Genomic DNA, 60,948 nt, shown 5'->3' with positions numbered 1-60,948 from the left:
GCCGAACTCGTGTGTGACTTTATCGAAACTGTACTAGAGTTCGTCTATCCTTGGTGAAGAAAGTACATGCATATCTCTAGTATTTGCACTATAAATGTGTTATAGCTTAAGTCATTGTTTTTATCAAAACTATGAGGTGACAGAATCATTATATTATTTACAAGAGGGCAAAAGGCTAATCTGAGACAAGAAGGAGCTGTAGGAGCTGAGCATTCTGAGAAGCTTTTTGTGGCTTGTGACCTTCCGTTTTTCCCAGATTCATTAATAATCTTTGCTAAGATTTTAGTAAAACAAAATTATGGTCCTATAAGGTTTTGTGCTGAATGGAATGACAGTGTGATTGTGTCTATGCATGATATACTGATGGCCATGTATTAAAAACACCATTTTTGAACTCAGCAAATATATCATTAAAAATGTTCTTACCAAGATTAATGAATAATGAAAACAAAAGGACTATGAAGGCTAAGAAAAATGACCTCAGTTCACGGACAGAAATTTCTGAAGACTTGACCTGATGGAAGGCATAAATTAAGTTACACTGAAAAGACATATTTTAAATTTCGAAACATAAAGTGAAACTGTATAACTTCAAAATGTATAATTTATATAATAGTGTAAAGAATGTTATGCGAGAAATATAAACCTTATATTACATATTTACATAAGCGTTGAAATTATCACGACAGAATTGCAATAAAATAAATATTGTCAGCTGATACATTGTCATTACGGACCTTTAATAAGTACAAAACAGCTTTGGTACAATGTTATTTGAAGCACGTGTAAGTTTATAAAAAAAATCCTTTTAATAGCAGTATTGTCACAAGACACAAATAAACCAAAACGGCCTTTAAAAAATCAAAACAAAGCTTTAGAGAATTGTAAGCAAAATACTAGTGTATTCTTGCAATATAACCTGTTTTTGTTTGTTCACGATCCACATATATCGATTTCCTGTAAATAACGTTTTAATATAAACTCTTAGTTTCATACAAATTTATGAATATGCTTCTTAAAAATAAAATGTCATCACAATACATCCATACTAGCTTGAACTTCTAATGCAAGTTTGCATTTATATTTATATATGTATTTTTAATCCTTGACCTGACTTCCTCTAAATATTTAGAGGCGTAAGTGCAACTCCATACTTTTACTTTACCTAAGCTACATAAGAACACAATTTAATTGCAATACCTAAATTAGAATTCAATTTATTGAGCGAAGACCATTGTTCAACTTGTTTTACAACAAAAATTGACAAGAATCCGACCGGCCCGAAAAGCAACTTCAACCTAGTTCTCATTGCTACTTCATAATATCAAAGTTGCGTCAACATTAAGATAAATGAAACTTAAGTCATTTATGTGAATGCTTTTTGGGGCCAATACCTGCTCAACCATCAAAGGGATAAACCCCAATCTAATATTTAAGATTCTCAACTTTTTATTAATCTGGTTTAAAAATAGCATATATAATATATCAATATTATCAAAACTGACAACACTCTGAGCATTGTGAGCGGTTATGATGTTGAGTCTTAATGTGTGGTTAATAATGAAGCACGTGCCTAATATGTTACCGTCTTTGACAGTTACATATTTAACAACTGTTTGTCAACACTTCAACTTTGAAAGGCACTGGTAGCACCACAATAATTATGCAGTCTTTTTTTCCATTGTCAACGTTCTTAATGCGTTATTCCAGTGCAACGAGTAACATATCAATTATTGTTATATATAATATATGAAAGATATCCAAAAGTTCGTTCACGTTGACAAAAAATATCCAGATTATTCTCCTAATATAAATGTAGTTGTAAATTTCGTTGTTTTTCAATTGAGTATATTTTTGTTTCAAAACGGAATTGCAATGTATGTGTCAAATCATATTTGACAATCTAATTCGATAAATACTTTCTGAGCAATATTTTTGAAGTTGACATGCCAGTCATTTTGATTATTGTTGTTCGGTGTATCTTAATAGCAGAAAGTGAAGGCTTACTACCTCTTTTAAACAACCAAGTATAGAGTAGTTTTTTCGTCAACATTTTATTAAAGGAAATAATCAATAAACGTATTTATTTGAGGTGCAACAAATGCATTTTAGATTTGAAAGTACTGCAACCATAGAAAACATGCATAAATGCCGCCTTACTAAGAAATTGACAAGTACATAACTATGTGGCGCAATTTATATATTTATGGTCCAATTATAATATTTGAAATCGATAAACAACTAAAAGAACTGTCAGTAGCTCAGCAATGACATTGCTCTTCCGATTGAAATCATTTACTTCAAATGGTATCGATCTAATAACCACTACGGTAATATTATTCAGTATCTACACTCAAGTTCTTCCGCGCACATTATGTTTTAAAATAACTGCCTTGTATAACTCTTTGTACAATAGTTGTGTCAGGCAATTTTGAATTGAAACCAGTTGATTGACTCTCATAAATGATTAACACTCAAATCAGTCATTACAAATAGCCCCTTATATTGAATTAGAATCAAATTGCAAGTACATGAATCGTATTCAGCGAGCAATTTTGAAATGCATTTTACATCTAATTAAATGACCTTCAAGTATTAGACAAGAATATTTACTACTGTTTAATATTTATCTCTTTACAATCACATTTTGCAAATCCGTCTCTATGCATAAAACAACAATCAAAATTAACGAGCTTCTTTGAGTCTGTATTCAATAAAACACATTTTGGTAAATGACTATAAGTGACAATAAACGCCATTTATTCCTTATTTTGGTGCTTTTATCTACCATTTAAGACGGGTCTTTCAAATTACAATCACAAAAAATTAGACTTACAGGCTTTTCCACATAACCACATTTGAAGTTGTATTTACTGAAGTTTCACGACAACAGTTCTTATATACATAATTGTCTTAAGTAAGAAACAATTGAGCCGTGATGATACAAATGTGAAGCATGTTTACTTGCCGATAACTGTTTTAACGCAAAAATTTTCAACTGAAGTGTGTCTTCCACTGTCGTCCGCCTACCAACTGAAGTGTGTCTACGACTATGGTTCGCCAGTGGGATTAAATCAGTATTGATTTTAATATTCGTGTTTACCACTAACAGGCCTAAATAGCCCCAATCCGTAAGTAACCAATACGTGGTCTTATGATATATGCATAGGTTTAGAGCGAAAGTTCTGTATCAGTCTTACCACATGTTTTAAATTAGGATAACTCTTCCTTGGGGCGAAATTTCCCGTGAGTCGGACATTTTTATCTTTGTAATTTTTAATGATGGGTTTTGTTTGACATGATCTGAGACTTGGTAGCAAATAGTTCATCATTGGTTTAAAAGTTTATACAATTTTCTAAAGGACATCAACTTTTTTGCAATGCCATGGGGTAGTTTGAAGTATTCATAACTTCTGGGGACGGTAATTTAGAACTGTCAGTTTCAATGATTGCTCAGAACTACGCCATCGACAAATTGGTCATATGCAATTAAAGCATGTATTAATGACCAAATATTGGAAATATATAATATATCTCTTTAGTTGAGTATTTTTCTGCGTCACCTCTAATTCTACAAAAGTTGCCGTTGTTATCATGTTCGAATAGAAACTAGATGTCAATGTTCATCTATAAAAACAGTCATGTGTGTGTGTGTGTGTGTGTGTGTGTGTGTGTGTGTGTGTGTTTGTATAGCTATCAACGTGGGGACTCAAACTTGACTGCACACCAACGTCGCGAGGACTGGCGGACAGTGCGAGGACTTACACTATAGTCCTCAGAAAGTTTTCATTTATTTCCGTTAGTTTTGTTGTCCTACATCTTTTTAACACAAAACTACATAGTCCTCAAGTTATCTGCTATCTATGGTACTCATACACATATTACGCACAGTTTACTACTGTCACGTGACCTTGAAAAGTGTAAAATCGACTGGTATCCGTGTTTTCCCGCCTGTATGGCCATTCGCTATAGTTTGGTACCCCGCTTCATGTGATATATGCAAATGATGGTCCTCGTCTTGTATGTAGTTGTCCAGTGTGTAATATATGCATGACGTCAGAGGTCGCGACCTTAACTTCAGTGCGAGGACTTACACTCTAGTCAAAATGGCGGAGACTGAAAACGTGTTGTTAAAACAACTGTTGTCATGGATTACAATGTGGGTGTTGCAGAAAATAAATATGCTCCATTAACTAGTGGAATATGGGTATCTTTCAACAAGGTATGATATACAACGCTTTATTTTTTGTTTGTTGCTAATTTTAATGCAAAACATTAACACCGCAGATCAACATACGTCGAGGATATTTTTCAATTTTAGTGATATCAAAAAAGTCGCCAAAATTCGTCGTAGTGAGCCAGTTTAAAGCGATTGTTGTGAATATACTGTAAGATTTCTTTTTACATTTATTATTTTCAAGCTATATTTTTGATACACGATGTTTAATGTCATGTTTTTGTTTGCATTCGAAAAATTGTTAATGGTGAAATAATCTGTTTTATACTTAACGAATCCGGGTCGTTTCGCCCTAAATCCCGTTCGCCCCCCGAGTCGTTTCGCCCCCCGAGTCGTTTCGCCCTGGGTCGTTTCGCCCTAATTCCTGGGTCGTTTCGCCCTAATTTTTATACGTATAGCGATATTAAAGGATTTATCTTAAGCTTGCCAGAAGCTGAATGGGATATTGTTTAATACAGTAATATATTATCTTAATTACTGTTTATTTTGTCTTTTGAAATAAAACAACGTACAAAGTTAATTATATTGCATATATTTTGATAGCTCTAATATGTTTGATAGCTCTAATATGAATAATAAGAATACACATGTATAAACAAAACATTCAATACAATGTCGAAGCACACATACACAATAATTTGACATACATTTTATTTTATCTAACATAAAACAACTGAGAAAATCACATCGAAATACAGATTTCATTTTATATTTATTAATAAACAAAACATTCAATCCAGTGTCGAAGCACACATATACACTAATTTGACATACATCTTATTTTACCTAACATAAAACAACTTGGCAAATCACATCAAAATTACATTGAATACAATGTGGTAGAATACACACAAAATCAGTTGATATAAACTTTGTATTTTACAACAACTTTTTTTTTAGTTTTGCTTATTTTAATGTCCGTAACAGACTTCATCGTCTGTTTGATAACACTATCCACTTCACTCCCCAGACAATCCGACAACTGAGTCTGCCGACATGTCGTCGGACGGCCCGTACAATCTGGACACGGACTTTAAGAAATGTGTTGTGGATACTTCATTCCCCATGTATTTGTCCCACAGGGATTGTATCTTTTCCTCCAACTTGGTGTATTTGGTTGCGACATCACGATCCAGGTCGTCGGCAGCTACTGCGATAGCAACGATCTCTGCCTCAGTCATCAAGGTTGGTACAAGAACGTAGATGGAGCAGCCACCATATCTAATCTAAATTAAAATTGCAATTAATAATAAAATTTGTATAAAAAATCTTAATTTTCCATATATGTTAAACAAATACTATTCGGAGCAAAAGAATCCTTTACAAAAGCCTAATATTACATAATAATTAAATAAGGGCGAAACAACCCACTTGTAAGGGCGAAACGACCCTGGGCGAAACGACCCGGGGTGACAGAGGGCGAACGGGATTAAGGGCGAAACGACCCGACACCATACTTAACAGGGATTGCTCAAAGTTGCTTATATTCGTCATTGTTGGTGAAAGTAGATCCCCTAACATTTTTCGTGTGAAAATACCGGGAACATTCTGTACTCCACCAACTGATTTACATCATCATCTCAACATGTGATTTCGTTTGGTCAGTGACTCATTATGCTTATTATCTGAACTTTGTGACCATTTTTTCAAATGTTTCATAAGAACAATACATAAACCGCCACAAAACGCTATATAGTGTTCTAGCAGCAGGTGGCTCGAATAATTATCACGCGCTTTCGTTTTAAAAACAGGTTCGTTTCTGAATTTCACATGTAATTTATAATTCAATGACATGTGATGAAAGATCTTAGACAGTCGTTTGACCCTTTTCATATAAAATACAACGTAGAGACCATAAATTTTCGGTTAAAAAAGGTACATACTTTTTTTTACCCATGGTTGGTAGCTAATGAAGGGAAAACAATATAAAAAAATCAGGTTTTGCATTCTTTTTTGGACAGAACCAATAACCTTATGTTAACAAATAAGATCTGCAAAGTTCTGACCTCTTGTATGCACCAAATTGCAATTGTTTGACAATATCTTATAGCAAATGAATAACAAAATCATGCGTGGCACGCATGAGGAGCTGGCGCCACGCATGAGAGAATGTAATACAAAAATGGATCTGGCTTTAGGCCACAACAAATTGATTAAATGATAGTCAGATTTGCTGCACCTATAAATTTTAAAACGAAATAAAAATATTTTTATTTTGCGCCCTTTGAGCAGCAACAATTTTGCATTGCACCTATTCATTTAATGATTTAGTTTAATGTAGCCTATATCTAATGGGTGATGGCAATCGGGTTGGGGTGATGGTCGTTTCGTCCCCCTACCAGTTCGAGCCACTGATATTTGTGTAAGGAGGGATTGGTCGTTTCGTCTCACTGATAAGATATAGCCAGGATGGTTATGTTAGGTTTAAGAAAGAATGTCTCAACATTTTGAAAAAAAAAACATTGAAACTAGTTGACAGCTCCCTAGCAAGTACATTTTGAATCTTCAAAAAGGAGATTTTCACTTTTGGCGGAACTCAATATTTCTCGCTGCAGAAACAGATCACAGCTCTGAAGGTAAATTGTGAGCAATCTAAACCTATGGGAGACACTTTTCTAGGTAAATAAACACAGCACAGGGATGGAATAAATGAGTAATGTAGTCAAAACTAGGATTGCATTCTGTTTGAATGTTCTGTGCCAAATGCCATGGGTCAAATTTCTCAATTTTTACAACCGTATGGTTGGTGGGGGGAAACATCAAGGACCATAGTTTTACAAGTGAAGAGGCCAGCCTTTTCTTTGGGTGTATTTTCAATGTATGTTGCCTATGTTATGACACTGACACAAAAAGACTTTCCTGTGTCACTTTCTGTTTTGATGAAATGGATATGAGTGTTTGTGGCCTCTCAGAACTGGAAATTTGGTAAAAAAATATATCCCCTGCCCCCTTACAAAATAGACTGTTATAACGCTATGCGTTACTAGATTGGTTTATTGTAAAAAAAATGGCGGCGTTGGTCTGTCTTGTTGCGTCGGCCAAAGACACAAATGGAAATGTGAATTTTTCCCCATGACAATGAGTCATTGCATCGCAGATGATTTTAGTAACTTATTTACATTACAGCCAACGCGGAACAAACATAATCCTTGGTCACACCACAGCCAGAATCATTAGTACTCGGCGGCCTCGTCATGTTTTCACACGGCGTATTGGCCAGGCACTCAACATCAATCCGCGCAATAACGCTGAGTCTGAATTTACCTCGCGTACTTTCGCGGCATAAATCCTCGGCATATGTTCGCGGATAGAGTTCAAAGATATACACCTACATGTGCATTTGTGTAGCATAGAAACCTAGATTTACGCTACTTTCATGTTATTATTTTCACGTTTTAATAAGCGGATATGATGTTTATATGATGCTTTCAACCCATGCCAAAGACAAAAAAATCTTACCGGACATGAGGTCCGATAACTTTAAAAATGTACCAGACCTCACCGCATTTTACCGGACTTTATTCTGCTTTAAACAAACATACATGGTATAGTTTTTTATCGTTATGATGTTCACAATGTTTAACAACTCTAAATACAATAAAATAACAATTAAATTTATGCCCGTTTAGTCAGCACTACCGGTCGTAAATTTCGCCAAAAATCGGCCGTATTAGGTCCTTTTAACAAATGGCGGAAGGCACTCGGACGTCCGATAATCCGCACTCATATTGTTGTCTAATATCGAATAATAGTCACATTACACAGCCATGTATGCTGACAAAGATGCACCATGAAAACTTCTAGGGTAACTTTTCAGTCGCCAAAGCGTCCAATCGGTAACGAGAATGCGTATCATAAGGGCAGGGATAAATGGTGATCATTATTTTTGATTGACGTCAGTCTTGAAGTTAGCGTTTATCGCAGATTGATTTACACAAAATCACAGTTTTAAAATTTACGCAATATCCAATGGTAATTAAACAGTATATGAAAGACGGTGTCGGGTATTATCGCACCTTTTTACCATAAACAATTACTTAAACAATCATTGTTCCTTATGAGAAATTAAATGCAAATGGTTAGCAATTAATAACTTATGGCGAGTAAGTTGTGAAAACAATACCCGTTACAAATTGCATGCGGTAACAATTTAATTTAAATAGCAGTATATTTCATCATGTCCATTTTTAGAACTGCATTACACATTTTTCTACAGCCACGTGATAATATTATTTAAGTCTATTTGTACGCATCTGCACCATTCACTACACATGATGCCATGTAAAGCCAGGGTTTTAATAAGAGCGCGAAATTTTTGCCGACAGAGTTGAGTTCCACGCATGGCAAGGTTTAAGCGTGAGTGTCAAAACAGACCATGTGCCGTAACTATATATAGACGTGCAACTCGGTACATGTAGTATTTTAAAATAAAAAAATACATCGGCATTAATGCACACAATGAGATATTATTGACACATTGAAACTATAGACAAAATACGTAAATTTATGAATTATAAATTAAATTAAAGTCGCTCATTGATTGGTCATTATAATAAAATATTACCAGTGAATATGAATATGCTCGCACATTGCGTCACTTGATTTACGCATGTTAAATGGGAATGATTATGATCCCATCCAAATATTCACTTTTCGTAAGCACTTGCAAAAAATGGCGAACTTTGTGTTTATAAAATTCTGAATCACATTAGCATCAATACTGGTCATATTTTGGTTTTGAACATTTAACTCGGTATTTGTTAATATTCAAGTTTCGTTTTCATTGTTTTACCAAAACACACAATTTATTTATGGTCGGCCACAAGGTCCGACAATGTCGGGAATAGTACAGGACCTCAGCTAATTTTATCGGAAATGTCCAAGGTCCGATGTCTTTCGCATGGGTTGGATGCTTTATAGACAAGTTATATAATAGCATATCCTAAAATATATTCAACAAATAATGCGCTTTAACAAATTATTGTTGAATTAATTAAGCATAACTGTAATGTTTCGTTCGATTCTTAAATTAGCATTATTCAATTTGCAATCCGAAACATGCTTCCGAGTTTTAATGCTAATGCGACATTAACAATTAAATTCTAGTGTCAAATAAACAGTGCTTATCCTTTATCTAAAAAGAAAGCGCTCGAAAATTATGCAGGCATGTAGAATGTTGCAAGAAAAGTGTGGGTTTATTTTGTGTTGTATAAATACATGAGCATCACTTCAGAAGGTTGACGCGTGTTCATTGGGGAAAAAAACCGCCCTGATTGGACGTTATTTCATCACATCTTTAAATAGAAACAAATGCCAACATTTATTTCATACTTAATAAAAAAGGCAAATATTTGTATTTCTTGAAATTCTGGAGCACTTTTCTTGTAAATATTTACCAGAATTTGCTTTAATACTGGAATATACGGGATAATTGGGTAATGAGTAGCGACAGGAAAAATAGTAAGTATGCAGTAATAGATTACATTAAATTAATTATGATTTTAAATATTATTATAATTGCTCTTTTAAAATTTATTGACTAACTAATCTTTTAAAGATTTTTTTTTTATGATGCGCATCGACTTGGCGTCATATAGCGGCTTGCCTTGGCGGACAGATGCGAAGCAAGCGTTGAAATGCAACGTGCCGCCGCATACTGACGCGGCTTCAACGGCCGACTCGGCATCAACTCGTTGCACCTTGACTCTTCGGATTGCGAAATATGTTTGTTCCATGTTGGCTGTACTGTATATCAGCCACATTTACATCAGGATGTGAAATGTCACCGGTCATATGCATATGTTTGTTAAAAATCTGCAATAAACTTGTTGGTATTGATTACGTTAAAAAAGCCAAGATAACATGCAACTGAGTGTCGCTGTTGAAGTCGACAAAAAAGAATGCGTCTTATATAAATTGTACACGACTCCTATCTACTTGTTCAAACTGTTGATGGCTAAGTTCAAGGTGTACAATTATGCCCCAAAAACATGAACTTAACATAAGTGCAAAAGTGAAGAAACTTTCCGGACCTCAACAACTTTACTTGGATTTGATTGACTTTTTTATATGAAATACAAAACGTTTACTACCCATTTCTTATTTTTCTTTCATTACCAAGTTACGTTGTTTTTTTTACTTTACAAAACTTAAACTTCTCATTAAATTACTAATTTTAACAGTGCTAAACTAACAAAAGTAATGCATTGAGTATTGTGTAATACCATAACCTACTATGTTTAGAACTAATACAAATGCAAGATATTTCCTATTAGTGTTGTTTTCTTCCAAAATTACAGCCTCATACAGGCTGGCAAAAAGTAAAAAAAAATCCCCAAAATTTCCAATATAATAAGCCAAACTTTTAAATAAATTCAATTGGTCATACAGAAGTTTAATTCCCTAGCAGTTTTATAATATGAATTTTAGAAAGCAGTTAAATATATGCACTTATTAACAATCGGTATACTGATAACTGTTATTTATAATCGTTATAATAATGTTTTAATTTTCCCTATGGTTTATCGCACTTTTTCCCGAATCAAAAAGGCACAGGCTGTAAAATATAATGTGAAGAAAAATCACTGCTTATGCTTAATGTTAAATTTTAATGTATTATTAATTGTTTCATGTTATTGACACTGTAACCATCATTGACGAAAAGCTGAGTTTCTTACATGTATAAAACTTTGATAATGAAAACTAATTTAAGTAGTCACTACCTGGTGTGAATAAGCAGAACAGCTATTTGAGATTTTTAACCAGGGTTTCGAAGAAAACTGGTTATTAGATTGGCGAATGTCGGCGGGCTAGCGTGCGTAATAAGCTTGTCCTGGCCATAACTATGTTGTTCATTGTGAGATTTTAAAATCATATGGCACATTTGTTCACCATCAGTGGACGGTGTGTCACGCCAAAGAATCACGTCAATATCTCCAAGGTCAAGGTCACACTTTGAGTTCAAAGGTCAAAAATGGTCATAAATGAGCTTGTCCGGGCCATAACTATGTCGTTCATGGTGAGATTTTAAAATCAATTGGCACATTTGTTCATCATTGGAGGCCAAGGGTATGTCGTGCGAAAAAATTGAGTTGATATCTCTAAAGTCAAGGTCACACTTTGAGTTGAAAACCTGGTTTTGTGACAATTTTGTCCCTTGTTTTATTTATTTTTACAAACTAATATATTGGATAGGAGCTAAAACTCAGTTATTATCAGTAAATGATCTTGCATTGGTATTTTGCAGATATTGTGCATATATTTTTTATGCCCCGGGATCGAAAGATCGGGGGCATATTGTTTTGGGTCTGTCTGTCTGTCAGTCTTCTGTCTGTCATTCATTGTGTATGTCACCAACTTAAACCTTGGTTAAACTTTTGCAATAACTTTTTATGCCCCCCTTCAAAGAAGAGGTGGTATATTGCTTTGCACGTGTCGGTCTGTCTGTCCGGATGATAACTCAAGAACGCTTAGGCCTAGGATCATGAAACTTCATAGGTACATTGATCATGACTTGCAGATGACCCCTATTGATGTTCAGGTCACTAGGTCAAAGGTCACGGTGACCCGAAGTAGTAAAATCGTTTCCGGATGATAACTCAAGAACGCTTATGCCTAGGATCATGAAACTTCATGGGTACATTGATTATGACTCGCAGATGACCCCTATTGATTTTCAGGTCACTAGGTCAAAGGTCAAGGTCACAGTGTCAAAAAACGTATTCACACAATGGCTGCCACTACAACTGACAGCCCATATGGGGGGCATGCATGTTTTACAAACAGCCCTTGTTGAATATTGAAGACAGCAACTTGATATTTGGCATGAACGTGTATCTCATGAAGCTGCACATTTTGAGTGGTGAAAGGTCAAGGTCATCCTTCAAGGTCAAAAGTAAAAAAATACAATCCAAGGGAAGTGTAGATGCTTAAAAAGGGAGATAATTTCTAAACCTGCCAAATGATATATTGAAATTTTATTTTAAAGCGGTGCAATAGGGGGCATTGTGCTTCTGACAAACACATCTCTTGTTTTAAAATAGAATAAAAATTTATTTATTTTTATTTAGCTCGCTTGCTCCATTTTTTTTGGGGGGGGAAGGGGGCTAAAATCAATAGAACAAATCTTCAATTTGTTGTGGCCTTATGTGCGTTTGACAAATATAATGTGATTACATGTTGATATTTTCAACAAGCTTGTCATATAGTGGAGCTATTCTACTCACCCCGGCGTTGGAAAATGTTTAAGTTTGCGTACCACCTCAAATATTTTCAATGTCTCTGGACATATTGCTTTCATATTTTGCATACTTCTTTGCGAACATGACCCAAACCTATAAACAAGAGCAGACTACTGTATCAAGTATTTTATAAAAATTATGGCCCTTTTCCACTTAGAATATGCATATTATTGATAAATCTATGTTAAAGTTTGCGTACCACCTCATATATTTTCTATGTCTCTTGACATATTGCTTTCATATTGTGCATACTTCTTCACTAAAATAACCCCAATCAACAAGAGCAGACAACTGTATCAAGCATTTTGTAAGAATTATGTGCCCTTTTTATGGTACTTAAAAAATTTGAAAATTTTGTAAAAATTTTTGTTTAAGGTTCACTTTATTCCTAAAGTATCAAAGGTATTGCTTTCATACTTGCAACACTTACTAACTATCATAAGGGGACTGTGTAGGCAAAGTTATTTTAATTTTAATAAATTGCCACAACTTCTATATTTATGATCAGATTTGATTCATACTTTGACAAAACAACACTTACCTTTATCTTAATCTATCTAATTAGTATATTTTATGTCTTTACAAATGCTCAATAGATTGTAGAAAATATACCTGAACTCAGAATCGTCTATAAAGTACAACTTCTTTAAAACAAAAGCGATCAATATGTTTCAATTATGGTCCTCTTCCACTTATAATATGACCATATCACCTTGACCTTATTGAATATGAATGATTACCCCATGATGGCTAATACGTTATACTGTCAAGCCCCCGAATAGTGAGTGCGCTGTCCTCTGACAGCTCGTGTACAATATACAGTTTATTTCCCTCCTTAACAAGGTATTTAATGGGTAAAAAAACTTCCAAATGTCGAGTCTACATTGCATGAAACATTCTTTCTTTCAATTGAGAAGTTAAGTTGAAAAAATTGCAACGTAACAACAACATCACATTTTGAAAATATAATCAACTGTAACAAATAATAATTTTAAAAAAAGTCAGTTTTTTTGTGTAAACTTGACCTGAAATGACCCCAAAAACTGTTTACAGTAGGGTTTGCAAAGAGCATTACTCATGGTCATAAGTTAACAGTGGAATCAAACAACTTCTTCACAACCAATAGAAGTTCTAGAACTTCCAAATGTCTATCTACATGTAACATAATTTTTATTAGCGAGGCTGTTTTCGGAGAAAACCCGAGCTATTGTCATAGCCAGCTTGTCCCATGTAGGCGTCGTGCTTAAACCTTAACATTTGCTCTAAAATCAAAGTGCTGCCACCTACAACTTTGAAACTTCATATGTAGATGCAACTTAATGAGTTATACATGCCACACCCATTTTGGAGTAACTAGGTCAAAGGTCAAGGTCACTGTGACCTCCAATATCAAACCTTAACATTGCCTCTAAAATCAAAGTGCTTCCACCTACAACTTTGAAACTTCATATATAGATGCACCTTAATGAGTTCTACACACCACACCCATTTTGGGTCACTAGGTCAAAGGTCAAGGTCACATAGCACCCATTATGTGGTGCTCTTGTTTTTAAATTACTTCAGATTTGTGAATTGAATTGATAGTTAAGGTAGAATTACTATATGATAAAATGGTTCTTAACATGCGTCACACTTTTGAATAATTTTCAGACAAATAGACTAGAAATACTGCTGAAAATGGTGGTTTTCTGGATCCTGCGATAACTTTAAAAGTTCTTAATATTTTTTTCATGAAACTTGCAACAACATGGATAGATGGCAATATGGACATGATGCACGTCATTTCATTTTGTTCCTACGTCAAAAATTGTGGTTGCTATGGCAACCATAAAAAAAATTTAATGGTGGAATTTCTGACAAATTTTGGAGCCGATAGGGAACCATATTGCTTGACAAAAGCCTTGTTTTAGCAAGAGTTTTCTAGAAAAAAACTAACCAATCAAAATGTGGACTTAACACAAAGCTTATTTTATTTTAAAAATGAGGACTTGACATACAATTTATTTACCATTTAAGTTATGACTTGATACACAATTCATTTGATCCAGGGGTTCTGAAATATTTTAAGAGTCTAATTGTCCACGGACAAGTTGGACCCACAAATTCACTTGTCCGTACCAAAGAAGTACTTGTCCGTACTTTTAAGATAGATAAAGTTAAAGGTCATTACTAATTAAGCAAATAATACAAGCATGCACTTTTGTTAACTTCTATTTTAAATTATAAACATAGTTAACTAGAAAATTGAACAAAAAATACAAGCAAGATGTGCATATAATAAGATCACGTTTAAGTCACACATGATACTAGTCTTATTTATAAGACGCGCAAAGAATTTAGAGATACTTTTTATGTGGGCTAAATTCTTTGGAACTCCAAATATTACCAATATAAAAAGTAGCTTAATATTTGAGAGCGTAAACAAGTTCGACTAACATGATACATGTACCATCTCGGATATTTAATAATCTCAACATGACTACACAATTCACTTGAAATAAAATAATATTTAATAATCTCAACATGACTACACAATTCACTTGAAATAAAATAATCTCCGTTAATTATAAGTATATAATTATCCGCTAATAAAGGAAACTCCTTACGAAGTTTACATTTACACACATCGGCAACGTTTCAAGCCAAGGAAAATCAATTAGCCAAGACTAAAAAAATTCTCGTTTCCGCTTGGCGTCGTGTGTTTATCATATTCATACTTGGCTTTTCTCTTCTTTTCCAACGCCGAACTGATTTTATCATTGGTCTGATTAGCGTAATGGCTAGATGTTGAAGTGGTTTTATTATATAAAAATCAAATGCAGGTCGTTAGAACATGTATGCGGCCATTTGCAATGTACGAAAAGTGTTATCATAAAATTCTTATGGTGATTGGCTGTTGCTATACACATGTGTGCTGGTTTCTCTATTAAAACAGGGACATAGGTCCCTGATTAAAATTGTTTTCTTATGCGTGATTGGCTGTTGCTATATATACTCGTGGACTGGTTTACCACATTAAATAATTATTATCGGAAAATAACATACCTCCAGTTAAAAAAGTGTGCTAGTCCGCAGATTAATCATAAGCTATTTAAATAAACTTTGTTTTTTATTTTCGAAAAAAATTGAAGTTTCGTTCTCAAAAAAATTTTACCACGGAAATTTTACTTGTCCCCGGACAAGCCAGCTTTAAAAAACTGCTTGCCCGGAAGGGTAAATTGACGACTCGAACAACTCGGACAGCATATTTCAGAACCCCTGTGATCAAAATAAGACTTTGCATACAAGTATTTTCAAAATAAGAACTTTATCCAAAACAATCTTAGCAATCAAAATGAGGACTGGCCATGAATGACATTAATGAAAATGAAGACTAGTCCTGCAATATTTTTTTAAATAAGAATTTTCTCAAAAAACCTTATCAATCAAAATGAGGACTTTGCACAAAGCTTATTTTATTATAAAAGTTAGGACTTGACATACGCTTGAATTACCATAAAAGTGAGGACTTGATACACTATTTGTTTGATCAAAATAAGACTTTCCTACAATTAGGTTTTTTTTCAAAATAAGAAACTTTCGCCAAAAAAATCTGTTAATCAAAATGAGGCCTCTACACAAAACTGATTTTATTATAAAAGTGAGGACTTGACATCCATTTGATTTATCATAAAAGTGAGGACTTGATGCACACTTTATTTGATCAAAACGATGACTTTCCCTACAATTAGTTTTTTATACGCCCGTCTATGACGGGACGTATTATGGTATACCCCGCGTCTGTCCGTCCGTCCGTCCGTCCGTCTGTCCGTCCGTCCGTCTGTCCGTCCGTCCGTCCGTCTGTTAATGTCGTACGCTACGTCAAATATCCTTTGACAGATTTTCTTCAAATTTTAACACAATCTTAATATTGATAAACCCTGATCCCCTTTCGTTTTTGACGGAATTCTGAATTGTCGTTCCAGAGTTATGGGACTTTGTTCGTCAAAATTTCGTGATTTCATTGAATGTTCTTCTGTAGCTCAAATATCCTTCGATGGATTTTTTTCAAATTTCAACACAATCTTAATATTGATTAACCCTGATCCCCTTTCGTTTTTGACGGAATTCTGAATTGTCGTTCCAGAGTTATGGGACTTTGTTCGTCAAAATTTCGTGATTTCATTGAATGTCCTACCGTAGCCGTCCGTCCGTCCGTCTGTTAATGTCGTACGCTATGTCAAATATCCTTTGACAGATTTTCTTCAAATTTTAACACAATCTTAATATTGATAAACCCTGATCCCCTTTCGTTTTTGACGGAATTCTGAATTGTCGTTCCAGAGTTATGGGACTTTGTTCGTCAAAATTTCGTGATTTCATTGAATGTCCTACTGTAGCTCAAATATCCTTCGATGGATTTTTTTTTTTTTTTTTTTAGTATCCCTGAAAAATTGAACAAGGTGAGCTTTTTTCTATTCCGATTGTACACTACCACTTACCCATCTACATTTCTCTTTTATTATTGGTCAAAATATCTATAACAGGTTTACTTCAACTCCATATCCTCTAAAGAAATGCATACATATACTCAAAAAAAGATATGGTATGAATGTCAAGGAGACGGCGCTCCATGCTCATGTACTTATAAAATAAACCATGTATTCAAATACAAATAAACTGAAGTAAAAAATGATTCAAAGGGTTATTTATTACCTTACTACTTCATTGGCGAACGACGGGCGTATCATGCGCTCATGGCGCAGCTCCTCAGTTCAAAATAAGAACTTTAAAAAAAAAACATCTTAGCAATCAAAATGAGGACTTTGCACAAAACTTATTTTATTATTAAAGTGAGGACTTGACATACAATTGATTTATCATAAAAGTGAGGACTTGATACAAAATATATTTTATCAAAACGATGATTTGCCCTACAATTAGGTTTTTATGCCCCCGGATAGAATGATCGGGGGTATATTGTTTTTGGCCTGTCTCTCATTGTATGTGTGTGTCTGTCCCAAAACTTAAACCTTGGTCATAACTTGCAATATTGATGATAGCAACTTGATATTTGGCATGCAAGTGTATCTCATGGAGTTGCACATTTTTAGTGGTGAAAGGTCAAGGTCATCCTTCAAGGTAAAAGGTCAAAAATATGGCTTCAAAGCAGCGCAGTAGGGGGCATTGTGTTTCACGAACACAGCTCTCACTTAAAAATAAGAAATAATTGCAAAAAACTCCTATCAATTAAAATGAGGACATGACACATTTTATTAAAATACACGTAGTCAAGACTTGACATACAATTCTTGGCAAGCATGTTTTATAAATCATGTCCTGAATACAATCATTAGATGGATAGTTATGTAGATTAATGTTGTGGTATACATGTAACATGGCTTTTGATTCTGTCATGCAGGAGATGATGCCAATGATTCACCATTAGAGGACATGATGTAACGGTGGCCCAGAACTCTGCTCAACATCGTTCATGTAGTAGTACCTACATTCTGACATGCTCACAAACAACAAAACATACCAAGGTACTGGCGAGAGATAATCTCTGATGCTCATATGCAATCATTCAAGTACAACTTCATAGCGGACAGTTACATGTAAGTTTATGGAAGTTGTGACAAAATCTGGTTATCATTGATGCCCCAGATGCACCAGAAGACATTAATATTATAATGTGTTAAGCAAGTTATTATAAACAATAGTAAATTACTAACAAAAGAAGGACTCGACACACAGTTCTGTATATTGTGCATGTGAGGACTTCGAATACATTTCTTGCTTAATATGTTCTCTCATTTTTGATCCCCCGCCAAAGGCGGAGGGATATTGTTTTGGCGTTGTCCGTCCGTCTGGCTGTCCGTCCGTCCGTCTGTCCGGCACTTTTGTGTCCGGAGCCATATCTTGGAAGTGCTTTGGTGGATTTCATTGAAACTTGGTATGAGTATATATATATATGGATAAGAGGATGATGCACGCCAAATGGCATTGTACGCCATCGGATAATAAGGGAGTTATGGCCCTTTGTATCTTGAAAAAATGCTTTTTTGAGTGCCAAATATAGCACTGTTGTGTCCAGAAGCATATTGGCGGGGGATATAAATTCAATGAATTTGCTTGTTTCTCTAAATTTCTACATCAAATATACTATATAGTTACTAACAAAATGAGGACTCGACACATAATTCTATATATTGTGAATGTGAGGACTTCAAATATAATTTTTCATGTTTCATGGTTTAATTATTTTCTTTATAACTTCATACACAGATTCGTTAATGGAAGTTGTGATAAAGCATTACTAGCTTTGTTGTGATGCAGGAGAGTTTTTTTCCCATGCACTCGGGAATATTGAGAGGGATGACGAAATTCTTTATAACTATAGCATAGGACCTTATCCTTGGAGAAAAAAAGCTATTTTTATAGGCTGCAGGCCTGGATCATTTTTGAATAATTTGAATTGAACTACAGTATGTGAATGGTATTATTCTCCTGAAAGGTAATACGACTCAGGAGTCGAATAGTGGATTTCCATAATAACAAGTGTTTGTTGTTGTTCTTTATGGTTGTGTCCTCAAGTAATATATGAGTTGAGGAGTAAGAAATAGGTAGTTATCCAATAAGGCAAAATGTATGCATTTATTTAACTAAAACCGCACTTGTTTGGACAAGTATGGGTCTAAGTGCTCTAACACACCAATTCCATCAGAGGATGACATTTCAATATGTATTTGCGGTTATAATCTAAACCATTCGCCATATTGTCGAAAATGAATGAAAGGAGTCGGGTATTTGCATATTGTCTTGCTGCTGATTATAAACAGAACCCGTAGTTACATGTAAGGAACAATTTCAATACTGTCCACTGAGCAATATGGATGAATTTTCTTGCTCAAAGAAAAAATGTCATTATTAAGCTGTCCAGGGCTCGAACCTAAAACCTCCTGATCAACAACTGAAGGCTTTACCACTGTTGGTTATCAGTCAAAGCGGTTTTAATGGCTCACCACTCCAAAATTTATATATACATTTTGTAAAAATTTGTCATTGTAACAGTCAGTTTTATGCTTAACTGTTGATATACAAACTGAAGGTTTGACCTTTGACCCCAAAAATTATGGCACGTTAAAAAAAAGATATTGTGAGAGGTAATTTACTCCCACAACATATCTAAGTAGTGTAGTGTTTCAGCCAGTTGCTTAAAAAAATTGAAAGGAGCTTGCGGGTGAAGGAAATCCAAGTAGATTCTGTGTGACTGGCTACGCCTTTAATAAGACTGTAAATAACTTAAGTAGTTTTGCATCTAGCACTTCCATACTTTGTAGACAGGTACCGTACTATATCACATCAGGAAAATGCCTATAGTTGGAGCGTTGCAATGTTTAAGTTTGCGTACCACCTCAAATATTTCCTATGTCCTTTGACATATTGCTTTTATATGTTGCATACTTCTTTACCAACATGACCCCAATCTATAAACAAGAGCAGACAACTGCATCAAGCATTTTGTAAGAATTATGGCTCTTTTTTACTTAGAATATGCATATTATTGATAAATCTATGTTAAATTGTGCATACCACCTCAAATATTTCCTATGTCCTTTGACATATTGCTTTTATATTTTGCATACTTCTTTACCAACATGACCCCAATCAATAAACAAGAGCAGACAACTGTATCAAGCATTTTGTACATGTAAGAATTATGGCTCTTTTTGAACCTAGAATATGCATATTATTGATAAATCTATGTTAAAGTTTGCGTACCACCTCAAATATTTCCTTTGACATATTGCTTTCGTATTTTGCAATCTTCTTTACCAACAAGATCTCAATCTATAAACAAGAGCAGACAACTGTATCAAGCATTTTGTAAGAATTATGGCCCTTTTTCCACGTAGAATATGCATATTATTGATCAATCTATGTTAAAGTTTACGCACCACCTCAAATATCAGAATATCAGAGCAGAAAACTGTATCAAGTATTTTGACAGAATTATGACCCCTTTTATACTTAGATAATTTAACATTTGGTTAAGTTTTGTGTTTTTGTCCATTTTACTCCAAAAGTATCATAGCTATTGCTTTCAGATTTGGAAAAATTGCTAACTATCATAATGGGACTGTACAGGGCAAGTTGCATAACTCTGGTTGGCTTTTTAACGGAATTACGGCCCTTTTTTTCTTAGTAACTTTGAATATTTTGTTAAATTTTGTGTTTAGATCCACTTTACTTCTAAAGTATCAAGGCTATTGCTTTCAAACTTCAAATACTTTCTTACTATCATGATGGTACTGTACCTGGCAAGTTGAATTGACCTTGACCTTTAAATGACCTTGACTCTCAAGGTCAAATTAATACATTTTGCTTAAATTGCCATAACTTCTTTATTTATTATCACATTTGATTCATACTTTGACAAAACAGCACTTACCTGACATGCCACAATGGACTCGACCCAAACCATCCCACACACCTCAACCCATAATCCCCCTCCCCCCATTTTTTTTTTCTATCTTATTTTTAAAAGATCTATTAAATGACCACACACCCACATTTTACCCCCTCTCCATGATGGCTTACTCCATATTTGGTATGCATGTGTATATTGACAAGGCCTTTCCATATGCACACAAATTTTGACCCCTTTGACATTGACCTTGAACTTAGGGTCCGGGTTCAGGGTTCGACACTAAGGCACGTCCGACAGACATTGTCTAGTAAGATCAGTGGTCGGGCTAGTAAAACTGTGGGCTAGCTTGTCCGAATGGTCGTACATAACAAATCTATACTGATTCATATAACTATACCTAACCGAAAACCTTTTTATCTTAATGTGTAAAATAACTCTCGTATCCGTTATTTACATCAGAACAAAACTAGCGTATATAAATAAACGCGGAGAATTCACATGATTCATCGCTATTTTTAGACGCGAAGGAGAGCTTCCCGCAGAAATTGCTTGTTTCCATTGGTCAAGTTGTCATGAATATTAATGATTTTCTGAAGTGTCTTAGAACTTTACATCATGTTTTTACGACTTCTATTGACAATCGGTATCATCAATGTAAACATTTTGGCGTAGCAGACGAGAGAATGTTATTTAAAGAATGGCTTTGTTCAAGATTGGATTTTCATCCGCCAAATATGTTAATAAAGAAGAATCCGACGGTAAAACTGACACAGATTATGCTGGAAAAAGGGCCTTGGAGCTGTGGTTGCATGGAGCACAGCTGTCAAGGAGACCAGAATTTGATGACCTTAAATAAATGTCACCTGCTGTACAGACATCATTTATTTAACTGGTGATAAACAGTGAAATTATAACAAACAATTTATGTTGTTAAATAATTTTATTTTATTTTTTACTCTTTGCATCAAAATGACTTTCTTGTGTTCACTAATTATTTACTGATAAATAATTGATTAAACAGTTACACGACACAATTGTGTTTATTTGTTATGTCATTTATGGTCTAGTAGACATCATATTTGGGCTAGTACATTTTAAAGGAGCTGGTCCGACGGTCTGGCTGTAAAAAAAGTTAATGTCGAACCCTGGGGTTTAGGTTTGTAAAATATGCATTTAGGTTTTGAAAATGCTAATAACTTCTATGTCGCTTCAGATGTAACCTTCATATTTGGTATGCATGTGTATATGGACAAGGCCTTTCCATACGCACACAAATTTTGACTCTTTGACCTTGACCTTGAACTAAGGGTCCGCATTTAGGTTTCGAAATCTGTGTTTAGGTTTCAAAAAATGCTCGTAACTTCTATATCTCTTCAGATGTAACCTTGATATTTGGTACGCATGTGTATATGGACAAGGCCTTTCATTACGTACACAAATTTTGACCCCTTAAACCTTGACCTTGAACTTAGGGTCAGCGTTTAGGTTTCGAAATCTGTGTTTATTTGCTTATTGTGTTGTGTAAAATGACTGATGAAAGCTGTTTTGTACTTTGCAGATGATGCTGAGGTGTAGTTAAGTCATTAGGGAAAGAACTTGACAAAACCATTCCTGTATCATTTCCTAGCTTATGATGAAGGTGTGTATTTGAAATTGTTTGTGTTGATGTTAATTATGTGTGTAGAAAATAAGAAAATACCATAATTCATCATTTGTTCCACCATCATAAGTTGTGGAGGACTCAGACTTTAGTGCACACCAATGGTGTGAGGACTTACTGTCAGTGCGAGGACTCTAGTCCTCAAAATGTTTTCATTTATGTTAGTTTTGTTGACCAAGCAGTGCTTTGCACAGGATATTTTTCAGACGCCCCTGGGCCATTAGGGGTGGGATAGGGAGGGCAATTTCCTGCATTCGCTAATTGTTTTACATTAACTTATGACGTTATTTGGTTTGCAGAGTTTTTGCGTGTTTTTTATTGAGACAAAGAAACAATACGAAATACATGAAGCACTGTTCATTTGAAGCTAGAAGTAATTCATGTCGCATTAACATTAAAATTGGGAAGTGAGTTACGGATTACAAATTTAACTATTCTAATTTGAGAATTCAACAAAACATTTATACATGTAGTTGTGTATAATTCAACAATAATTTGTTAAGAGGCTTTATGAGTCGAATAAATGATTTGACAACATTATGCATGAAATGCACTATTTCCACGAGGATGTATTGAATGCCTACAAGTACTGTTGCTCTTGGAAAGCGTGCGCTGTCATCGGTTAATATTGATTTTCCAATACAACAACGCTCCACCTTTAGGTGGGCTTAATTTGGGTAAAAAAATTTCAAGTAATTGACAGATGATCGTAAATTGGCTCTCAAAATATTCACAAATTTCGCTGTGATCTGAAAAATGGCTAGATTCAATTACTGAAAAAATACTAGTACACTAATCGGTAAATTTAAAGCGCACTGCAGACTCTGATTTCCAAATTCATGCGCCTCAGCGAGGGACCGTTAAATGGCTTGTGAAAAGCATTGCCTAATCTTACATCATTTTAACAAAAACATGCATTGTCCTCAAGTTGACTGCTACCCACGGTACTCATACACAAACACATTGTGTTATAAGGTCAATATCTTTGAATCCAAATTGGTTTTGGATTATCGTGACGCATAGTTAGATCCAAAAACACGCACATATGGTGTTATGTTCTAAACTGCTTTGGGGTATATTTCACCTTAGGTGACATATCTTGTTATACACAAAACTGTTTTAATAAGAAGGCACCTAAACTATGTATAATTATTTTATTAAAGGTCAACCGAACACTGTGTCAAGAGATTGGTTATTTTACAGTCTTAGTTTAATCACCTCTGAAGATGGATTTCATATAATTAGAATAAAAACAAGTGGTGCAAGAGAGCAATAAGTTCTCACGCATGACCTTTTACAGGGTTTATTTGTTTTGCTGAAGTCCTCACAATGCTGTTTCACATTCCTAATTTTTTATGCAACCCGGATCGAAAGATCGGCGGTATATTATTTTAGGCCTGTCTGCAGTGCCTGTCATTGTGGCATTGTGTCAGTCATTGTATGTGTGTGTCCCAAAACTTTACCCAAGGTTTAAGTTTTGCAATAATTTTTGCAATATTGAAGATAGCAACTTGATATTTGGCATGCATGTGTATCTAAAGGAGTTGCATATTTTGAGTGGTGAAAGGTCAAGGTCATCCTTCAAGGTCAAAGGTCAAATATATGGGGAGACATAGTGTTTAGAAAAGTGCCGTGCATGAATTTGATGAAATAGAAGATTTGTCCTGCATTTCTTTTTAATAAGAGTTTTCTCAACAACTTACCAATCAAAATGTGGACTTTACACAAAGCTTATTTTACATGTATTATAAAAGTGAGGACTTGACATACAATTGAATTACCATAAAAGTGAGGACTTGATACACAATTTGTTTGATCAAAATAAGACTACTCATTTTATTAGCTCGGCTGTTTTCGGAGATAACCCGAGGTATTGTCATTCCCAGCTCGTCGTGTTGTCAGCCGTCCGCCATAGGCATCGTGCTAAAACCTTAACATCTCTAAAATCAAAGTGCTTCCACCTACAACTTTGAAACTTCATATGTAGATGCACCTTGATGAGTTCTACACGCCACACCCAATTTTGGGTAACTAGGTCAAAGGTCAAGGTTACTGTGACCTCTAAAAAGGCCAAAAAAAATTCTGACAAGCTTTCGCAGCCGAGGGTTGGCACCCATTATGCGATGCTCTTGTTCTCCTTCTATTAAGCTGATACTGTAAAAAGAATGGTACTCAAGAAAGTATTTGTCACATGGCTACTTACTCATCCTGCACTGTGAGATAAAATGATGTAAATTCATAATGGGCTTGAGCTCATCTGTTTTCCATTGTTGATTATCTGACCCTATGTCATGCTGTTCAGGGTCTGACAGTAAGAAGCTGTTTAACCCTTTACCACTTAGATACGTATTTTCACGTGTTTGAAGTCGCTTAAAAAGTTAATTGAATTTTAGACCTTTCTTAATAGATTCAAGTTTTTAAGGTTTCGACTCCAAACCTTAGATACTGATTAGCAACAAACAGCATAAAACCTGAACAGAATGCGAGTTGCTTGCAGGCTGTTCTGGTTTTATGCTGTTTGCTGTTTGCACATTTTCACTTTGCTTCTGATGGGGAAAGGCTTAACTAATAATATTAGCCCACAATTTTCTATACAATCCTTATCTGACACATTCTGGTTTCCTGCTTGTCATAGAGATCTGCTTTTGGACTGAAAGTTGCACGAGCTGCACAGAGAGTACGTTTGGCTGCAAGTGGTGCCATGTTGCGGGGACTGCGTGTCAGTGATGCAGCACCAGCCTGCCCGGATCAGGTAATTTAGAGAAACTCTCATGCCAAAATCAGAAATATACTTTAAAGCCTTCCTCTAAAAGATTGGAGCGTATGGACTTGGCTATCTGAATTATAAATTTGTAGAAATTTAGATTGATAGGGTGTGAAACAAGATATTTTGTCTGTCATATTGAATGCAGAACATTACGCCCAGTATGTACTGGTAAGATGCCAAAAGAAATGTTGATCAAAGTAGATCAAACAAATAATCTTATGGCATGCAAAGCAGTAGAAATTTATATAATCTGACAGGGGCTGCATGAAATCATATTGTATTATAGTTTTGTTAATCACATAGCGACAGCATTGGGATACTTATGGCTTTCAATGAATGAGCAATAAACGGAAAGAAGATTGTGCGTGTGATGAATGAGTGATGGAGCGCCTGCATTTTAGGAGTGTAGTTGAATACAATTAAAATAAAGCGAAAAAGGTTATTCACCTTTTAGATGGTTGGCTTACAGAACATAGTTGAAGCGATCAGCAAAGAGCACTCTAGTTAAGCACATGTAACATTCAATTTTACCAGTGAGTGTTTGTTATAGACTACAGCTGCTGTTCGATCCCCTGTCAAGTGTCCACAATTGGAGACTACCTCCTATGACACTGACGTGGTTGTACATTCTGGCCAGAAGAAGAGCATCAGTGTACGTGTGGTGGACATTCAGGTATGTAAAATCTTCATGGATTGAAATAAATATTTGTTTGTTCAAGACTAGTAATCATGCATTTTACTGGTTTATTGCTGATGTTGGCTAATACTTCACAGGAAATTTTAGTAGATGTACTGACAGGCATCATATAACTAAATCAATAAAAAAAACGAGCAAACATTCCAATACAAACAAAGATATAGCAAAGATTATGTGCAATACCTTGTTTTATGGAACAATGTCTAAAATATGTCGAAACTTTGTTCTTCATTTGAAAGTTTCTTTTAAAAAAGAGCAAAATTTTAAAGTCTCATATCACACTTTAAGCCACATGTTAGTCTCATTTGACTTGTTTTTGCCACATTTTCAAACCTCATTTCACACTTTGTGCCACATTTTAAAGTCCCATTTCTTACTTTGTGCCTCATGCAAAAGTTGCATTTCAAATTTGTGCCACATTTTAAAGCCTCATTTCACAGATTGCCACTTTTTGGAGTCTCTTTCACACTTTGAGGCATATTTTACACTCTCATTTCACACTTTGAACCACATTTTCCAGTCTCATTTCACACTTTGATCCACATTTCAAAGTTCAGACTCATTTCACACTTTGAGCAACATTCTTGAGTCTCATTTCAGATTCTTTGCCATATTTTGGTGTGCAATCTCACCTGCTTTCTTGCAGCCAGACCAGATGGACAATGTCCTCTGCCTGTTCACATACAGCTGGGAAGTGAAGTACTCCTCATGGAAAATCACGTCCTCCAACCTCGAGTGTGAGGCTCTCCAGTTTGAGTTCTCTGACGTCACGTTGCCCATAGTAACCGCTCAGTTCACCGTGAGGAGTGGGAAGAACAGCGTTCCATTGGATAATCCACAAAATATCAAAGGTGAAGTAGCCTTGAGGTTTGATACCTTTTCGAGTTTATAAAACAGAGACATGTGACTGGGTATAACATCATTTAATATTTTAATGACAGCTTATTTGTTTTTGTTTTACTACAATCAAGGGTTATTGTTATTATTCTGCGATAACCTTGTCTCACGGCCTAGATATGATCAGATGAAATTAATTTAATGCTAATTATGCAAGCCTTTAGGAATAACAACTTTTATTACAGGTTATTTCAATTCTACATCTGGATATTACTCTTCTCTATATGATATGATGGCCTTGAAAAAAGTAACAAAACAAAACATACTGTTACCTTATCTAAAATGTGGTATTAAGGTAGTGCACCTCTAATGGGCACATATCCAAATATAATCTAATTAATTATTTTCTTAATCAGCATCATTTCACTGAACTACATGCAAATTTGTAGGTAGGCTTTCCGTGCTTTTTAAAAAAATATACCGTTTTTTTCAAAACCACCCCCACGCTCAGCTTTTGTACAGTTTATTTTCACCCCTGGGGTATATAAAAGTTCCATAATTCATTCAAATTTCTAAATATGGGCATGCTGTTGGTGTGTATAGATGCAGTAAAGGTGTTTAAAATTTAAACAAGATTAAATAAGTATTCTTTTACAGACATTTATTTTTTACAAATTTTTATCTATGGAAGAGCGCCATGAAATGTAAGTGATTTTAGCCAAGTAAAAATCGGGTCGGTTAAAAACAAAGTGTCATAAAATTCAAAATAGTACCATTTAAGTTATATTTTAAACATAGTTTTTATAGAAACACTAAATACAGCAAAAATACCAAGAAATAGACAAATTTACCGTTTACTTTTTGAAATAAAAATAAAAATTCAACATGCATCATCCGTATTTTCAGCAGTAAATCACCCAATTTAGCCATAACGTTGTTTTAATTTAAAAAATTGAAGGATGTGCATAAAAAATTCAACATATTAACAACAAAACATAGCATATATGCATCATTAAATCAAATTACGTTAGAAAAGAAATAAAACGTGTCGCAAAAACTATGCAATGTCGGTAGGATTCGAACCTGCGCGGGAAGATCCCAAAAGATTTATAGTCCATCGCCTTAACCACTAGGCCACGACAACTTCACATTTGCGCAAGCTTAAATTAGATATGCATACGTAAACAGGTAAAAAGGCTCGCCAATCTTTGAAGAAATCGCGAAATCGTATTTTTTCAGATGATATTTGGATCAAAGTCAATATTTATTGTGAAAATAATGTATTCTAAAGGAATTACGTAAACATATAACAAAATTCGAACTTTGAAAAAAATAAAATGCATCTCTCGGAAATAACCGATCATTGAAGATCGACAATGATCGTAAAATAAATCGCGGGAAATCATTAGAGGTGCACTACCTTAAACTTTTAATTCCATTTCTAGTCCGCATCTACAAGTGTGGTACCATGGTAACCAACTGCGGTCAGTGCCTTAGTATGGACCCGGAATACGAGTGTGGCTGGTGTGTGGGTGCAAGCCCCACATGCTCCCTGCAGACTCTCTGCCCTGCCTCTGACTGGCTCGACCGCTCAGCTGTCTGTCCCAACCCTCAGATACTCGGGGTACGTGTGGCCATAATGCAGGTGTGTAAAGTGTCGTCCCATATTAGCCTAAGCACAGGCTAATCGGCAATAACGTTTTTCACTTTTATTGAATTTTGAGTTTAAATGAGGTATTTTCTTAACAAAAATCCAGTTCAGGCAGAAAGTGTAGGTTTGGATTAGTCTATGCAGACTGTATAGGCTAATCTGGGGGCAACATTCCACGCACATGCATTAAGCCCCATTTTTCCAGAGTGAGAGACATTTGGAAATGCTTATTAAACCCCACTCCATTTAAGAATTACAGTACTGAAATAATTTGGGCTGTCTGTCTTCCTGGGAGTTCATTAGGTTAAATTTTTCATTTATTTTTAAATAAGCAGTCCTCATAGGCTTATCAGGGACAACATTTTCTGCCTAGACTGGATTTTTGTTGAAAAGAGACAAATTATCATCCCAAATTAGCCTGTGCAGACTGCATAGACTGATCTGGGACGCATGCATTAAGCCAGGTTTTCCCAGGGACAGGCTTATAGACTTGTTTTTTATGAGCCTAGGGTAAGTTACAAATTTGTATACCAAAAAAACTCCTAATAAAGTTTGGTATTTTTGTTTCATCAATTCTGTAAGTATGGTTGCACACATAAACTGGTCTGAAAATCTTCTGTATGCACTTGCAAACATTCAACAATAAAACTTAATGCAATTTTCTTTATGATATCAAGATGTCAATTTGAGATTTTTAGCTTGGCTGTTTTCGGAGAAAACCCGAGGTATTGTCATAGCCAGCTTTTCGTGTCGTGTCGTCCGCGTCATGCTAAAACCTTAATATTCTGTCAAGGTTTTGAACATTGGCTCTAAAATCAAACAAGACATGGGAATTTTAATAGCAAACAGAATCGGACCGACTGTTTGGGATTTCATGACCCCAATCGGTCTAGGACCGACAAAACCGAAAAAAATATGATCCCTGACACCACACCCATATTTGGGTCACTAGGTCAAGGTTACTTTGACCTCTAAAAAAAATAAAAAAATTCTGACAATCTTTCATTTATTCAAAAATGCACCCACAGCGGAGCGTTGGCACCCGTTATGCAGTGCTCTTGTTATAAAAGTGAGGACTTGACATACATTTGATTTATCATAAAAGTAAGGACTTGATGCACACTTCATTTTATCAAAACGATGACTTTCCCTGCAATTAATTTTTTCAAAATAAGAACATTTTCAATAAAAAATCGAAGCAATCAAAATGAGGACTTTGCACAAAACTTATTTTATAATCAAAGCGAGGACTTGACATACAATTGCTTAATCATAAAAGTGAGGACTCAATGCACAATATATTTTATCAAAATGATGACTTGCCCTACAATTATGTTTTTTGAAAATAATTAATAACCCCAGAAAACTCTTATCAATCAAACTCAAAACTTATTTTATTAAAATACATTTAGTCCAGACTTAACATACAATTCTTGGCAAGCATGTCGTATTAATCATTTCCTAATTACAATCATTAGATGGATAGTTATGTAGATTGATGTTGTGATTTAACATGGCTTTCGATTCTGTCATGCAGGAGATGATGCCAATGATTCACCATTAGAAGACATGATGGTAACGGTGGCCCAGAACTCTGCTCAACTAGAGTTCTAGCAACATTCTGACATGCTCACAAACAACAAAACATACTACCGGGTAAGGTATTTGCTGAGACAAAATCTCTGGTTCTCATATGCAATCATTCTTGTTAGCTCGGCTGTTTTCGGAGTAAACCCGAGGTATTGTCATAGCCAGCTCGTCGTGTCCGTGGTCATGTCGAGTCGTCAGCTGTCCGCTTGGTGCTAAAACTTTAGCATTTTGTTAACCTTTTGAACATTGGCTCTAAAATCAAAGTGCTTCCACCTACAACTTTGAAACTTCATATGTAGCTGCACCTTGATGAGTTCTACACGTCAAATCCATTTTTGGGTCACTAGGTCAAAGGTCAAAGTCACTGCGACCTCTAAAATAAAATTCTGACAAGCTTTCATGTATTCAAAAATGCACCCGCAGCCGAGCGTTGGCGCCCGTTATGTGGTGTTCTTGTTCAACTTCATAGCGGACATGGAAGTTATGACAAAGGCTGGTGATGCACCAGAAGACATTAATTTTTATGCCCCCCTTCGAAGAAGAGGGGGTATATTGTTTTGCATTTGTCGGTCGGTCCGTCTGTCCGTCGGTCGGTCCGTCCACCAGATGGTTTCTGGATGATAACTCAAGAACGCTTAGGCCTAGGATCATGAAACTTCATAGGTACATTGATCATGACCGGCAGATGACCCCTATTTTCAGGTCACGAGGTCAAAGGTCAAGGTCACAGTGACTCGAAAGAGTAAAATTGTTTTCGGATGATAACTCAAGAATGCTTATGCCTAGGATCATGAAACTTCATAGGTACATTGACCATGACTGGCAAATTGCCCCTATTGATTTTCAGGTCACTAGGTCAAAGGTCAAGGTCACAGTGACTCGAAACAGTAAAATGGTTTCCAGATGATAACTCAAGAATGCTTACGCCTAGGATCATGAAACTACATAGTAACATTGATAATGACTGGCAGATGACCCCTATTGATATTCAGGTCACTCGGTCAAAGGTCAAGGTCACAGTGACTCGAAATAGTAAAATGGTTTCCGGATAACTCAAGAATGCTTATGGCAAGGATCATAAAACTTCATAGGTACATTGATCATACTGGCAGATGACCCCTATTAATTTTCAGGTCACTAGGTCAAAGATCAAGTTCACAGTGACTCGAAACAGTAAAATGGTTTCCTGATGATAACTCAAGAATAATTAGGTCAAAGGTCAATGTCACAGTGAAAAAAAAACATATTCACCCAATGGCTGCCACTACAACTGACAGCCCATATGGGGGGCATGCATGTTTTACAAACAGCCCTTGTTATATTTAGTTTAGCAAATTGTTATAAGCAATAGTTACTAACAAAATAAGGACTCAACACACAGTTCCGTATATTGTGCATGTGAGGACTTCAAATACATTTCTTGCTTAACATGTTCTGTCATTTTTTTGCTAAATTTCTTTATCAAATATACATGTAGTTACTAACAAAATGAGGACTCAACACATAATTCCATATATTGTGAATGTGAGGACTTCAAATATAATTTTTATGTTTCATGATATAATTATTTTCTTTTTAACTTCACCAGATACACATATTTGTTAATGGAAGTTGTGAGCATTTCTAGCTTTCTTGTGATGCAGGAGTTTTTTCCCATGCACAAAGGGATATTTGTTTGGCAAAATGTATGCATTTATTTAAGTAAAACTGCACTTGTTTGGACAAGTATGGGTTTAAGTGCTCTAACACACCAATTTCATCAAAAGATGACATTTTCAATATGTAATTGCGGTTATTAAATCATTCGCCATATTTCCGAAAAAAGAATGAAAGGGTTTGGATATTAACATATTGTCTTGCTGCTGATTATAAGTAGAACCGGTAGTTAAGTTTTAGAAACTTATTTTCATTACTGTCCACTGAGCAATGTGAATGAATTTTCTTGCTCAAAGAAAACAATGGCATTATAAAGCGGTCCAGCTTGAGCCTAAAACCTCCTGATCAACTTCTGAAGACTTTACCACTTTGGGTTAACAGTCAAAGCGGCTTTAATGGCTAAGCACTCCAAAGTTGATATATACATTTTGTAAGAAAATGTCATTGTAACAGTCAGTTTTATGCTGAACTGTTTATAGACAAACTGAAGTTTCAGTCTTTGAACCCAGACATTATGCCAAGTTAAAACAAAAGATAGTGTGAGAGGTAATTTACTACCACAACATATCTAAGTAGTGAAGTATTTCAGCCAGTTGTTTGAAAGGAGTTTGCCGGTGAAGGAAATCCAAGTAGATTCTGTGTGACTGGTGAGGCCTTTAATAAGGCTGTAAATAACTTAAGTTGTTTTGCATCTAGCACTTCCATACTTTGTAGACAGGTACTATACCACATCAGGAAAATGCCTATAGTTTGTAACCTTATATATACACATGTTTAAAGAAAGCTTTCAGACCCAGCATTTGATGATGTCTGCTCATCTAAGTGAAAAGATTTTACTAGTGACATTAAGAAAATCAAAGCGCCGAAGGCACTGAAGTTGTTTGTTGTTGTCGTCCTTGATTAGCATGTGTGCATTGCACAGGCTAATCAGTGTGCACAGGCTAATCTAATTTGACATGCATTAAGCCCCGTTTCCCTGAAAGCAGCCAATATGTACAGATTTCAATGATAAACACTAGACTGGTCAATGTCATATTACGAGCTGGTAAATACACTCACTGCAGGAGTAGAGCAGACGCTCCTAACCATTCGTAGTCTGCAGTGCAGACAGGCAGCGTAATCATTCCTAGCATAGTGAGTTACGGTTCTAAGCGTAGCTAAGGCTTCTAAGCACATACTGATTTGCAAAACATTCTCTGTAAATTTAGTTTTGGCTCACGACTAAAAACCAGCTAAGTAGCTGTACATTTTTTATGGAACATGGTATCTTTCTGAAGTATTGAGTTTGTATTATTTTAGTTCTATTGTAAGTTAAGGGCAATAGATGTATCCACTTTAAAGCAGGGTCTGTATTCATGGGAATTTGTTTTTTAGCCTGGAAATGATTTTTGAACTCTGTGTATTTTGCTTATCGTGATGTGTAACGTGACTGATGAAAGCTGTTTTGTACTTGGCAGATGATGCTGAGGATGTAGTTCAGTCATTAGGGGGAGAGCTTGACATAACCAGTTCCTGTATCATTTCCTGGCTTATGATGAAGGTGTGCCCTATGTTAAAGGTTATGGTTACAATAAGAATTCAAAGATCAAACATACACAAACTGTGTCCTGCCAATTACACTGAGAGCCTGTCTTCTCTTTCCATGACCACTATCAGTACCCTAATTAAGACCGTAGGCGAGGATGCGCACAACAAATTGTATGTTCATTGATTTTTAGCGAGGCTGTTTTCGGAGAAAACCCGAGGTATTGTCATAGCCTGCTCGTCGTCCGCCGTCCGCCGGCTTCGTGCTAAAACCTTTACATTGGCTCTAAAATCAAAGTGCTTCCACCTACAACTTTGAAACTTCATTTGTAGATGCACCTTGATGATTTCTACATGCCACACCCATTTTGGGTCACTAGGTCAAAGGTCAAGGTCACTGTGACCTCTAAAAAAAAAAAAAAATCTGACAAGCTTTCGCAGCCGAGCGTGGCACTTGTTATGCGGTGCTCTTGTTTATATTTTACCATGGTTCCGAAAATGTTCGAAAGTTTCATAATGGCACATCATATTTGCTATTGCACAAAACACTTACACTGCCACCTACAATCATCAAATTATGTGTAGGTTCCATGTAACACATTCAACATGTTAACTGTGTTTTATGAACATATATTGTTCCTCAATTAGGTTGACTTTTCTTGACATATGTAAAAAGAGATTAACAGTTCAAGTCCTCACATTGGTTTCAGTGTGTAGATAGAGATACATTGCTGAAGTCCTCAAAAGATAAGTTATTAAGAAATTCACACACAAATGCACATACATATATAAATATAAAAAAGCAGACAGGTGTCATTATACCAGTATTTATATAATACTGATATAAAGGCTTTTGTCAGAATATTGGTAGAGTTTGTATCATAAACAGTACAATTTTATTGTTTATATTTTGTAGGAATGCTGAAGAGCAACAAATAGAAACCGATGACTTTGTAGAAGATTCATATGATTATGATAATGATGCCGATTACATCTCATCAGAGGAAAGTGACAGTGATTGTAAAGGCACAGTATATCCAGAACGAGACACAGTGAACATATACGTTGAGGAAAGTTTAAATGTCATACAAGGAGATGGAGACAAAGAACAGGTTGAAATAGGAAAATCCAGTATCAAACTAGTGAATGTACAGAAAGAAACCATACACATAGCTACCTCAAAGAATACTAATATGTGTAATTTTAATTAATGCTTTTGCAATGCTTTGCAATACCTAAATATGTATAAAGCCAAAATGAAAACCTCAAGGTGCTTTAAAAAAAAAGAAAATTAACATTGTTGATAAAAAGCTGCCAGCTTTAATCTCATGTTTGTTTACATTATGTTTGTTTTTGTGCGTAGTATACATTCTGTATCTTAATAGCGTGTAACAACTAGTCCTCCATGGTGCAGTGGAAGAGTACTCGCCTGCAGATCTGGATGTCTTCAGTTGGAATCCTTCTACTGGCTTAGTGTTTTTAACCAGGTTTTCCGAAGGAAAAAAATGGTTATTAGATTGGCGAATGCGGGCGGGCTGGCTGGCTGTCTGGCGGGCAGGCGGGCGGAACAAGCTTGTCCGGGCCATAACTTTGTCTTAATAACACGTTGTCAACCAGTATAAGGCGCTGTCAGTCTTTATAACACGTTATAAACCAGTATAAGGCACTGTCAGTCGCTATAACACGTTGTCAACCAGTATAAGGCGCTGTCAGTCTTAATAACACGTTGTCAACCAGTATGAGGGGCTATCAGTCTTTATAACACGTTGTCAACCAGTATAAGGCGCTGTCAGTCGCTATAACACGTTGTCAACCAGTATAAGGCGCTGTCAGTCTTTATAACACGTTGTCAACCAGTATAAGGCGCTGTCAGTCTTTATAACACGTTGTCAACCAGTATAAGGCGCTGTCAGTTGCTATAACACGTTGTCAACCAGTATAAGGCGCTGTCAGTGGCTATAAAACGTTGTCAACCAGTATAAGGTGCGGTCAGTTGCTATAAAAAGTTGTCAACCAGTATAAGGCGCTGTTAGTCTTAATAACACGTTGTCAACCAGTATAAGGCGCTGTCAGTCTTTATAACACGTTATAAACCAGTATAAGGCGCTGTCAGTCGCTATAACACGTTGCCAACCAGTATAAGGCGCTGTCAGTCTTAATAACACGTTGTCAACCAGTATGAGGCGCTATCAGTCTTTATGACACGTTATAAACCAGTATAAGGCGCTGTCAGTCGCTATAACACGTTGTCAACCAGTATAAGGCGCTGTCAGTCTTTATAACACATTGTCAACCAGTATAAGGCGCTGTCAGTCTTTATAACATGTTGTCAACCAGTATAAGGCGCTGTCAGTCGCTATAACACGTTGTCAACCAGTATAAGGCGCTGTCAGTCGCTATAACACGTTGTCAACCAGTATAAGGCGCTGTCAGTCACTATAACACGTTGTCAACCAGTATAAGGCGCTGTCAGTCACTATAACACGTTGTCAACCAGTATAAGGCGCTGTCAGTCGCTATAACACATTGTCAGTCGTTGATTTTCGTTTATTTGGAGTATTTATGCGAGTTAAAACATTTTAGGTAAGAGTGAATTAGTATATAAAATAGTAGCCAATATAGTATCTCCTTTACACGAGTGTTGATTGAGTTTACCATGCTTTTATGGTAAAATATTTGTTCAGGATAGATATGCTATTTGTCTTGCATTGTATTTATTATTGCTTCATTTCAAACATTTAAAATGTTCTCCCTTATTTTGACACTTTGTGTGTTATGTTAAATAAATGTATAAAATGATGATATTTGTGTATGTTTTATCTTACAATATACATTTTAGCTCACTCTGGGAAAGCATGTTTCAATTATCATGTTCGTTTAATGTTGCCCTAGAATAGCCTGTGCAGTCTGCATAGGTTAATCAGGGAAGACACTTTCAGCCTAAACTGGATTTATGCTAAAACCAGTGACTTCCTTGAAACAAGAAATTCTATGAAAACACGTCAAGTGTTGTCCCTACTGGGGACTGCAAAGGCTAACTGGGATAACACTACGTACATGCATTAAGCCCTGTTTTTCCAGAGCGCATCTTATTTTTTATATTGCCAGTTCTCGTGTAAAATTACATGCTCTTGAGTCTGTTTCCTGAATAGAACCAGTCATTGGCTGCTTTACAACGATGGGAAAAAAGCGTTTGTAATAACCTCCTTTTTTCCATATATTTTCATCTTTTTTAACTCTTTCAGTGCTGGAACCGAATTTTGAAGGCCTTTGCAAACAGTTTGGATCCAGATGAGACGCCACATAATGTGGCGTCTCATCAGGATACAAACTGTTTGCTATTCTGATTGTATTCTTTGAAAAAAATCGAAGAAAATGCTAATTTTAGAAATTCAGCAGACGACATTTATGCAGACGACAAATTTCCCAGCATGCAAAGGGTTAATGATGAAAGTTTACTTTTTGGCTGAATGGTAAGTGGGGTGCGTATAAACTGTCCATGGCTTTCAGTAACTATATGTCTCTATCTTGTCCCTTAGTAAAGAAAACCTGGTTCATTTTATCTTGTTCCTTTCACGGTCAAGTCTCAAATAGACTTATTTTTTAATTTCACTTTTTTTTAAATACCAAATTAATTATTAGTCATTGATGGAGATCTAAACAACCCTCAGTTTGGATCGAACCCGTGACTAACTGTATCCGATAATTAAAACCAAAATCTTCATCCGCGAAACTAAATGACTGAGTGAGTTTGTGATTGAGTGACTGACTGAGTGAAGGAGTGAGTGAGTGAGTGACTGACTAAATGAGTGATTGATATGCATCTATTTAAAATGTATTCTTCACCATTAAGGCATAATAATAAACGTATCGAAACTTCTGGAAATGCGTCCCTGGGTTCTCCCTGTGCTTTGTATTGGAAGCTTAAAGTGATATTATGGGCATCTAACAGTATGAAGGCGTCTATCGCAACCGTTGTGTTTATTTCTGGTGTTTTCACTTCATATACACTTATATTTGTTAATGCAGCATCAACATACTAAAACAATATGCTGGAAAGAGCAAAATAATCCATTTGAATGTCAACCGTACTTTCGTTTTGACAACTGACGACAGAAATGATTCGATGAACGATGTGAGTCTAAATGTAGTTTTCATGCAGATTCGTTCATACGACACAAAGACACAATTTTGTTTTACGGATCGTTTCGGCTTAGAGGACTGGGTGAGTCATGTAAAATATAGAAAATAATACATATTTTTTATAAACAACTGGTAGCAAGATGAGTTGTAGATAATGGGTCAGTTACCACATTTTAACTAATTCTTTTGACCTGTTAATTCTTTTCAGCTCAATTCAACAGTGAAAAAATGCCCATACTATCACTTTAACAATTGTTTATATTCACATTGTCTTGTTTATCTATTCATCCATTCATTTATTAACATGATCGTCCGTGTTAGTGAGATAAATAACTCCCAAATCTTGAATGCAGCTATTAGATGTAATGTAATGTATTATTTTCCGGAGTTCAAAATACAACAAATGCTTAAATATAATGGCTAGACTTAACCACCAATCAGTCAAACATCAATAATTCTTTAAGGGGTCCAGATATCGGAAAAGTAGCACCGGAATCGGATTCAGGAAGACAAAATCACATAGATTGGACCATCTTATTGTTTTATTTCCCTGGAATGTAAGGTGTACTGGGTTTTGCGCTTCTATTAAAAGGGTGCTGCATTCTTATCGAAATGCACAATTTAAACTCAATAATTCTTTAACGAGTCGAGATATCGAAAAATTAACAGCGGATTCGGATTCAGCGACAAAAATTCATAGAGATTTCACTATCTTATTGTTTGATTTCGATGGAGCGAACGAGCTAGCGAGCGAGCGTATTTCATTTGTGCAGGTAAATAGGACTGCGTGAGAAAAGGGTGCTTAATGCAAAACATTTTTTGATTATAACTTTTTTATTTTAATTTTTTTTTTCAATTTCTTTTTCAAACTTTTAAACAACACTATAAACTGTTTATGTTTTATTGAAAACAAAAAAAAAAATATTTTGTTTTCCATTATATGATACATATGTATTTTTTTATTTATTTTTTAAAAATTGATAACTTTTGAACGGCTGTAGATATCTTAAAAATTCCAACGAATTCGTGATCAGCGTGGTCATAGGCATATAAAATTAAACATCTGTTTATTTTATTTCAACGTTATTTTTATTTTTTTAATAAATAAATAATTTATTTATGTTTTAAATGTTACGGACATAACATTCCGCATCTATCGCTTCAATATCATGTTCTTAATTCTATCGTACAGTTCTGCATTATAAAACACACGTTTACAATATAGTTAAGAAACTAAATCACTCGCATCATGCCAACAACTGAGTCTGGGATTGAAGCCGGATCGCCTTGGTGAGAAGCGTGTATACCAACCACTGCGCTGAAAGGACATGCACATGTGTTTTCCCAGAGCGAGGCTCATTTTGTCTTTCAAATGAATTGTGCTGATGCAGTACTTACTGATAAGGATTTCTTGACAGCTGATATATAGATATACGAGGGTCGCATGATAGGAAACATGGCTTAATGCACACGCTAATCTGGGACGACGCTTTACGCACATTTTGCGACTCATATCTAATGCAGGTGTTTCGAGTTTTAACTCGAAAAGCAAAATAGGTTTGCCGAATGGTTTCCATGGGTGAGTCTTGGCCCGATGTTCTACAACGCGGTCGTTAGTTTCGCATCTCTGACGACGACATTATCAGTGTGTTCTTTAAAGTGATATTATGGGCATTTTTCACTGATGAATTGAGCTGAAAAGAATTAACTGGTCAAAAGAGTCCAAGTATCTGCAACTCATCTTGCAACCAGTTGTTTATAAAAAAATATAAATTCGGCGCCAGCCCGATGAGCGGAAAAAAACGTCGGCCGCTGATCGGACGGTGATCGGTGTCTATTTGTGACTGAAGTTTTAAACTTTGTCACTCATCGGACGGCGGACGGCTCCGACGTGTCCATTCTTCCCGATGCATGGAGATCGGACACATCGGCCGGCGACCGGATTATTTGTGACTGAGGCGTAAAGGAGGTGGATTATGAATTCCAATATGTCAACAGTTGTGAGCGAACCTGAATATTTCTAACGACCTATAAAAGTGTGTTTTGAATATCTATTTAGGGAACACACCACTTCTGCTCATTATTGTCTTAGAACTATGACATGCAGATTTACGCATGTATTGACACACTATTACTGATATTGGGATTCGCTTACAGCAACAATTTTGATTTTTTTCGGGATAAGAATGGTTGAACCCATGGAAACCTGGAGGTAAAAGACTGATTTTAGCAATATTATTTTAAAGCTCGATTATGAGCTGATGTCAAGCATCAATGGCGATGTAACAAATGAAGCACACTGTTAAATAATATCGATTAATTTATTGGAAACTTTGATCCAGGTGTCTGAAAAAAATAATATATATAATTTTATAGGAAATTGTGTATTCTTGAATCCGAAAGTTAAGCTTAATTTAATTAACGTTCATTTTATTGACGTACATTTTCCCGCATTTTAATGTACGTTAAGTCAATGACGTAACATCCGCTTTCTGTTATTATTTGTATTATCCTGATGAAGGCGTAAGCCGAAACGTTGATAAAAAAGGAAAGAAAAATATGTGTTTTTGTTGGATTTATCATACTATATCCAGGTGTCTGCGAATATATGTATGTGTTGTCCTTTAAAATCTGCACATTGTATGTATGAAGGTCCTCGCGTTGGAAGTCCTTAAATTGTCCGAACTTTTCCAGTGTGTGATATATGCAAATGAAGGTCCTCATGTTGCATGTAGTTGTCCAGTGTGTGATATATGCAAATAAGGGTCCTCGTGTTGTATGTAGTTGTCCAGTGTGTGATATATGCAAATGAAGGATGTCCTCGCTTTGATGTCCTCATAAATATAGCTAAGTGAGAGAGGACCTCGAAGTGTTTTCTGTGGTTACTACTGCGTGTATCATATTTTTGAATAGAAATTTTTCTTTCTTATCTATATCTGCGTTTTTATAGATTTTGTAGTAGAGAAAGGACAGCGTTATAATGATGTCCTCAAAAACCACGTTAAAGTCATGGTCCCCGGAATGGTACCTATACAAACAAGGGTGTGTGTGTGTGTGTGTGTGTGTTTGTGTGTGTGTGTGTGTGTGTGTGTGTGTGTGTGTGTGTGTGGTTGTGTGTGTGTGTGGTGTGTGTGTGTGTGTGTGGTGTGTGTGTGTGTGTGTGTGTGTGTGTGTGTGTGTGTGTGTGTGTGTGTGTGTGTGTGTGTGTGTGTGTGTGTGTGTGTGTGTGTGTGTGTGTGTGTGTGTGTGTGTGTGTGTGTGTGTGTGTGTGTGTGTGTGTGTGTGTGTGTGTGTGTGTGTGTGTGTGTGTGTGTGTGTGTGTGTGTGTGTGTGTGTGTGTGTGTGTGTGTGTGTGTGTGTGTGTGTGTGTGTGTGTGTGTGTGTGTGTGTGTGTGTGTGTGTGTGTGTGTGTGTGTGTGTGTGTGTGTGTGTGCGCGCGCGTTTGTATGTGTGTGTAATCGCCTTAAGGGCGAATATGCCCGACTCATGGGTGATTTCTGTGTTTTTTTTATCAACTGTTTATTTGAAAAAATGGAGTCTTTATTGGTTATGATTTGGTGTAAAATAAAGAAGTAAACCTGACTACTTTCAATTTTTGCCTTTTCAACAATTTAATGGCAATTTCACTGGTTGTATATGTTTTCTCTACATTTAGGATAGGTCTATTGAAATCTGGATATCATTCAAAACGTTCCTTAAAACACGAAAGACAATAACAGTGTTTTACGTGTCAATTTCAATGTCAATTGTGTTGCATTGGACAACTCAGTATTGTTGGACAGCAGTAAGTTCATGGTTCATTGTAAGGGAAAGCTATACATTCCTCACCAACACACAAGGCCTAATAATATGGAAGGTATAAGTTTATACATTAAATACCATGAAGCATTATACATTAACCAGTGTACAGTATGAATATCATGAACTTGCAGAATTACTGTAATACTTTAATTAAAGTATTAATTAACGAATTACTTTCATACAAAGCAACCGCAACATGGTAAAGGAAATTAAAAACAAAATATATTTTAACGACAAAACTAAATTAATACTAACAGTATATATTTTAAACGTAAACGTATTCAATTGCATTCAAAAAGTACACTCGTGTAGAACGACATGAAGCCTGTTAGAGCCTATTTCTTACTGGCGATAAATGGAAGCGAAAAGACGAAATGGTAATTCGGGCGTGTTTAGAGTAGCGTTAGAGTGGGGGTTTGGTTATTGATGGTAATGCGCGTCTCTATGCAAAAGCAGTAATATTTTTAATATTCAGATATCGAATGCTCGTATCGAACAATTGACCATATTATGATTTTTGTATGTACCAATTGTGATGCTTAGTAGCTATGAAACTTAACTTCAACTTAGTCATTATAAAGAAGTGAAACTCCAGCTGCTGGAGCAGTATTGAATTCTCATTATACACAATTAGTTGGTCCTATATTTAAAGCAAGGCAAGTGACCAATTGCCCAAACAGCACAAAACAGCACAAAACAGCACAATACAAAGCAACATACAAAACACATTAATGAATAAAGCTGGGGTCACCGCCTTGGAACGGTCATTGCAAAGCATTGGGGGTTTAAAACCGGTTTTAGAGCGCTCAACCTCACACTTGGCCCAGCAATATTCATGATACATTAAAGTGTAAATAAAATTTAACCTCATAGCATTGTTACTCAAATTAAACAATAATAAAAGGGAATAAAAACGCATTCAATTTAATTACCATTTAATTACTCAATGGTAGGAAAGAGACCAGAGCAACAGAGCTACAACTTTTTGAGGAACGATGAAATGAAACTACGAACAAGTGTCAACTACATTCCTTCTTTATAGAAAAAGATTTAGGAATATAGCATCATAGAGTTAATAATTCAGATCATCATCGCGCAAATACAGGAAGAAGCAGCAATAATGGGTGTAAAAATTCCATATTACATTGCTTGGTTGTTTATGTGACTGCAAAAATAAAAAAATAAAACAAGAAACGCCTGTCAGACAGAAAATAAAATGAAAATAGAACACTATAAACCCAATGACCTATGCATGTAGATTACAACTGTGAAAGTTGGTCGTATGACTTCTTAAGGGGTGTTTACAGATATGAGTTAAAGATTATCCATTGCGAATGCACAATAGAACCATTGTCCTGCAGCCACAGGAAACAACTTCACGCTGATTTATGCCATGTGCTTTAGACTGGCGCCCGCGGTGTTTATGATATTGATGAAATTGTAAAAATTAAGGTTAACTTTTTGGTATTCAGTCCTGTTTTTATAGTTATGTGTCGTTTTATTTTTGTATTTATTTATTTACGCATATTAAAATTGTGTTATAGACAGACGCCCGTGAAATTCATGATTCGATGTACGATGTGAGTCTAAATGTAGTTTTCATGCAGATTTGTTCATACGACACAAAGACACAATTATGTTCAACAGTGAAAAATGCCCGTAATATCACTTTAATGATTCCAAATTTTTAGAGAAGAAAGATATAGTGAATCGAAAACCAACAAACACGTGTTTTTAAGTACGTTAGTATCATATCCTTTTGTTAAAAACGAGTTAATTAAATTGAAAAGTTTAATATAAACATTTTCTTTAACATATTTTAATTTGCGAATACGTTTCAAAACATCTCCATAAAATGATGGATGGGAAATTCCATTATTTAATGCCATTTTAAAGAAACATTATATTTTGAAATTAAATCACCATACTTTGAGTGAAATTTAGCGAATTTACTTCTTAGGTTATGATACAAAAAACCTTGTTTTAGCAATTTTTTCGTTAATATAAGATTACGATCATTAAAAACTTTAATACATGAACATGCTCTGGCATAACGTACCAACTGCGAAATGTAAATACCATAGGATGGATCTTTAGGGATGTTACCATCTATGAACGGAAAATTCACAATTTCAAAGTTAAAGTCGTCCCGTTTGTCGAATAAACTAGTTTTAATCACATTATTATTAATAGTAAGATGTAAGTCTTAATACCCAGCGTCTGTATTGGATTGACACGATCTATTTAAGACTAGTTCGTTTGGGTAGATTTTGTGAATATATTGTTCAAAGAATGGATTATCTAAATTAAGTATGTCATCAATGTACCTACTAGTAAGGTTAAAACATTGAATCAAATCTAGTTGTTTAGTTTTAGATAAATCTAACATAAATTCGCTTTCATAACAATATAAAATAAGATCAGCTATAAGTGGCGCACAATTAGTACCCATTAGAACGCCGATAATTTGTTTAAATATTTTACCATTAAATTCAACAAACAAGTTATCCAGAAGAAAAGTAAGTGCTGCACAAAAGTCAAGACAAGTACAAATGATGTAATTATCTAATATCTGATTAGTAAAAAAAGCTGTTTTAGTGTTTAAAGCCAGATATGTACATTTCTCTCTAGCAAATGTTTTCTCAATCAAAGAAGCAAGTTTGGATTTTATTAAAGTGTGAGGAAGCGTTGTATATAGTGTAGAAAAATCATAAGTGCTTATTTGTGATACCTTATATTTTTTCTTTTCAATTTTATCAATTAATTCTAAGGAGTTTTTTATGAACCAAAATAGGTTAATATTACTATTTTCATAAACTTTATTACAATATTTAGCTATATGATATCTAATAGCACTCAATGCAGATGTAATATACACTGATAATTACTTGGTGGTACAAGACACTGAATTAGCGATAAAACGACTTTTATATGGCGTTTTATGTAATTTAGGTATCCAGTAAAGTGATGGCAATTTTTAGTCAGAAATGCTAACTATTACATTTAATTTATTGCATTCGGCAATATGGTCGGTTATAATTTCATTGGGTTGCTTATTGTAATCACAATATGATGTAGTTTGTGAAAGTTCTTGTGAAATAGTTTGAACATAAAACACTCGTCATATTATTATAACGTTATTAGCAGCCTAGGAACTATTGAACTATGACGAATTTAGATTTTAAGTCTTCAAGCAATTTACAGAGATTGTGTTTATTAAATTTAGGTGAATGTGGTAAGGCCAAAGGATTTGTATTATAAAAATGTATCTTATTCATGGCCATGTATAATACTTTTGTTTTCCATTCATTGAATGCAGTAATTTCAGCATTTTCCTTCCTGCACCATTTAGTACAATATTCCTGTAAGGATGTTTCGATTTTCTTAATGCAGTCATCAAAATCAACACGAATAGGCAATCTATACTTAGGGCCTCTGCGTAGTAAATTTCTTAGGTTTTTAGTTCGAATGAAATTAAGGTCCCCAGTAATTACATGTCCAACTGGACCATATATATATTTTGAACTAGAACAGTCACAAGATGTAGGACAATGTCTTATTACATTAATATCCGTGGAAATAGAAATATAATTAAAAACGATACTTCTAACAGGTTTACTATATTTGTAGCAAATAAGTGTTGATTCAGTATTGCGGAAATAAGGGGGTATCAACCGACGCACATTTTTATCATTGAATATTTTAGGAAGGTCAATTAAATCAAGACCTTTGTTACAAGACTCAATTTTGATACGATTTCTAGTTTTATTATGTGCACTTTCAATAAAAGGTTTAAGATAATAGTCAGTGAAAGATTCAATAATACAAGCACATTCGTACAGTGGGTCAGATTGAAGTAAAATAAGTTTACAGTCCTTATCTATATGCGCCAAAGAAGAAACAGAAAGAGAGCAAAGTGCACTTAGTAATTTATGTTTACCTCCATTTTGTAATAATGTATAACAGTCATTTATAGAAAGAATTTTTTTTAAGTTACGCCTTATGTTACCATTTTCCTTATGCCGTGTGAACGTTTATTTCTATGACGTTTACTAAAAAGAGAAAATGAATTAATCAATTTAGTTTTAGAAATAGTTCCAACATTTAATATATTATTATTTAATCCAAGTGGGTAGGCTGTTTGTAGACGTTTTATCCATTTAAATTCCGACACACACCTTGTTTTTAATTGGTACTGATTTGAAGTACTATTATCAAAAATTAGTTGCTCAACAGGTTGAATATAAATATTTGTTATGCTATGATCTACCAGTCTATCCAACGTATTGCGCACCACAACAGGGTACATTTCAAGTAATGACATACACTACATGCATAGAATTTCATGAGACATCGGATTTAATATTAACTGCAAATTTGCGGTTATTAACAGATGAAAGAATAAAAGAGGACCTATTTAAATACTTGCAACATAAAAACATCCTGGAGTTGCACTTATTTATTGTAGGATACCCAATACACGGAGCTTGATTACGATGTGAATTAGAACCTAGTTGTATAGTATCTCCAATGTAAGACGTTCGAAGTAAACTTATTTTGACTGTAGGTTTAGAAAAAAGTAATTGTCTATAAGTAAAAGGCAAATGAATACTGCGTGCAATCGGAATTCTCAATGGGGAGAGAACAGCTTAAGGGTTTTTGTTATCAATTTGTCCATAGTTTTATAATTTGGCGAAACCACCAATCTTGTAGTTACATTAATACACATTGCCAATTTAACATACATAAAAGAGTAAAAGGCAGCTTGTCAGATAATGGTCTGTAAAAATTCAGTATAACCTGCAGAACTCTCAATTGATGAACCACAAGTTTACTTTATAAATACAGAGAATGTATAAGAATCTAAGTACAAGAAAGGTCTTAGACAAGTTTCTAAAAATAATAAAAATAACAATACAGTTGCAATAAACGACCTTTTACGAAACGTTTGCCTCCATCAAGAGTCAAAAGACAGGCCATCTTAATCTTTACCCCAGTGCTAGTCTCTTACTTTTCAATTCGATAATGTATTGATGTAAGCGATATGGTCATTAACGTGTGAAATGTAAATGAAAAAGACCTAAATGGGCAACACAAATCCCATTAAATTGAAATAACGTGTGGGCACGGTCGTAAGAACAATTACATAAATCAAATGATGCAACGCATCAAACCAGTGTCATTTTACAGTTTATATTGCGACACAAAAAACCCCATATAAGACGTGTTTATAAACTGAAATTTTTCACAAGCTGACAGAAAGCGACTGATAGACCTTTTAAAAGTAAATGTATTCAAAAGAAACAAGTTGATTTTAATTATGAAATAGGACAGAGACGAAATGAAAAAAAAAACGGAAATAATACCTTTTATAAAATTTCCCTAGAACAAGCTTACTATGTAAAATTGCTAATAAAGCTTAATCAAGTTTAAGTTACTTTTTACATGAAGATTGATTTATTGGTGTTGAGAAAGAAATAGTGTACTATTTTGTCGAAAAATGAAAATTAACATGAATATATGCCCATCAAGGAAAGAAAAAATAGCTTTTATATTTGTAAGAATGGACAACTTAAATAAAACACTTTAAACATGACCAACTCACATATTTCAATAAACAAAGTTCACAATTTATTTTTTACTTTCAAATTAGCAAATTGCAGACGTTTACTTTTGTGTGGAAAAATACTCAACACTTTCAAAAGACGATGCTGTAAATGTAAGTATTTATGTACCTTCAACGTTCCTTCTGTATGCTTGAAATACTTCAGTGACAATATGTTGGCAGTATTATTTATAAGAACATTTAGTTGGAACGAAATTAGAGAGACCTGTACGAAAGAAACATCTATGAAAACAATGACTTATTCTGACGATATATTTATCCGTCACGACCAGTAAATTCCAAAATAATTCCTCATTTCTTACTTTGCGCGGCTGTATTTAAAAAATTTGCATTAATCCACCGTTTAAACACATTTTAAATCGAAAACTGTCTATCGGAAGGTAAAGCCTCGTCATTGTTGATGATGACCAAGTGAGGCATATGTAAAACACAACCTTGAACTGTATGGCATCATATGAAATAATCGAATTATTTTGTCGTGAAATAATCGAATTATTTTGTCGGTTTCGAATGAACAAGACATATTTTTTTCAATTTTATTTTAATTAATTTTGGTATGTGTGATGTGTTTATGCAGTAATAGCGAAAATACACATATTCTCGGACATGATCATCTGCGGGCGCTCTCAAAATCCGTTCAGCACTCGGGCAGGAACGGATTTTTCGAGCGCCTGCAGATGATCATGCCCTCAAAAACGTGTATTATCCCTATATAAGACTTTGGTTGCAACCAGTTTTGGCATAATTATGGCTCTTTGTTATGTTTTCAGCTATACAATCCCAGTATACAGTCTTCACAGTTTGTGTACGAACCCCTCTTTTACTGCAGATGTTTCTACACGTGCATTTTTGTTTGGGTGATCGAAAAGGAATTGCTGTGACTGCATTATCTCCGTCCTATTAAAACCATGCACCTTTTTTGATACCAGAACTTTCTCTACCATGTTTGTCAAATATATTTATGTAATGTCTTTAGATCGGAAAATACCTTATTAGACAAGCTTCAATTTGCTCCAGTTATTTTATGTTTTGCAAAGAGTGTTTCTGGTGTGTATGTGTTGCAGTGTTAAGAAAGATGCAATGAGTGTATGTATAGGTTGCGTTATAATGTTTAGAATAACAGTGCAATATTTTCGCTTTTTGAACATTTATAAACTAATACAAATGTATGCATTGTAGAAAGTCTTGTGTCGCGAAATCTCAAATACTTCCCATTTATGATAATTTTTATTTATATGTGCGAAGTTGAATCTGTGATTTGAATTTATTGAAGAGTTTCTGATATTTAAGCAACGTATGAACCTCTTGTCTTGACTGCCTCGGTGCATATTATGTCCCCACCATTCAAAACATCGATCGTTTCTGTACACATTAAAGTTGGCTGGAAGCACCTCTGATGAGTCTTCTAGTCATGATTCATATGGTATATGCATTTATATGTAATATATAAGGTTTTCTCAGCAGTTTCCATGGAATGTGTACTCTAGAGCCAATACGATGTTAAATGTATATAGGTAGATCATCCGCCCCCCCCCCCCCCCTCCCCCGATACTTAAATGTTAATCAAATGTATACATACTTGTTTTTACGTTTGCATGCATCATGAAGTGCATTTTATGACATGTACATTATGTTGTTGTTAATTATACTATTTTTGGATAATACGAACCCGTGTAAATTAAAGATAAATCAAGTATTAGCCAAGTTTTATCATTATCCATGACGCATGGCTTCTCTACACAAATGATATAATGAATCCGGCGGTGGTGCTCATGCATAGTTTCTTTTTCTATCAGCCCTGAAAAAAATATTTATTGTCTTTATTTTCATACATATAAACTACTTGCGTTGTCTACATAGTAAATCATGAAGAGTATTGTGAACGATCGCAGTCAACATCTTCGAATTGCAAATGTTGACTGCTGGGAAAACCTTATACATGTATATTACATATAAATGCATATACTACGAACCGTGCCAATCGTTAACAATTCGACACTGGCGTATAAAGTCTTCGATAACTTTTTTAATATTGATAAAGCATCTACATGATTTAAACCGAGGGTGGATATCAGTAGATCATCCTGCGCGAAAAGATAATGTCACATAGATATGTAAAATGTACTAATATTTCAAAAGTTCGGACGAAAACATCGAACATTGAGCCGTTTGCCACGATTTAACACCAGTAAGTGTTTTTCTCACCTACACGTCACCGGTTGCGTACGATCCACCCACGGATTATTATATAGCGAAAAACACTGCCACAGTGGGTTATTTTTAATTGAGTTAATGGTCAACATGGTCGGGTTTGAAAATTCATGTACATATATATATTAAATTTAGCAATCCTTGAACCTTCAAAAACTATATAAGAAGAAAATTATTGTTCTTATCTCCTACGTTTATAACAGTACACAAATTATAAATATAAAATGGTTAAAACAGAACAGACAGCCTATTAAGACTTATACATAAGTACATCAACTTTAATGCATATAATTATAAATTAAGTAATGTCACGTGTCAGTATACTATAGTAGGTAACCAAATCAGTAGTACAATGTATATATGTAAGTAGATTAAATGCAATTTCAGAACAAAATTCAATGACATTTCTTAACATAATGAGAAGAGAGAACAATAACAGGGTTAAAACCGGGATCATCACATTGGAAAAATAAAGTAAAAGAGTTTGTGGTCAAAAGCGGTTTAAGGGAATTTCACGTCCACCTCAGAATTTATTACAAACAGAATCCAATATTACCAAGGTTGGCACCCAAGTGTTGTCATTATCGGACATTAATCAAAACGATTAGTGAAATAGGTTTTAACGTTAAAAGTATACAACGAAATATGGTCCATCTATTTAAGGTATCAAAGTATCAAGTAAGCAATTTATCTACAGAAATTTACCAAACAAACTGGATTTACAAAAGATCGTAGAATGTGTATCATGCACATAATAGAAATAAGCACTACTTCTTTTAGCCACTGAGGACTGAAATATGACAACATTAAAGATGTGTGCGGGGAAAACATATCAGTCATGCAAAATTTCCATCGACATTGGTTTGAAATGGACGCTATAAAAATGTAATATATCCAACCGTGAATATGAGATTAAATCTTAACAAAACTGGTAGAAATAAATAAAACTCTGACAATATTTTGAAACATATCAGAAACAAAAGTTTTACATGTTGTAGCTGAAAAATGTTAGAAGAACAAACGTCCAGGCAACGATGATGTTTTTTTCTCTGCGAACCGAACCATTCCTGTCCCATGAGTTCAATGATTTGGAGTTGCCGTCCAAGGATCCACTTCCGCTTTGATTTCCAGATGAACCTGTTCCTTTTCCGCTTCCTGTACTCCCGCTCTCATTTCCGTTTCCTCCTGCATTCCCCTTACCGCCCGTAGTCTCGTTTGAAGTGCCCGTACCGTAACGGTTTCCATTACTATCCGTATTTCCTGTTACCACACCGGATCCGACACCAACAGTATATCCGGTTTCACCTGTACTTCCGGTACCACTGTTATGTCCGGTACCACTGGTTTGTCCGCTATCACTTATATTTGCGGTTCCAGAACCGTTTCCGACACCACTTGCATTTCCGGCACCACTCATAGTTCCCTTGTTCGTTTGGCCAATTCCATCTGTAGAAAATCCATACCTCTGTGTTATACCCGTAGAAAATAATCCGATCGGTGAGGCGCCTGGAAACACTCCAATCTGAGTGGTTGAAGCAACGCCGGGGTTTGTAGCTGTGAGAGCGGAAATAAAATACAGTCTTAATAAATATTGAGCGTTTGGAAAATACTTTGAATACTATATGGCACAATGATTTCTGATAAATATGACTTCTCGTAACGAAATATATATAATACAATTTCATTAGCATTGAGCCTTACTCCGACGTAAAAGATATTGGAACATAAAAAGTATCTTATATTATTCTGTTATGTTCTTCTAATTAAAAAAAAATCATCATTATATTAATATTACAACAAAAGCGGTTTAGTTACAGAAATGCTATCGTATTTTTTTTATGAAAAATACTCGGTCACATTTATTATAATTATGCTCATATTTCTTGTTGCAAAAAAGACACGATTTTTACTTACCATGTGCAATTGTTGACGGACATTCGCATCCAAGTTGAATGGAGAAATCCGGACATGAGGCACCTGTAACGCCTTCCCATGGTTTGCAGATCAATCCATTTATGGGAATGCATGATACGAAGTATTGTAGAGACGTGTCGTTGAGAACAAACTGAAAAGGCATGTTTCCGCCTGTCTGACACCGGACCTGTAACATTCCTCCTGCCGATTTGTCACATATAGAGTCAAGAATCCTTGCATCTGGTAGTACTTCGGTGTCAGTGCTGTAATGGCAGTTAGATTAACATTATACTTGTTTTATACGTGCTATCAGTATAACAATCATCTTAATCAATATTATCAAAACTGTCATTTTCATCAACCCCATTCTCTGAAGTAGCTTATGCTTATAATGTGTTTTGTTTAAGTATTATACTTCCGCTAATGAGTTTATGTTTATAAGGAACTATCGGAAGATACAGAAAGAATATCTCTCACAGATTGTTTGCTGCTGAAGGCGTTGAGTTGTTGTACCAGACACTGTCCCAACCACAAATAGCCGCATCGGACGAGTCTGTGAAAAAAAGTTATCACTCAATAAACCATCTAGGTAGCAGAGACGTGAATCATTAAATCAATTCAGTGCTCACATAAGTAAGTTAAACATTAATTGAGTCACCCACTCAATCACATTTATTAGTGAACAAGCCACTGACACCCATTCAATCTTTCATTAAAATCACTCAGTTACCCACTCTGTAAATCACAAAGTTCAACAGTCAGTATAATATCTTAGTGTCGTTCACTTTTTCAAACAGTAATATAAATATGATATTTTTAACACCAACTTCGCTTTGGAAATAAGATCGAGTAAAGTACGCAAAGAATATATACTTAGTAAGATAGTTAATGAAATCGTTGTATAAACTTACACAAATATATACCAAATACAACCAACACCAAGAAAACACATCTAGTTTCCATATTTTTGAGTTCTTTTGTTAACAATAACATAAACTGAGGTCTTAAAAGTAAAATTTATATGAATGATAAGACTAGTAGTTTTTATATCTTAAATAAAAATAATTCCTTAAAGCGACAAATGCATGTCAATCTGTGACACACTTTTATTAAAAAAAGTGTTCATAGTGTCTTATGAAATACAAATTTATTTGAATGGAGGTTTTACTTAAAAAATCATATTCTGAATTCGCAATTGTGTTTATGCTGTAATAAGTAAACACTTTTAAAGGGATCTTTTCACGCTTTGGTAAATTGACAAAATTGAAAAAAGTTTATTCAGATTCGCAAATTTTCGTTTTAGTTATGATATTTGTGAGGAAACCGTAATACTGAACATTTACCATGGTCTTATATAGCCATTATATGCATCTTTTGACGATTTTAAAACCTAAAAATTATAAAGCGTTGCAACGCGAAACGATTGAATAATTTGGAGAGTTCTGTTTTTGTCGTTAAATTTTGTGAAACTACGAAGATTGCTTATATAGCGTATAAAATACGTCAAGTATGTATACTCGGCGGAATAGCTCAGTAGGCTAGAGCGTTTTTACTTCAGGATTCTGGCAGGACTCCAGGGGTCACAAGTTCGAAACCTCGTCCGGGCAATGTTTTTTTCCTTTATTTAATTTTATTCTTGATTTTTTACTGGAGCTTTTACGATCCAATGTTTACATTTATCGATATAAAGCATTTAATTAATAAGTTGAAAAATGCCAAAATCTGTGAAAAGGCCCCTTTAAATGACATTATGGGAACGCTTTCATTATGAATGACAAATCATGTCTACATTTAATGCGCTCTGTTATTCAATTTAAGCGTTAATATTTAATTATAAATGTAAATATTATATAGAGGATATTTCTTAGTTTCGGTTCCGTATCAAGGAGTGACAATTTCTATGATCACCAGTTACTAAAGTCGATATTGTAACAACGACCAACACTTTTTTCTTATGTTATCCTTTCTCCATTGTTAATTTGATTGTAGAAGAGTTTAATTGGAGAATATTGCTGAAAAATGAAAGTATGGCGTAAAAAAATGTTTTTACAATAAAAAGTAATAATTACCGATACATTTCGTTTTAATTTTTCACTTTTTGAAACTGTGAATTATTGTGTTTAAGTCAATGATATTGCCCTATAAACCAAATAAAATCCTTTAATTTAAATAACTGTACTTTGACCAAGCTTGCTAATAAATGCACAGTGCCCGTGTAATAAGTGTATTTAATTCATAGTTTACACATTACAGTTAAAAAAACGCATGTACAATTGTCACCTTTAAATAGAAATTGGCAAATGTCAAATTAAACATTTTGTGTTTAAACGCCTTGATCACATATTATGCCATCGCGTCAAAACTATTATCAAAAATGATGATCATCATTGCATTAAGCAACTAACGAACAACAACAATAACAGCAACGCATTATTGCATTTTAATTACACAGTGATTAAGCTTGAGTTTAAACATAATTGCTTTTTTTTTGGGGGGGGGAGGGGCTTCCATTTGTATACCCCAACCACCCCAACCTTTTCCATTGAGTGGACTCACCCAATCCATTTAAATGCATTATCGTTTTAAAATATATTCTTCCCTACTTTCTCCTCTGTCATTGGTTAGACACGCCGATGTGTTCTATTTTCTTGTGACGATAGAATATTGTAAAAATCAGTACTGCTAGTATGAGCACCAAATTATTTTCAATGAAGAAAATACCTCACAGAATATATAATGAGTGGATGTTTAAATAAAAGAACTAAAATTGGATCAACACTATTTCACTATTTACACCCTTTCGTGTCCCTGGCATTCATTTAGTCCCATTAAATCTCTAAACAGCGGTAACAACGATTTTTCGTATGATAAAGTGTTTTAAACATCAAGAGTAACAATTGAAAAAAAAAATACATTTGACACCACTGTGTCGATGTTTCTTTAAGAATATTAATATTAAAATCAAAATTATAAGAAACGACAACTTTATCTTAGATAAGTACCACTATAAAACATTAGCGGTACTCTTCAATGGCCGGATTGTTCGGCATTAGTAATATTGTCGGGGTCTTAAGTATTTCCGCTGATAACATTCAAATATTGCCAAATGGTTAAACCCCGTGGATTGACTTGACTTACTTGAATTACCCACGGTTTCTTTTTGCATTTACCTTCAGCGGTATATGTTGACAAACCTTTTATGATTTGTTATTTATTTTTTAACACTTAAAACACTTATGATAAGATTGTTGTGTTTTCGTGCGTTTGTTTGTGACTTCCTTCACTACAGGCGAAGACATCTTGACCCTCTCAAACTTTAGTCCAATTTGATTTTGTCGGCGATACTTTGACGGATTAAGATATTTAATGGTGTGCGCAGATTGAATGTTCCATCAAAGATTTCCTTATATGTTCCCGTTAAGTCATATATCTGTGTAGCATAACAATTTAATGTCTAATCGCAATCTTATTAAAATGTTTTGTTCTCACGATATTTCACGTTCTGTACACAACATTTAAAGCGTATATTTACAAGTATTTTTTATATAATGAGATTTTACTGTTAAATACTAGTACGTGTTCTCTACAAATGTGCCGAATATTTTTTTAGTAAACATCAAATTAATTATAATACCCCCACAACAAAGATCGATGGAGTAATAATGGAATAATTGTACTGGATGGTTAATTTGTCGCTTGCTTTGTTTCTCAGTGTGATAGTGTACCATTCTTTTCCGTTCTTCAAATTTAATAAATTTTCCATTTTCATAAAACTTGTCGTAGTTCCAATTTTTAATCGGTGAAGTTGTGCGTTACATAATGGCGTACTTGTGCATTGCATTATTTTTGCGTTTATCAGATGTGTTAAATGTTATGGAGTCTTAGTTATATTTCCACGAAACTGATAAAGTTGATAAGAACTATTCATTATCATAAAATTATAGGTATTCGACAAATGTCAGATGGCACATCGGCGACCATCTATTTTTTCATTTGGTCCACTGGTAGTCAGTGTTTTGTTTATTCAAATGAACTGTTTCTACATGGTTATTTTTCAGATTTTCATTATACTGTTCACATTTCATCTTTATGCCTGAACCTGTGTGTAAGTGGGATATAATTGCGGCGCATACCAAGAAGTCCAATACAATGTGATCGCTAGGCGTTTATCTCTGCGCTTATCCGCTCTTATGATATCACTCAAACCCGGTAATTATTTTATTGGTTCATCTCTTAAAACAACATCATATTAGTTCAATGATAATCAAAGTACTGACAGTACTGGTGTGACGATGCTTTTGAATAGGATGGATATAAAAGCATCAATTTAAATTTATCTACATCACCATAATTGTATATGTGGGTACGAAAATTTTGGCTACGAAAAAATATGGGTACGAAAATTTTGGCTACGAAAATTATGCCCCCCAAAAAATTGGGTACGAAAAAAAAAAATTGTTATGAAATTTTTTTGGGTACGAACAAAAAAATGGGTACGAAAAAGAATTTGGGTACGAAAAACAAATTGGGTACGAAAAAAATTGGGTACGAAAATTTTTTGGGGGGTACGGGGAAGTAGTACCCGTGGGGAACTTGACCCATTCAGCGAAACTGGGAGGCTGGTTACATTCTCGATCAAATATAACAAGAAATATCTTTTAAAAGATTTTCGACGTGTATTTTCTGTACCACTTATCTTAAAAAAAACGTTATGTAACAGTAAAATGTTTGTGGGTTATAACATTACGTTATGTAGCAGATACATGTATATTCAAAACTTGACATGCTCTTTAATTACACCATGCTCTTTAATTTCACAAGTATATTATACCAAACTTTATATTTCGTTGTTTCCTTTGCTAAGTTTATGATGTTATGTGTACGGACGTGATTTCACATGCCCATGTGCATGAACATATATTTTTTTCTCTTTTGATTATTGTTTGTTCTCTAATTCAATACGCTTAGGCATGTTTGTTCGTTAAGTACGGCAATAATTTCATGATGATTCCCGAAAGTAGGTATGAGCAAATAGTCGAATACGACTTGAATACGTGAGTTCGCCCATGAACACATGGTAAGGTTAACTAAATCTCCGCGATATGACCTAATACGTGTTTAACACAGAAAACAATATCCAACAAACGAATGAATTATCAAACATAGTGTGTGCACTGATGTTGCTCTTTAATTTCTGTTTGAAAAGTTTATTAAATATGCAAAATGAGAGATCACGCATAAGAGCGAGTTTCATATATGTCGTACGGCTATTATGCTGTTTATATACCATACTCGCTTTAACGTTTACAAATGTCATGTTCGAAATAATTCGTTTTCTTTACACTCATTTTCGCGTTTAACGTTAATTATACACGTTTTCATTCGCAATTTATTTACAGAATCACAACAATTGTCAAATACAATACAGAAAATGCATAGTTGTTTCATTGATCTATAAACATATAATGGTTTGAGTATAACTGATTTAAAATTAACGTTTTCAAACAATTATTTAATCTTTTTCCCAGAATATGCTGTCCTATTTATAGCTGAGCTTCCTTTACCTTTATCAATGATAATCAGCGAGGTATGCCGATTAGAAAAATCGAGCTATCTCAATCGGACTAGCTCGGTCTTTTACATAGGTCGGCATTGTGAAGAATTTTTGCATGGTATGATAACTTAGACGAGCTGCTTCGCAGCATCGTCAAAAATGACTCACATGCCGATTTTATGAACAATGTTTTTATTGTTATAATCTATTAATAACTGACGAGAAAAAATAAGAACATGTTAATAACAATCATACGTACACAATAGTTGTATTAAAAATAAATTTGAATACAGACATTATTAGCAATTTTCACTGAAGGCTGATAACGGTGTCGTGTGAATTAAGTTGCGTTAAAGGTGCATGCTTTCTAGTAAAACTTGTATATTAAGTCTATATTCTAGTATAATTTTGTAGTTCATTTCGTTAACCTATTTTTACAAATTGCATATTATTGAATGAAAATAAATAAACGAAAATGAAACTTTACAGGCAAGTCAAGGTCGCACATTGAAAATACGCGCACATCACCAACCTTTCCTTGTTCAGACGTTCATTCCTCTACCATAACGTCCATAAGTGATGATATATTTTGGACGTGTTTGTTAACATATGACATATGATAAATGACGTCCAACAGAAGATGTGATTACTAACTCGACTGGGTGGGTATTTTAGTTATGGGTCGAGTCACGATTGCTGTTGAAAACGCTAAAGCAAACTCTAATTGAAGATCTGTATTTACAGTAAAAAAATGCTCGTTTAGTAATGATTCCTTTGATAATTGATGATGATAAATCATTTTTTTTTCATCCGTTTAATGGCATCATGGGCCCATAGTCACAAACCAATCCTTAGACTTAATTATAACGGTCGCCCTAGCGTATTTGATATTGTGTCAGCCTAGTTAGCGGGAGGCTATGGGTTCGATACCCACAGTGGATGCATTCTTTAGCTCCTCCCAAAAGACACCAAGTGCTGGTTCTGCCCATGAAACGGACTCGATAGTGTTTCAGTAAGCTGTAGGCTTTCGATGATATCGATCTAAAATAAATAAATTAAAACTACAGTCTAAAAATAAAGAATATTCTTTACACTGTAATGTTCTAAGAGTATAACTCAGTTAACTACATGACATTGTACATGTCTTACTACATGTACACATATTTTCATGTACGACAATGTATGTAGGAAAAGGAACATTTGTACCCGGGTGTATCAACCGCTACATATTTTTTTCGTATTTCTATGTTTGTATTAAGTCTAAAATATAGTTTGGTGAATACGAGAAAAAGTACTCCTCACCATGATGAAAAGTTTTCCTTTGTATAAGGGTCCAGTATTCTTTGTAGTTTTCAGGCGAAAGGTTTTTTTAAAAACAAATTAGTTGGTGGAGAAAACATATTTCATGCTACATGCCCCTTTTACCTTTCACTTGTTGAACTCATGGGCTTCCCCATTTGCAATGATGTAACCAGCATATAAATCAGGATTATCCGGAGTCAAAGCTCTATCCGGGTATCATGAACAAAGGGATGCCACGTAACAAGCCCTGTGTGTTTGACCTTTGACGTACACATACATAGAAGTTTTCCTTTCCTCTAAAGTCACCAGGACACAAATTAAGCTGATTGTATTTCCAGGCATTCTCCTAATATCATGAGAAAACGAATGTTATGTTAACAGATTCCTAAAGTTTTACCTTAAAATCAGTAAGTATATTTGTGCTGGTAATAAGTTAGATGATCGCATGTCAATGCCTGTGAAACAACAATGCAAAAAGCCCCTCTGACATGTACCTTTTATCTCAAAATCAGAAGTCTTTCTTCACAAGAAATCATCATTCCTTTATACAAAAAGCTAATTTTCTAATTGGTTAATTTTAAGTATATAGTTTTTGAAATTGAATTGTCGATAAAACATTTATTATTTGCCATATAAAGCTGTCGTGTCTTACTTTCGATTCGTGGAAACATTACTTAAAAAGATTTGCCAGAATCCCTTATCAGTAATAAGTTGACAATTTTCCAGTTCAAATTGTGTGTTCGCGCATTTCAAGCAAATTGAATTGTGTCATGTTGTATTTGGAACATCCTCTCTTAAAAAACAACAAGAGCCAAAGACCCTATGTCGGCCGCATGAGACACAGAGGAACTAAATTGTTTATTTTATCAGAGTTTGTTATGTTTCCAGAATCATTTTAGAACTTGGAAAAACTATCATTAGAACAAACATTATGTCACGTTCCATTAAAATGGAGCTAAGAGTGTGCAAGCTTTCGAGTAAATCTGACTCAGTGACCAAGTTTTTGACAGCATGTGGCCCTGTGTCGAACTCAATCGAGATATCATTCGGACGAATGCTTTGACGAAGATTCATTAAGATTCGGTAATAAAGATGGGCTCTAGAGTGTTCACAGGCGTTTTCTTAAACTTGACCTTTTGACCTCCTTGTTGATCGAAGTTACTCAGTTTCGAACATGGTGAAAGTATTATTATCAATATGTCTGACCAAGTTTAATAAAGAGTGGGCAATAATTGCGGCTTATAAAGACCTCACAAGTTTTTATAAGTGACCTAGTACCTATTTTTCGATATCATGTGTCCCAATTTCGAGCCAAGCGGTGATATATTTATGATAAATATTCTGAACAAGTTTCCTTAAGATTAGGCGATAAATGTGGCATCTTTGGTTTCGACTCAACGTGACTCTCTTTCAAACATGGTCGAGATTTCATAAGCATGTTCTGAAAAAAAATTGGAAGATTGGGATATACATGTGTTCTCTAGAGAGCTCACAAGCTTGTTCCTAAATGTGATCTAGGAACCTTGTTTATGACCCCACGGACCACGGACAAGGTAAAGAGCACGGACCACGCGCAACTTCTGACGGTTAAAAGTTGTTCACAAAAAGCTTACCATTTTCGAACCAAATTTGGACTAGGATATGATTGAAACCAGTCAATTTACTGCGCGGAATGAGGTTAACATCATCATCACGCCATTTTGTGGCAGAGATAAATGCCGAACTGCAAACGTAACTCACAAGTTAATCACTCAAATAAGTTCTGATATTGTGCATTTTGAGACATTACTTCAGGATTAGTCTAAATATAGCGATATAACTCGAGTGATTTTGCTGTTAACATTTAAATCGCGCAAACAATTGATTTGGTTTTGCTTTTATGTGTTTTGCTTCCCTTCATCTAGTGACCAAAATAAACAAGAGATGTGTTTGTCAGAAACACAATTCCCCCTATTGCGCCGCTTTGAAGCCATATATTTGACCTTGAAGGATGACCTAGACCTTTCACCAATCAAAATGTGCAGCTCCATGAGATACACATGCATGCCAAATATTAAGTTACTATCTTCAATAATGCAAAAGTTATTGCAAAACTTTAACCAAGGTTAAAGTTTTGGGACGCACACAATGAATTCCAGACAGACAGACAGACAGGCCAAAAACAATATGCCCCCGATCTTTCGATCTGGGGGCATAAAAAAGCTGTTCATTTGATATGAATACAGGTAAAGGCATACTTTATCTAGAGAAGTTCGCGGAAATTTATTTCATGTTGCAAGCCACTGTGACCTTGACATGTTAACCTCAATATCAACAGCCATCATCTTATTTCAAGTGATCTGAATAACCATTAAAATTAGTGCAGGTTAAAGCATTCTCTAGATGTTGTATCAAAACAAATGTCATACACGACCCTTTTACTTTGACCTTTGATTTGTTTACCTCAAAATCAAGGCATCTTAATTTCCTCCCAGCGTTCTCTAGACATCGTGCAGAACCGTAATGGTCGACGGAGCAAATATCGAAATGACCTACCTACAGAAAAACAGCTGTATGGCAATAGGCCTCCATGTATTATTCGAGGGCGGGGCGGGTCATAACAAACTACCATTTAGAAATAATGAAAAATGAACAACAACATGGAAGCAACATTTTATTGGCATGTCAAATGCCTTCACGCAATGGTTCAACATACACAGCCTGTTTGTTCACAAATTCACATTTACACGTGTAATACACGCAACCTGTTATATCTCGGCCTACAAAACACTTGAAACGTAAGTACATTGTAAATGTATTAAAATGAAACGACTTTTCATGTTACTATGCATAAAAAGAGCTAACACAACACTTGCTGTGGTAAACAATGCTGGGGTACTTTTACATAAGAACCGATTACATCATTGTAACACATTAAAATGAGATATAAATAACATTACCATAACATTTAACAATCAAAGACCAAAATACTTGGTTAACATTCTTTACCAGTTCATAGCCTAACTTATGTTAATGATTTATGACGTGCATTTGTTACCACTTACTTTTTTGATAAACCATAAGATTTTATTTTTATTTGATATGCCTCCAAAGCTACTAACGCCATAGCAAAACCCACGTTTGTT

General features: G+C 34.9%; 2 protein-coding genes across 2 annotated transcripts; one reads left to right on the top strand and one right to left on the bottom strand.

The window, feature by feature from the left end:
• The first annotated feature begins 6,556 nt into the window (after positions 1-6,556).
• LOC127842704 (plexin-A2-like) lies at positions 6,557-36,071 on the top strand. Its single transcript, XM_052372378.1, has 10 exons — positions 6,557-6,813; positions 17,879-18,002; positions 22,449-22,529; positions 25,186-25,302; positions 25,868-25,990; positions 26,661-26,865; positions 28,297-28,496; positions 30,040-30,158; positions 33,206-33,306; positions 34,189-36,071. Exons 3-8 carry the CDS (start codon positions 22,521-22,523, stop codon positions 30,064-30,066), a joined length of 681 nt encoding a protein of 226 aa, XP_052228338.1. The 5' UTR covers positions 6,557-6,813; positions 17,879-18,002; positions 22,449-22,520; the 3' UTR covers positions 30,067-30,158; positions 33,206-33,306; positions 34,189-36,071.
• Positions 36,072-49,107: 13,036 nt separating this feature from the next.
• Positions 49,108-52,008, bottom strand: LOC127841578 (uncharacterized). The gene is made up of 4 exons (XM_052370502.1): positions 51,879-52,008; positions 51,445-51,520; positions 50,968-51,230; positions 49,108-50,607 (listed from the first exon to the last, which is right to left on the bottom strand). The coding sequence occupies exons 1-4, from the start codon at positions 51,958-51,960 to the stop codon at positions 50,039-50,041; spliced, it is 990 nt and encodes a 329-aa protein (XP_052226462.1). The 5' UTR covers positions 51,961-52,008; the 3' UTR covers positions 49,108-50,038.
• Positions 52,009-60,948: the final 8,940 nt, after the last annotated feature.

Source organism: Dreissena polymorpha, chromosome 8 (genome assembly GCF_020536995.1).
Source record: "Dreissena polymorpha isolate Duluth1 chromosome 8, UMN_Dpol_1.0, whole genome shotgun sequence".
Taxonomy (NCBI): Eukaryota; Metazoa; Mollusca; class Bivalvia; order Myida; family Dreissenidae; genus Dreissena; species Dreissena polymorpha.
This window is presented reverse-complemented; position numbering and strand designations above follow the sequence as displayed.

Bases quoted from the DNA above. Each gene is read 5' to 3' on its own strand.
- LOC127842704 (XM_052372378.1), top strand. The intron at 25,303-25,867 runs GTAATTTAGAGA...TGTTTGTTATAG, and splicing joins CACCAGCCTGCCCGGATCAG to ACTACAGCTGCTGTTCGATC. The intron at 26,866-28,296 runs GTGAAGTAGCCT...TTCCATTTCTAG, and splicing joins TAATCCACAAAATATCAAAG to TCCGCATCTACAAGTGTGGT.
- LOC127841578 (XM_052370502.1), bottom strand. From the start codon at position 51,960: ATGTTATTGTTAACAAAAGAACTCAAAAATATGGAAACTAGATGTGTT. The intron at 51,521-51,878 runs GTAAGTTTATAC...TTTTTTTCACAG, and splicing joins TGTATTTGGTATATATTTGT to ACTCGTCCGATGCGGCTATT. The intron at 51,231-51,444 runs GTGAGAGATATT...CTGCCATTACAG, and splicing joins CCTTCAGCAGCAAACAATCT to CACTGACACCGAAGTACTAC.